At 40.0% G+C, this 72,089-nt stretch overlaps 1 protein-coding gene across 3 annotated transcripts; it reads right to left on the reverse strand.

Moving 5' to 3' along the window:
• Nucleotides 1–19,363: 19,363 nt before the first annotated feature.
• eml2 (EMAP like 2) lies at nucleotides 19,364–47,310 on the reverse strand. Of its 3 annotated transcripts, none has more exons than XM_039770755.1 (21): nucleotides 47,125–47,310; nucleotides 46,077–46,206; nucleotides 41,556–41,669; nucleotides 29,691–29,719; nucleotides 28,234–28,363; nucleotides 24,044–24,193; nucleotides 23,849–23,918; nucleotides 23,150–23,260; nucleotides 22,970–23,065; nucleotides 22,479–22,613; nucleotides 22,305–22,404; nucleotides 21,859–22,013; nucleotides 21,646–21,771; nucleotides 21,371–21,502; nucleotides 21,057–21,124; nucleotides 20,868–20,956; nucleotides 20,663–20,760; nucleotides 20,434–20,521; nucleotides 20,263–20,358; nucleotides 20,001–20,131; nucleotides 19,364–19,884 (listed from the first exon to the last, which is right to left on the reverse strand). In XM_039770755.1, the coding sequence occupies exons 1-21, from the start codon at nucleotides 47,282–47,284 to the stop codon at nucleotides 19,759–19,761; spliced, it is 2,334 nt and encodes a 777-aa protein (XP_039626689.1). In that variant the 5' UTR covers nucleotides 47,285–47,310; the 3' UTR covers nucleotides 19,364–19,758. The 3 variants fall into 3 exon arrangements, with proteins under 3 accessions (XP_039626689.1, XP_039626688.1, XP_039626690.1); XM_039770754.1 differs by having other exon boundaries at nucleotides 41,556–41,672; XM_039770756.1 differs by lacking the exons at nucleotides 41,556–41,669; nucleotides 46,077–46,206; nucleotides 47,125–47,310 and adding an exon at nucleotides 35,197–35,279.
• Nucleotides 47,311–72,089: the final 24,779 nt, after the last annotated feature.

Raw genomic sequence — 72,089 nt, forward strand, 5'->3', positions numbered from 1 at the left:
ACTCATCTATTTAGGAAGGTTTTTAACTTAACATTCTGCCCTTTCTTTCAGTTTACCTCTCTGTCCAGGTACTCAGGATAATTTGTGTTTCTGTTATATCACAAATTAGGTTATTTGTTAGGTTTCTGTTTTAGTATTGAATTTAGTATTTTTCTCTGGTTTATTGTCCTTTATTCTATTTAATGATTGGTTTCATTGTTCTATTCAGGAAAATATTTGTATCCAATGTTACATAAACCCTGCTGTTTTTTTTTCTAAGACTCTGTGAAGCGCCTTGATCATGGGAAAGGCGCTATATAAATAAAATATATTATTATTATTATTATGTGCATGGAAAATTGCAGTTTTACTGAAACCAAAGTTGGGGAGATATTTTAATAAGTAAAGTCCTAAAGGAAACAAAATCCTAGCTGAATGTGTGAAGAATCGCTGAATGAAGCCCAAAAAACAGCACAATGTCTTCAGGTCTTGGAGTGTCATCTGTGTTCTGTTCACTCGTAAAAAGACACTGTTTCTGAAAAATGGACAGTAGGACAATCTAAACATCCTTTTGGAAAGCTTAAAGTTTTGGAGGAGCTGACAAGTTTTTCATAATTTTACTATCAAATGTCCATCCAATCAGGTTAGAATGTATTTTCCATAAACCATATATTAATCATGCATTTTACTCCTTCTCTGTTGGTTGCAAATAGAAATGGCATGTAGTAATAGTTGCTGGTCTAATTCCCACCACTTGACCCACAGTGTAATGCTGAGCAAGTCACTTATACTATGTAACATGAACTTGTAATGTGCCTTGAGACGGTGTTTGCCAGAGTGACTTGTAAAATAATTTAAAGGTTGCTTGCAGACAAGTTTTCTTCTCATGTGACTATAGCTCCTTCCAACATCTCAGAAAAAAAAACTTTAGCCTGATAGAAACCTCACAACTTTTCAGTTTTCTCTGCTGCTTAATCTCATCATGTCTGATTGTCTCTATATAATACTAAGGTTTGCTTGTCTGTCACATAAAAACTCACACCCCTGAACATTAAGCCTTGATCTGGTCTCAATCAACAGTTTATTTCATGATACAGGAACTGTGACCCATGAATTAGATGTGTAGATCACCGTCACCACTTAGCCCTGTGCCTTATGCCAAGCAATGATGTGGATATGAGCTGCTGCTGACAGGAAAAGCTCACAGCCCTAGTGACAGCAAAAGAAGCTTGGCAAGCTCTAGTGACAGTAAATGATCGTTGACAAATTAAGCATTAGTCATACACTCCGAGCACAACAGAAAGTCATACGCAACAAAAGAATAGGAAGTACTGGTTTCCTCTGCCATGTTACTGGGCTTCAGAGCCATTAACTACGGGGCATGCCAGTTAAAAAACGAGCTACAGCAACTTTCGATGGCAATGAAGAACATCAGTGGAGTGACCTGGGGTGCTGTGTATCATAAGAGGAGTATGCACCATCTATTTTGGAGGACAAAAGGTCAGGGTGTTAGTAGTCATTAACATGTTTATTTCTATAACTAGCTGGATGTATGCAAGCCAAGCATACTGTATATATTGTAACCACCAGGGGGCATCACTGAGCCCCAAAACTCAGACACAGTAATAACCAAGACGATACTGCAATAAAATAAGAGGTATTTATTCACCCAAAACACCCTTACGATAATCACCCTTTCAAAGATCATTTGCAACAAAAACAAATCAAAGAGTTCTTTCCTCTTTCCTTCCTTCCTCCAAGAGTGTAGCCTGCTGCCTCCCGACTCTGATTCCCCAATGTGAGGTGCCAGTCTCCTGCTTCCAGTGCCACAGTGTAGAAGCCCTTGCAGGTTGTATGGAAAGTAGGGTGTTCTTCCCTCGACAGTGCCCTCTACCAGCACCCTGGGACTCTGATGGAGTTGTACTTCTGGACTCCAACTCCCAGGCACACCTGTGGGTGTCCTAACTGGGCCGCTGCAAGAGGACCACTGCCACCTGCCGTAATAGGGCATGGAACTTCTTCCAGCTTTCACCGGTCCAACCATCATATTATTCCGGCAGGGCACAAAGTTGTTTCTTCATCCAGCCTGCTAATTCATCTGTCCTTCTGCTCTGGCCTCCACTTCAGGTTAGTAACTGTCCTCTTTACCGGCCAGGAGGCCTGTTCTCCTTCTCAGATATCCACAATTTGCATAAAGTGATTAGGCTTACAGACTAAAGTAAGATTTTGATTATTGCTTATTCTTCATAAGTGCCTATGGGGACTATAACAAAAACTGTGTATTTGTAGATCCAACCTACTAGGAGGTAACAATATAATGGCCTAGTCAGTGTAATAAAGTGGGAGATGTTTTTACCATAAAAGTAGGGCAACATCAGATCTTCATTGTTTTAATCAGATAGATCAATTCATGGTAGCAAAGTACTCATCTTCAAAGAGTTTTCAGAAGGATAATACATTGTGCTTCCAGAAAAACGTCATGGAATGGTTCCATGAATATAATAGTGAATTCAGTTTAATTAAGTGGCTTTTCAGGCATTTTATCTTAGTCCAAATGGGCATCTGTGGAATTGGGATTGAAAGAGCTGTATCTAGTAGAGATTTACTGCCAGCCATTGTGTGCTAACTATGGGATGCAGCGGAGTCGATATGAGTCACAACCTCTATGCCTCAATGCTAGCCATATTGTCAAGGTTGAAATCGGCAGCTAAAAATCAAGTTTTAGAAGTCAAGAGGAAATAAAAAGGTCAAGCAAAAAGGTCGGCACATATAAGTATTGTATTTGGCTCTCCTCTGTTGTTAACTGGCCATAGTTCAACAATAAATTGCTGGACACATATTGTTGGTTTCCATTTATGTTAATCAGTTTCAAACTACTTTGTTTTCCTGTGTGTTTAAACAAATCAGTGCCTTGGTGTCTGCATTTACTAATCTGTAAAATGTATACTTGAATTATACCTGAGAACTTGTCACGGTGCTCTGCGCCAGCACTCGGTGAATAGCAACATGCAAAAATACACTGAATTGAATTGAGGTTGGAGTCTACAGGCTTTAAAACAGAAATAAGAGCAACTGATTAAAAGACATATGAGTTGTGTGGTGCAATTTTCAGTTTAAGCAAACAGAGATAAAGAGGTGACATGGCTGAGATTTTTACAGTTATGAAAGGTATTAGAATGCTGGATCCATGCTGCTAATTTAAAGTGAGTTCAATAAGAACATTGGGACACAGTCGGAAACTTAAGGGTTCACACAAATGCTAAAAGAAGACATTTCTATGTCTTCGCTAGCAAGGAAGAAGCAGAAAATGAATTAAGAAAGCTGATCCCAGGACTATTCTGATACATAATAGTGAGTCATGGCGGTAAATGATAATGCTAGGATTAATAATCTACTGTCTGATCTATTCGTTTTAAAATACGGTTTTTTATCAGCATATATTCTCATATATTCTTATTATTACTTAGTATTACTAGGGTGCTATCTGTTTATGTTTTATTGTGCTTAATTACTTTTTCCTCCTTTTTTTCTCTTTTTCTTTTCTAATTATTTCATGTGTACCATAAATGAGACTGTTCAATATCATACCCTTGGTTTACTGTTATTGCTATTACTGCATTAAGATTTGTTATGCTTATTTTGGACACATCTTTAACACCATCACCCGGGTTTATTATCTGGGTGTATCATCTTAATGCACTAAAATTGCTGAAGACTATATATATATATATATATATTTAAGTGCAAAATTCTTTTTTTTTCTCTTTTAAAGACTATATTGGTAACAGATATCTCTATCTTTTAACCATAAAGCGCCACTGCATTGGGGCTTGTTGTGCTTTGGACGTGCTCTGTCTCTGGGTATGTCAGAGGACTGGGACTGCGTGAAGTGGGTTTTAGCCTCACTTGGGGAGGCAAAAAGGGAGGGTGGGGGTTAAGGGGGAAGAGAAAGAGAGCAGGCTTGATCTATACCTAATCTATCATCTCAATCTTTATAATTATAACTATCAACGTAATAATAAGCTGCATGGCAACAACTCTTGGGGAATAGGAAATTAAGACCTAAACTATTTCACTTCCAGTTAAGACTATAAAATGACATCAAAAACTCAGAATCAGTGTCTCCATGATGGGACAGTTAACTTCGTAAGCTGGAATGTTAAAGGCCTGAATCACGAATTAAAGAGAAAGAAAGTACTTTCTCACCTAACAGGTCTAAATGCTAAAATAGTATTTTTACAGGAAACCCACTTACTAAGCAAGGATCAGTTCCGGCTGCAAAAAGACTGGACTGGCCAAATGTTCCATTCTAGTTTTACAAAGAAAACTAGAGGGTGGGAATTCTCATACATAGAACAGTACCATTTGTAGCATCAGATGTAGTATTGGATCCTGAAGGGAGATATGTAATGGTCATGGGAGACTTATCTAACTGTAAAATGATTTTGATAAATGTTTATGCACCTAATGTTGATGATAAGGAATTTATACAAAATTTATTTGCATCCATTCCCAATCTGAACACTCATAAAGTTATAATGGCTGGGGACTTTAATTGTGTTTTAAATCCACTTTTAGATAGGACTTCCTCCACAGGGGAACGCAACTAACACCGCAAAGATAATTACAAAGTTTATAACTGATCACAACTTATCAGATCCCTGGAGGTTTTTAAACCCAAATTCAAGAACATATTCTTTCTACTCACCAGTACATCATTGCTACTCAAGGATTGATTACTTCTTTATAGACAATAACTTCTTGCCTAAGATTAAATCTTGTAAATACGATGCTATTGTTATTTCAGACCATGCACCTATGATCTTGGAGCTGAAATTACTAAGCCCCATACACTCACCCCAGAGATGGCCTCAACCGCTTCTATTAGCTGACGAGAATTGTACGGAATTTATATCCAAACAAATCAAATTCTTTCTAGAGACAAATACATCCCCGAGATCTCTGCAGGAATACTCTGGGAAACTCTTAAGGCCTTCTTAAGAGGACAGATTATCTCATATCTTTCCCACAGAAATAAATCCGAAGCGAAGAAAGTAGCAGAGATAAAAAGCGAAATTACTAAAATAGATGAAGAACATGCCAGACTACCAAGCGAGACTCTACATAGGAGGAGGCAGGCTCTACATTCAGAATTAAACCTCTTGACAACTAAAGAAACTGAACAACTAATTTACAAATCCAGACCTCATTCAACAAATTCACAAGCAAGAAGTGCGCAACGCAATCTCGGTAATCACTAACACAAACGGAGATAAAATCATCGAACACAAAAATATAATGCACACTTTCAGAGACTACTATAAATCCCTATATACTACTGAGTTTAAAGAAGACAATATACAATCTAATGCATTTCTGGATACATTACAGATACCACAAATAGACGCTTTTAGTGTGGAGGAACTTGATAAACCTCTGGCATTATCAGAATTACTAGATGCTATAAAGTCACTCCAAGGTGGAAAAGCAGCAGGCCCTGATGGCTACCCTGCAGAGTTTTACAAGAAATTCTCCGCTCAGCTAGCTCCCTCCTATTAGCAACATTTACAGAAGCCAGAGATAACCAATCTCTTCCACAAACCTTTCGCCAAGCACTAATCACTGTCTTTCCAAAACAAAATAAGGACTTATTACAATGTGCATCATACAGACCAATTTCACTTCTGAATAACGACGTTAAAATACTCTCTAAAATCATAGCTAGAAGGATGGAGAAAGTGCTCCCTCGTAATATCACAAGACCAAACTGGATTTATTAGGGGCCGACACTTATCTTCAAATCTTCGCCTGTTTAATGTAATATACTCACCAACTAAATCAAACACCCCAGAAATATTATTATCATTGGATGCAGAAAAAGCATTCGACATGATTGAATGGAAATACCTTTTACTATATTGGAGAAGTTTGGGTTTGGCCGAACATTTGTGCATGGATTAAATTACTGTATACTAACCCAGAAGCTTCAGTTTGCATCAATAACATTTGCTCAGACTACTTTAAACTAGAACGTGGCACTAGACAAGGATGCCCTTGTCACCGCTGCTGTTTGCATTGCCATTGAACCACTGGCAATACATTGTCGAAATACTGATCAGATAAAGGGGATTAGCAGAGAAGGACTGGAACAGAAAATCTCATTATATGCAGATGACATGGTACTGTATATATCGGACCCAGAAAATTCTGTGCCTGCAGTCTTAGCAGCACTCACAGAATTTCAAAAGATCTCTGGTCTCAGAATTAATCTGAATAAAAGTGTACTCTTTCCAGTGAATTCTCAAGCATATAATATTAGATTAGACACCCTACCTTTTATCATTGCAGAACAGTTTAAATACCTAGGGGTAAACATCACAAGTAAACATAAAGCTCTTTATCAACAAAATTTGCGTCTGCATGGAAAAAATTAAACAAGACTTGCATAGATGGTCAACCTTCATCTCACACTAGCTGGAAGAATTAACACTGTTAAGATGAATATTCTTCCTAAGCTCCTTTTTATTTCAAAACATCCCAATATACATTAATAAATCATTCTTTAAGCAATTAGATTCAACAATAACCTCATTTATTTGGAATTCAAAACATCCACGCATCAAAAGAGCGACCCTACAAAGACAAAAGGCAGAAGGTGGCATGGCTCTACCTAACTTCCAGTTTTATTACTGGGCAGCAAATATACAGGCGATAAGAACCTGGACACAAATAGAAGAACATACACAGGCTTGGACCGCAATAGAAGTAAAATCCTGCAGTACTTCTTTGTATTCCTTGCTCTGTGCTCCAATAAACACACGCTATCGGCAATACACTAATAACCCAATTGTGCTCCACTCACTTAGAATCTGGAACCAATGTAGAAAGCATTTTAAGACGGAGAAGCTTCTATCTGTTGCACCCTGCAAGAGAACCACCTCTTTCAACCTTCACAAACATATGCAGTTTTAATATCTGGAAAAATTTGGAATTAACTTGCTTAGAGATCTTTATATAGACAACGTCTTTGCATCCTATGAACAATTACATTCCAAATTTAACATTCCAGCTACACATTTCTTTCACTATCTTCAAATCAGGAACTTTGTTAAACAGAACCTTCCAGATTTTCCTCATCTTGCACCCTCATCCACGCTGGAAAAATATTGCTCAATCTCAAGGATTAGACTCCATCTCTACAATATATAAAATCATTTTACAATCCCTTCCTTTCAAAGATCCAAGAGGACACTGGGAAAAAGATCTCTCAATTAATATATCAGAAAAGGAGTGGAAAGTAGCAATGCAGAGAATTCACTCGAGCTCCATATGCGCAAAGCATACAATTATACAACTCAAAATTATATATCGAGCACATCTGTCTCGACTAAAACTCTCAAAATGTTTCCAGGGCATGATCCAACCTGCGAACGTTGCAACCAAGCCCCAGCCTCACTGGGTCACATGTTCTGGGCCTGCACCAAATTAACATTATTCTGGACAAAAATTTTTAATTACCTTTCAGACAGCCTTGGACTCACAATCCCTCCTAACCCATTAACAGCTGTGTTTGGGGTTCTTCCAGAGGGCTTAAAGTGGAGAAAGACAAACAAATTGTGATTGCATTCACTACACTGTTGGCACGCAGACTTATTCTGATAAACTGGAAGAACCCAAACTCTCCTCTTTAAGTCAGTGGGAAACTGATGTGTTATATTATTTGAAATTGGAAAAATCAAATACTCAGTTAGAGGATCTGTACAGACTTTTTTCAAAACGTGGCAGGATCTAATCAGTAATATTTTAAAATAAGTTTATAAAGCACAGAGAATTTATTAATTTAGGTATTTTACAAGCCTTAAATTTTACACGCTTTGGCTTGCTCTCTCTCTCAGGGTGGGGATCGATCTGTTCTTAACTCAATTCTTCTTTTTGTAAAAACTTGATTGCTTTGTATGGATTGTAATAAAATTAATAAAAAATAAAAAAAAGAACCATAGACACATGGAAAAATTGCCAGGTAGTGTGGTAGAAATTAGGACTTTAGGGAACTACAAAAACTCAAAGGCAGCTTCTTAGATACATTTTTGTAATGTTCTAATAAAGTGTATAGTCATGGCCAAACATTTTGAGAATGACACAAGCATTGGTTATCACAAAGTTTACTGCTTCAGTGTTTTTAGATCTTTTTGTCAGATGTTTCTATGGCATACTGACATAGAATTACGAGCATTTCATAAGTTTCAAAGGCTTTTATTGACAATTACATTACGTTTATGCAAAGAGTTAATATTTGTAGTGTTCGCAGTTCTTTTTCAAAACCGCTGCATTTGCCCTTCCATGCTGTCAATCAGCATCTGGGCCAAATCCTGACTGATAGCAGCCCATTCTTGCATAATCGATGCTTGGAGTTTGTCAGAATTAGTAGGTTTTTGTTTGTCCACCCACCTCTTGAAGATTTCAATGGGATTAAAGTCTGGGGGTTTCCTGGCTATAAACCCAAAACTTCAATGTTTTGTTCCGCGGGCCACTTAGTTATCAATTTTGCCTTATGGCACGGTGCTCCATCATGCCGGAATAGGCATTGTTCATCACCAGACTGTTCTTGGATGGATGGGAGTAGCTAGTAGTTCAATAAGGATGTTTTGGTCCCATTCTTAATTCATGGCTGTGTTTTTAGGCAAAATTGTGAGTGAGCCCACTCCCTTGGCTAAGAAGCAACCCCACACATGAATGGTCTCCGGTTGCTTTACTGTTGGTATGACACAGGACTGATGGTAGCACCAGTCACCTTTTCTTCTCCGGACAATAGGAAAAGGGATTCATCAGAGAAAATGACTTGACCCCAGCAGTCCTCAGTAGTCCAATGCCTGTGCCTTTTTTTACAGAATATCAGTCTGTCCCTGATGTTTTTCTTGGCTTCTTTGCTGTCCTTCTTGACACCCACAAGGCCATCCTCCAAAAGTCTTCGCCTCACTCACACCTGCCTGCTGCCATTCCTGAGCAGGCTCTGTACTGGTGGTGCCCCAATCCTGCAGCTGAATCAACTTTAGGAGACGGTCCTTGTGCTTGCTGGATTTTCTTGGGCACCCTGAAGCGTTCTATACAAAAGCAGTGGAAAAGATTTTAATTTTCATGCAAAGAGGGACTTTGCAATTAATTGCAATTCATCTACTCACTCTTCACTCATAGCATTCTGGAGTAGATGCAAATTGCCATCATAAAAACTGAGGCAGCAAACTTTGTGAAAATTAATATTTGTGTCATTCTCAAAACTGATGGCCACAGCTATAGTCCTGCAATGTTAAAAACGTACAACTATGTAAAAATAAAACAGAAACAGCACTAATACACATGACATTACCACCACAATCAAGTGAACATCCCAATAAATTTAGGCAGCTGGGAAGAATAATGGGAAGCCACACTGCAGTTAGTAAGGTGGCTGCTCAGAACGGGTCTATAGCATTTTCTCTTAAATGTTACATTATGTTTCATTAGGTTTGTAGACATGTATAGTTATCTCATGTTGTAAAGGCAACTATATAAATAAAGTGAACTTAAACAATAACACCTTGACATTTCTACCTTGCTACGGATCTAGAAAGGCATTGGTTTTATTGCACCGATTTAGTGAAAGGGCTATTAGAACTCGGGCCTCACAAAACACTTAATCTCTTCTATCACACCAGCACATTAACATGTCTAGCTGAATAAGCTGCCTCGAGCATGACAGGATATTTGTGCCATTGTTTATAAACCGAACTGTGTGGCCACTGCCAGTACCTGTAGCTGTTTATTTACTGAAATTGAAACAAAGGCAGATATTTGACTTTTACTCTCGTGCTAATCCTGCCAACCCTGCTTGAGACTTTTTTTTTTCTGAAGATGGATAAATGTCATCCCCATTTACTTTCATTTCTTGCTTTTAGTGATACTGCATCTCTGACTGGTTTATTTTGTGGCAAATTATTCCTGTGTGTTGCTATTTACTGACGTGGTACCTAATTCTGATTTTTTTTGTCTATACTGGCATGGCAGGTGATCCTATGCAGTGTTAAATATTTATGGCCGTGGAGGCAGTTTCTACTTCGCATTGCAATGTTTTTTTTTTTTTTTTAACAGTGTGGATCAAAACAAGAAATTTAATGGCTTTTTACAATTTTACATCCGTGTAGATCTATACAGGAGTTATTTTTATAGATTCACTTTAAACAAAAAACACGATATGGCATAGTGCCTAATCCTGCCAGTTTTTTAGTCCTTCCTGACACAATAGCTGATCTCCGTATTGCATCTTTACTGGCAAAGCAGCTTCTCCTTCCTGCTTTAAAGCTTCCTTCAATAATTTTTTGTGCTTATTTATTTATTATAGTCTGTATTGCACTTTTGTTACAAGGCAATACTCCAAAATCCCCAGGCAACCATGCCTGCTAGTAATGTTCTCTGATAAGGCAGCTAATCTGATCTAATTTGTTTTTTTGGAGGTTAACTGATCTTGATATTATCTTTACTGGCGTAATGATTAATTCCTATCCAAGTTTCTGTCATACCTGCTATGGAACATGAGGCTGAATGTGTGTCTTTACAGACGGGTTGGCTGATGCTGCCCAAGTTCTTCTTTTTCCAGATATGGCAGTTGATCTTACTTCAGAATCTTTACTGACATGCTGGCTGACCACATCTGCTTCCGTATGCTAACTAACATGGTGGCTAAAACCACTTTTCTACTTTTACCTGATAGGCTGACTGATCCTGCTTCCCGTCTTTGGTAGCAAACCCTGCTTCAATAACCTGAATCTATACTAATAAAAGGCAAAGCCCTCACTCACTCACTCACTGACTCATCACTAATTCTCCAACTTCCCGTGTAGGTAGAAGGCTGAAATTTGGCAGGCTCATTCCTTACAGCTTACTTACAAAAGTTGGGCAGGTTTCATTTCGAAATTCTACGCCTAATGGTCATAACTGGAAGGTATTTTTCTCCATTAACTGTAATGGAGTTGAGCTGGAAGGGCGGAGTTTCGTGTGACATCATCACGCCTCCCACGTAATCACGTGAACTGATTGTCAACGCAGTGCGTAGAAAACCAGGAAGACCTCCAAAATGCGCTTAAGAAAACATGCATTATATAATTGAGAAGGCAGCGAAAAACAATAAGAAGCGAGCGAGTGACATATACTACCATATTCATGAGTGTTGCTGCCTCGGAAAGAAAGCAAGGTGTAAACCTAAACTTTAAATTAAGTTCATAGACAGGCTGCCGCTGGCGTTTCACATGCCCACAGGTAATGCGGGATACAAGTTTAATGAGAGGACGCAGGATATAAACGAGAGTTTTGATCACTTTGTAACTAAGTTAAAATTGTAGGTGAAGGGGTGTGCTTATGCAAATTCCGAGAGACTGTGTTTGTGGGGGATTGACAGTTAAGGCGGGTGGGGGAGTCACGTCATCATCTCCCCTCCCATTCATCTAATTTCGGTCTGAGCTGAGCTCCGCGGCTAATGCCGTCTTCCGAAGCAACTTCGTCAGACTGCCACCAAATACTCACAGAAAAATCCACAAGTTAATACACACGCTGTCTCTATAGAGTTTCTCCACACTGAATCCTCCAGGCACTACTTACAAAAGGTCACATTGACAATGTGTTACGTTATTTTTAAAATCTTTCCTTTTCTTAGCACAAGCACAGCTGAGAAGCTTCATGCATGTGCTCCATAACGTTAAAAATAATGCATTTAATCACACTTTGCATTACAAGCAAAGGGGAGCTTTTGTCAATGCATGATTTCCTGGTACTGTACACCGATTACATTGATCAGCTCATCCCGATTCATTTTACCCTCGCACCACCTTAGTTTGAGAAGAAGTCTGAAAAAATATGAGGTTAACACAGAAAAACTGATCACCAATTCAAGCTTTATGAATAATCGATTCGCCATCAATAATTGTTTTGGTAAAGCCATCCTCCTTCCATTTTATAATTTTTCCGCCAATAGCCATGATTAAATGAACGGTAAATAAAGTAAGAGCAAAGCGAGGGTGACTTATTTAGGCAGGCATATATATGACAGCAACACTCATGACAATGTCAATCATGTTACGTTATTATTAAAATGTTTCCTTTTCTTTTCATTACTTCTTTAACACACTACTTCTCGGTCGATTTTGCGGGGATTTTGCTATATATATAATATATGAATGACCTCCAAAGAGCGCTGAGACTTTTGATATCATGAACGTGTCTGCAAAAACTGTGGTCTCCTGCCCAGCAAAAGTCGAGCAGCCAGCGCGCATAGCTGTGCCGGCCTTTGAGACGCTGACTGCGCTTCTGCCTTAAGTCAAAGTGAGCACTTTTAATTTTTTTCATCCTCCCCCTGCGCTATAGCCCAGACAAGTGCAAACACGGGACCCCTTTTCTACACCACGGAAAAATAATATTAAGGCGATTCACACTTTCTTTTGCACGTATACGATTATGAGGTCCTCACTCGGATTATGAATTCACGCACACGAGTGGAGGACTGACAGTGCCATCACAGCCGATTAATGGCGGGTACGTCTCACCAGTCTACACAAGACCCACCACGACTGTCCCCAAAAGCCGATCATACCGTCAGCGAACACATCTCTCTATACTATATAAAAGAAAAAGGCAACTTTCCTTTCTTTACACCTTTTTCCTTTTATCCCAAACCAAAGCCTTTCTCTCTTAACACTGCAGAGGACACAAAACTAATTTTCTTTAAATGCCGGTAAGGCACATTACCAGAGGCACAAATTTGAGCGTTCACATAGAAAATGTAATTTCTATACCACAGCCGTCGTGTAGCGCCTTTCAAAAGGGATCTACTACCGAGAGATGATCCATATACATTTTAGCTGCTGTTAGTTACTTACCTGTTGTGTTACACAGTCTTTAAAATGTAGTTTACCTGAAACCACTCCAGTAGTGCTCAATGTACCTGTACTTCTTAAAACGTTAATGTTTTACTGTTTAATAACTTATAGACTATATTTTATTTTTCCCTTGCACTCAGTGACCAAAGCTATACACACACATATAGACACATACAAACATACACACAAGTATATCTATGTGTATATATATATATATATATATATATACACACATACATACATACATACACACATATATATAATTTGTGTGTGTATGTATATATGTATGTATATATGATGTATATATATATATATATATATATATATATATATATATATATATATATATGTATATGTAGATATGTATATAGATATGTAGATATGAAGATATGTATGTGTATATATATGTATGTATGTATGTATGTATGTATGTATGTATGTATGTATGTGTGTGTGTGTGTGTATATATATATGACAGCAGCAATCCAAGCTGTGAGAAAACAGTAAAAAGGAGGCGTGTCAGACGTTGTGGTACATTTTCTGATGCAGCTAGATCTAAAAACTTTGTGACGCTGCCGCCAAATACACAAAACAATTACTTTGACAATCATGTTACATTATTTTAAAATGTTTCCTTTTCTTTTCATAACTTCTTTAACACATGACATCGCTGGAAGCTGGTATTTTGCTATATATATATATATATATATCACAGCGACACTCATAACAGTGACAAAACAATTACATTGACAATCATGTTACGTTATTTTCAAAATGTTTCCTTTTCTTTCTCTTTCCTTCTTTAATACACTACTTCTCCGCTGCCAAGCGCGGGTATATATATATATAGATAGATAGAGATATATATATATAGATAGATATGAGAACAACACTCATATCAATGACAAAACAATTACATTAACAATCAAGTTACGTTGTTTTTCAAATTTTTCCTTTTCTTTTTCGTACCTTCTTTAACACACTACTTCTCCGCTGCGAAGCGCGGGTATTCTGCTAGTTAACATTATGTCTGAGCTTGATATTGCATGCTTGTTACTACAATGGCTAGTTTTACTTCAGTATCCTTAGTCATGTGTCTCAATAATGACACTACAAAAACGGTAGCCAATCCTGTCTGATTTTTTTTTGTTATAGATAATCCTGCTTCAGTATAATTCAACATGATGATGGAGCCTGATGTTGTTTGTCTGCTGATGCAATGGCCGATCCTGCTTCAGAACTGTTAATTGGTCTACAAACTGGTAGCTAATCTTGTGTGATTTCCTGTTGCTACAGATATGATGACTGATCCCGATATTGCAGCCCATCTGACTTGCTGACTGATACTGATTGTTTTTATATTTACTCGCATGTTGGATGATTCTGCTTTTCATTCTTGGTATGCAGGATTACAGATATGGTGTCTGATACCGCTTCACTATTGTTATTGTCATGGCGGCTGACCCTGCCTAATTTCCTCTTTATGCAAATACAACAGTTGATCTTGTGTTTCTGCCTTTACTTGAATGGCTATTTTTTTATGATATTCCATTACTACACATATGGCAGCAGAGTCTGATTCACCACTGCTGTTAAATGTGGGCTAATCACCTTTTTTTTTTTAAATTATTCACCTTATACAATTTCTTCTATTAGGAATTTGTTATTCTTCACTTACCCTTTGGGGTCAGAGCGCAGGGTCAGCCATTAGACAGCACCCCTGGAGCAATTGCAGCTTAAGGGCCTTGCTCAAAGGCCCAATGGAGTAAGATCCCTTTTGGCAGTAACGGGATTCAAACCAGCAACCTTCCAGATATCACCGTAGATCCTTAGCCTTAGAGCCACCACTCCACTAAATGACGGCTGATCGTGTCCAGTTTCTTACTGTTACAAATACTGTATATTCGTGGTAACAGTATGGTGACTGAGGCTGGTTTTAAAATTTACTTTATGATTGTTACAGGGAATTCTGCTTTTCTATCTTACTGGCACATTCTTTCGGTACAGATATGGCGGCAGACACCACATTACAATCATTGTTATTAGCATGCTGGCTGATCCCAACTGATTTCTTCCCTTTTACAGAAAAAGTATAGCAAAGTATGCTGATTTTGATAATGTGCCCCTAATACTGCTTTTCCAATTTTGCTGAAATTGCAAATTCTTTCAGATTTCTTACGGTTATAGATACTGCATTCCTGACCATTATTAACATGACTATTCCTAATTTTGTATATTTAATGGCATGGGTGCTAATCCTACTTTCTATATTGATCAGCCTAGCGACTAATCCTACATTTCATTTTACTTTTTTGGCTGACACCTTTATCCAAGACGACTTACAATGTTTCAGATACAGTTGGTTATAATTCATTTGCTTTTCCAACAGGAGTTCAGGCAAGTGAAGTGACTTGCTTATAGTCAGACAGCCACGCAGAGTCAGCAGCAGGATTTGAACCTACATCCTCAGGGTTTGAAGTTTAATGCCTTAACCACTATGCCACACTCCTTTCATTATGGACTCAATAACTGATATCTAACTTTATGACCTCCTCTTACATAATTTCTTGTGTCTTACCTTTATTGATGCAAAAGCTGAGTCTTTATTGCACTTTGGCTAAGAGGCCACTCACTTTCATTTAAACACAACCAGACCAAGCTGGACAAAAAACGTCAAACATTACAGTCAAGCACTGTTCACAAAGCTTTTTTATGGCGTGGTTGAGCTACTGCTCTCCCATTTGCTTTGTTAATCAGTAAGTAATTATTTTGCTATGTTAAAAGCATCTTTTTGATAAAGAACTAGTCAGTATGTTGAGACAGCTGCTCTGGATTATACTAAATAGTCTTCCCTATTGGTGACAAGCAGAGAAAAACAGGAATTGCCCACCAAGAGCGAGCAGGCTGCTGCATAGCACCTGAACTGGTTGTGACCAGTAGCCTTCTGTCTTGATTGTGGATGAGCCTCTCCATAAAGGTAGGAAGCCTTCAAGACAGGCCACTACAGCCAAGCGAAGGGGGCATGGCCAGTCTGTTTTTCCCTTTCCCCATATCCATGAGTGACCACATACGTCAATTCAAGCAGCTGCCTCTACCCACAGGAAGTTCCTCGCTAGTTTCACATGATTGCATTTTCTACATTGAAAAGCAGCAAAGCCAATCAAGCAGCTAAAGGTGGCTTTGCCCAAATCTACAGGTGGAAAATAGTAGCTGGAAATTTCCACTCTTGTTACAGAACACTTACAGCTTGAGCTGTTCATGTTTTTCATTACTGGACTTTGAAGATAGTCAACACAATTCTGCTCTGACATACAAGAAGGTCATTGTTCAGCAGAAAGGCAGTTGAGCCAGTCGAGCACCAGAGGTTTCCAGCAGAGAGAGGATCACCTTCCAGCTTCAGTGGTCCTTACTAATACTGACTAGGCCCCGAAAAGCCCCAAGACCAGCCATGTGACAGCAGCTCAATTTGAAAGCTGGCCTCAACTGGCAGATCTTCCCAATGTTATGTAAGTTACAACTAAGTAGACTGTGGAAATGGGAAGAAGAGACTTGTAAAGCTAATCAAAGGGTAAGAAAAGAGACATGGTGGAAAAAGCCAGGCACCGTGAATGTTCAAGGAAAGGTGAGGCCCAAACACTTTCACAAAGACACAAGAGCCGATTACCTACCAGCTGCTGTTATCAGCACATTGTTCCAGAATAACAAACATGCTGGTCGCCAGGGAGGGCAGCTGCAAGATAAAAAGATGACAAGAAGACTCTTAACATTGTGTTCCTTAAACCCAGTCCTTGGTGACAGCATGTCAGGTTTTCTAGTCACAAACCATTTAAGGCACTGAATAATTCATTCATTCATTTTCTAAACCCATTTACTAAAATTTCAGGGTTGCTAGGCGGAATCCTATCCCAAAAGCAGTGGAGCAAGGCAGCGACCAATCCTAGACAAGGCCTGGGCAGACACATTTTGTAGCACTTTTAAAGCACAAGTAAATGATCTTGCATAACTGTAGGATGTGGTAGGAGACTTGAGAGCCCAAAGGACACACTCAGATGCAAGAAAAATATGCATACTCCACACAGATGATGGTAGTGTTCGAATTTGAAACCTGTGCCATATTTGCCAAGTGTCACAGAGCAGGAAAACTGTGCTAACTGGCTCAAAAATCTAAACGTGAAGTACATTTGGTATTACTTTTAAGAGTAGGAGTAAGAGCATTTTTTTTTTTTTAATTTTCATAATTTAGGAAACTACTCCTAATTCACCAGGATTTAGGGGAGCTTGTGAACTGTCCTAACTTGCTAGGAGCTGCCAGAAGATGGCTTTCAAGCAGAGATGGGTATACACCTTCCAGAAAAGGTGAAATGTTTTGGAAACACGGGGCAATGATGAACTCATTAAAAGAAATTGATTTGACAGAGAAGGAATAATATTTGTAGCAAATCTTGTATGTCACATCTACATGGAAAAGCCGTGCACCAACAGCAGAAACAAAAGTGTCAGTAATGGGGAAAATACGGGTTTGCTATAGAACCGATTTGTGTTTGTCACAACCAACCATTTCTTGAATTTTGCACCAAACTTTGAATGCTCCTGCAACATACAAGGTAACGTGCAGATGTATACATTAGAGTAATGTTAAAGCAGCTGCAAGTTGCGGATTATTTTTGAAGATTTTTGTGCGTTTGGCAATACGCACATAAAGATCATTGCTCCAAGTGTGGATGAGCACGCATATGTGAATTGCAAGCGATATCACAGTATAAATACAAAGGTGGCCATGGATGTAAAATGTATTATTATTGATGTTCTGTCGAAATGGCAACAATTACATGCACTTTAGCTCAATATTCTCTTTTGTTTTCCATCCTCTTCTTCAACTACTTTAAAGATTATCATCATCATTGTGGTGAAGCCTTAGTGTTAGTATCAGAAAACTACAAAATGCCTTTATGAGGGCCATTTGGGTGGATCAGAGTGTGGTAAAATCATTCATTCTCAAAACGTGAACTACTACTCCTTGGTGGGAGTGGATGTAGGATGCTTCAGAATTACCTCCCTTGTCCTACTCTGGTGTAGGACAAATTCTTATCCAAGTCAGACTGTTGCAATTCTTAGAAGTAATTCTGAGAGATTTCATGATTACAAGAACTGCTCTCTGGGCTTGTGCACACACTAGGCCAACGCAGGTTCACCAGTTAAGAAACCTGAAATGATTTACTGAATGACCAGCAATTATGTGCTTTGTATGCTCATAATTGTCCTTGTGTTCTAAGGGGTTGAAGACAAAAAGAAAAGCCAACATTATGTTTTCTAGCTAAACATGAGCTGTGCCAATAACCCACATATATTTTTAGTGACCTCAGGCTCAGAATGGGTGGGTCAAATGCACTATACTACTGCTCTACACTAACTAGATCAGTCTAAGGACAGCTTCACTTGATTTAATGGCATACAGCATCCGACAGCACAGGTCATCTTATAACCTGCAAAGCTCACTTCCGCTACCTTAAGTAGTTGATTACAGACTTTGAATATAAAGAAAGCACATACACAATATCTGCCAGCCTGCAACACTCTGACCCCTCACATGCAGAGGTTCCAGTAATAACCAGAATCTGAACCAATGGACCTCTTCCCTAATGAAGAAGCCCTTTTCTTCCAATTTTTCTACCTGCACAATTGGTTTTGTGGGAAACACTCAAAAAAAATTACTGTGAAAACTGCTCACCTTCCTCAGGTAACTATTTATACAGGTGTACTACAAGCTGAATAAGCAGCTAGCTCAAGGTCACACAGTTGGCCAAGGGAATCAAACCTGTAGCCTCCCAGTCAAACACTCAGTCACACCGTCTACACGTGAAGACACCAGCAGCATTCCATTGGAAGCCCCAAAAACGATCAATAATGGCTTTGATATTTATTATTTCTGACACTTTACTCACAGGAATTTATGGCCTTGGTATGCTGGCGGGCTCTTGGAGTAAGAATCTTGTGGCTGAGAGGGGAAAGTAGTGCTGCAGGATAAAGTTATTAAGCATGGTGATGGGACAAACACATTCACTTGCGTGGCGCTGGCTTTGTTAGAGGTGCATGCCAGTGCGTCTGTGTGAAGGCCGAGAAACTAGCTTTGCTGAACAAGTTGTCTGTCAATAAAAATTAAACACAAACAACCTTTTAAAGTTGAGATGGCAGATAAGCGGAGTCACGCATGACTTCCTAAGGACAGGAATGGCAGCTGAGCAAATGAACCAGAAACAATAAAAAACGCACAAGGGGCACTTGCCAGGGGACTGTTGGGCACACTGTAGTACATTTCCACTTGTGATTGTGGAATAGAAACCCATCCCGTTAAGCCAGCCAATGCCTTCTTGTAGGGGGTAAAGTGATGTGGCCATGCCAATGGCAATTATAAAATACAACTGTGAAGAAATGCAGACAGTCAAGCACTCTTTAGAAGAACGACACACAAAGGAGGAGCTAGATGTGATAAACTTTAAGACAACTTTTATTTATAATAAAACTCCACAAACAACCAGCAATCTTGTTTAGACATGAGCAGAACTAGAGCAATACTTTCTTTCCATGCCCATTGGTTCACATGTGTTCATGCTTTTGTGAATTTGTGGGAGATTATGTCAGGGTGTCTAATTGCATGAGTGGGAGACTTGAAACTTGCTTCGCTGCATATTCTTACATGTGCCTGTGATTACAAGTGTAGAGGCGGGGTGTCTTGTGTACGTTTGTGTCAGGGAAATTGTTTGTAAGGGTTTCTCTGTGAACATAAACATGCACATGCATGCTCCCAGGTGTGTGCCAACCCACTTTCCATTCTAGAAACTTGCTGAGCCAGATAGGACTCTCCACTGCCAAGGCAGGTCTAGACGACAGCCCATAGCAGTATGCTCATGTCTTTACCCCCAGTGGAAACCAGACAGCTGTCATCATGGAGAAAGGCAACATTGGTCACATGGCTGCTGTGGCCCCCATACATGTGGCTTGGGGCCTAAAAAAAAAAAAGTAAGAATTGAAATGAGGGATAGGTGGGCACAGTGATTATACAAGCCTCACTACAGCAGATATTTCTGGCTAAGTGAATCTACCATAGAGAATGGCTCTTACCCGAGGATGGGAAGAGGGGAAAGAGAACAAGTGCACTTTTCCAAAATCATCTGCACTGGCTAGTAGTTTCTGATCATGTGATTGGTTACATGCATTGATGTCCGTACCATCAGCCCCTTCTGGCCAGATTCCTACAAGAAAAGTACAGTTTGGGAATGCAGACAAAACACATGCTCCTATAGATAAATGCATTGGTAAAGCTGGCATCACCCACTGTTTGGATTTTAGCCTGTAAGTATCAATAATTAAAATGTGTCCTCACCAAAGACTGAAAAGCCTAGAGTGCAAGTGTATGTGGCCCAGTCCATCTTGCGCACGGTCTCCATGCAGGTCAGCTGCTTGCATGTGGATGCATTCCCTGTAGCAAAATATTAACACTGCAGTAAGACAGCTTAGCCTCCATCATGAGCAAAACAATGAAGGAGAAACTCACAGTAAAGGATTTCGTAGTCCCCAGAGTTGGTGACGAAATGCTGACTGTCAATTGACCAATCCAAATGAGTCACAAAGCTAGAGTGTCCCTGAAACAATGGGATAATCAACTACTTGACATCATTACTCGACAAGGGTTTAAAAACTATAGATGGTTTAAAGTGTCTTTAAGATGCCCTTTGTAGATTGGCATGGTTAAGAATTATTTCAGAAGGACACAAGTAACTCACAGTGCACCTTCCCACACGGGTATATTTTCTGCCACCTTCAGATACACTGTAGACATACACCACATTGTCATGAGATGCGACAGCAAGGAACATCCCATCTGAAAAGCACAAAAAGTATGGTCAGTCTTAGAGAAAAATAATTGCATAGTTACTCCATGGATCATTAGTAGGAAACAGTAATGCTGCTAAATGCCAAGAGTGCAACCTGGGGAGTATTTCACCACAGAGATGATCTCATTTCCATCAGTATGGGTCGACACCAAATCTTGTGTTTCCGTGTCCAACACTAGCCACCTGTAGGAAAACAGTAAAAAAGTCAAGCATTCTAAAATACTCAGTTATTCTGGCATCTAAGAGCTACTTTTGACACCTTAACTTCAAAGACACCACTCACTTTCCAGTCATAGTTCCGACTGCAAGTACAGTAGCACTTGGGTGAAAGCCTACAGAACGAGCTGCATCCTGCAAAACAAAAATAGGGAAAGCCTACTATTACTGACAGGTTTCTGATCCCAAACAATGGATATAAGGCTACAGGTTCTATTGGTCTAGTAACAAAATAAAGTATCATCCTTCTCATTCCAGAAAAGGTTTTCCAAAGCACAAAGGTATTGCCATGAGGGCAGTCCCACTTTCACATGTGGGAAGTCACAACTGGAAAGGTTTACCCCCTAGTCCCATTTTCCGTATTCTGCTCAATACTCGCACCTCAATACATTTACTCCACAGTGGTTTATGGGTGGTAGTATCCCACAGGTGAATCAGCTTGTCCTGGCCGCAAGTCACAAACTGTTCCAGTGTTGGGTGTGTATCCAGACCCCATAACTCATCCATGTGACCCTGAATATGATTAAAATATAACATATTAAAATAGACCATAATCTACTCTGTGTACCTGCCAGAAACCTAAGGTGTTTTTATACTAGAAGCAGGCACCACATTCAAATAATCAAATTCTGTAACTATCAAAACATAGTGCCTACCTGCACAACAGGAAGCATCTCTCCGCCAAATGATCCCTTCACTATTGCATTACGTGTGGTTCCCACAAAAATCTCACTCAGTTTTCCCTCTGCTATGCATCGCACTGGTCCCAGTAATTCGGGAACCTTCATAGAAAAGACGACTATTAGTAAAACACTAACCACACTGTGTGTACCTTGGACATTCAACACTCCACTGACAAGAATATACACCTCGAGTTCTTCCTGCTTCTGATAGTCTCGATCCCAGAGAACTAATTTACGATCCTTCCCACCACCAGACACCAGGGTCCCATCCTTCAGCACACACAGTGAGAAAACACCTCCCTCGTGGGCGCCACGGAGTTCTAAGGTGATCCGAGTGCCACCTGTAATTTTAAGCACTTATCAGGCACTTCATTGGAGGAAGGTGTAAGCAAGAAATGAGTAAAAATGGAAATATCCATGTCTAAAAAGTGGCAGATTTAGTCCTCAGTAAATGGATGCAGAGATCATCTCTCACTGGTTGTACTATGCCCATTATTTATTATTCAGTCATAGTTTCCACTTTACAAGATGCTTGTGACATGGATCAGTTTTCCCAATACATTGCCTGCCCGCCCAATATGCACTTGACCTCCGATGAAATCCGAGAGAAAATATCCTGAAGTGCAACTCACCTTTTCCCCAAACATAGATGTTCCCGCTGGAGTCCCCAGTAATGGCATCTCCATTTTCTGCAAATGCGATGCTTAGCACATACTTGGGCTTCTCATGTTTCTGAAAGGGAAAAAGGGTTTCTTCGTAATTTCCCTCATAAAGCTAAAAGGCTTGGGGTAAAAACAACAACTCACCTCAAAAAGACCCTGCTTTTTAGTTAGTGTGACTCCTTCAATGGTCCAGAAGTTGATGTGGGATTTCCCACATGTCAGAATCAAATTGGAGTCCAGTGGGTGGAATTGTGCTGCCAACACAGAGTCCTGAGAGCACTGTAATACATGCATTCATAAAATTGGGGTTCAGTCCAATATAATTTCTGTTGTTCCTGGAACAACTGGGAAGTTATTGCTCTAGAATGGTCATTCACCATTAATCAAACAGCTTTAAAAATCAGCCTTGACATCATAAAGGAAGAATGTAGTGTTTGGAAGCATACAATTTCACATTTTTAGTATCATATATAAAAAACAGGTTTCCTTAAAAATAAGATGTCCCCAGTCACAGCTCAAAGAATTTAACACACTTTTGTGAAAAGCAAAAGTCACTGTTTTCTACAAACAGGAGAATGAGCTCTTTTTCATGTACTGTACTTCCCGATTTATGTCAGAATTTATCCCTCTTTTACCTTCACCTCTGCCAATTTCTTCTCTTTCTGCCACTCCCAGACAGACAGAATATGGTCATTTGCATCATCGACAGCACAGAGGTATGCTCCTCCATTCTGTAAGCAAAAATGTTTACTTAAAAAAAAAAATGCCCATATTTAAAGTTTAGCAGTTGGAGTCCAGTTGGTGAGACAACTTACCGACTTTGAGAAACCCACACAGGTCACAGCCCGATCAAAATAACCACTGCCCAAAACATGAAGGGTATTCAGGCTGACAGAGTCCCAAACACGAATGTGAGGAGGTAGCATCTGTGCAGAGAGAGAGAGAGAGAAAGAGTGTCAATGAACACATAAATTAGAATGACAGGAAAAGATGAAAGTTGGAAGGGATGGAAAAAAGGACTGGTACCTCCCTCACCTTCTGAATACAAACTAAATTGAAGTTATACATTTCTTACTTGCAAAAAATGTCCTTCAAAGTAAATTCTGTTCCCCGTGTTGTTGAAACAGATTGTCAGTTAACTTCCTACCTAGTTTGAAAGGGGCCTTCCAATGAACACACTTGACTTCATAAGCAACATCCAACTCCACGTCTGCCATTTCATATCAGCTAGACTCTTAGCCAGACAAATGAAATGCAGGCCTTAAAGTCAATTTCCTAACTAACCTCTTTTTTTAGCAAGAAAGCCAAACAGCACCATCTAGTGTTCAAAGTTGCTGCAGCAGATCACAAATGAACAGAAGCTCAATCTGGTCTAGCACTTGGACATGACGACTTTTTACCCATTGCTGGCTTTGTTCACAAATTCTGCAGTTACACTGATGATCTCTTTACCAGTGAAGATTTACAGCATTTAGAAAGGATGTGCAAAATCTCAAACTATAACTAATATGTACCTTGCCATCTTTAGATGTCCCAGCTACTTGTCCTGTTGCTATGGTAACCATATCAGGATGAACAGCCAAGCTGAAAAAAGGGGGCGACAGACACATTAGCATGACTTTAGGATCCTGGAGACTACAGACACATTCACATAACTGAGGTGAGCAAATGGAAAGCTACCAATGAAAGACTCGTGAACACAGCCTCACCATTTAATGTCATCATTATGACCCATATAATGTCTTTGTTGCTGTTCCTCTGGATTATATAGGACCACCACTGATGCTATAAAGTAAACAATTTCTCCAGTAGGAAGAAGGAAGAGGTTACAACGACAATCACGACCACGGTACCCATATCTGTGAGGTCATGTTGTTTAAGGACTATAAAAGAAGAGCTAGTACTCATGAAAATGTCAACAAGGGAGGACCTCTCCCCTGCATTATCAATGGCCGTGAAGCATGAAAGCAAGACCAAAGAGGGTAGCCTTTCCCTCCTGATGGGTTCCTCTGTAAACTTTTTGTAAACAAGCTTAAGATAGTATTCAGTGTATTGTTTTAGGTTGCTCTACACTGAGGGCAGCCCCAGAGTGCTTTAGAAAATTCACAGGTAAAATAATAAAACTGTAGCCTCTTTAGCGTGAATTGGGTGGTGGCCGAAGGCGGGGACCTTGGCGATTTGATCCTCGGCTACAGAAACTGACTCTTGGGACGTGGAATGTCACCTCTCTGAAGGGGAAGGATCCTGAGCTAGTGCGCAAGGTTGAGAGATTCCGGCTAGATATAGTCAGACTCACCTCGACACACAGCTTGGACTCTGGAACCAGTCTCCTTGAGAGGGGCAGGACTCGCTACCACTCTGGAGTTGTCCCCGGTGATAGGCGCCGAGCAGGTGTGGGCATACTTATTGCCCCCTGACTTGTAGCCTGTGCGTTGGGTTTTACCCCGGTGGACGAGAGTGTGGCCTCCCTCCGCTTTTTCTAGGATCCTGACTGTTTGTGCGTATGCGGCGAACGTCAGTTTGGAGTATCCATCCTTTTTGGAGTCCCTGGAGGAGGTGCTAGAGGGTGTACCTTCTGGGGACTCCCTCATTCTGCTGGGAGACTTCAATGCTCACGTGGGCAATGACAGCGAGACCTGGAAGGGCGTGATTGGGAGGAATGCCCCCCCCGATCTGAACCCGAGCGGTATTTTGTTATTGGACTTCTGTGCTTGTCACGGATTGTCCATAACAAACACCATGTTCAAGCACAGGGGTGTTCATATGTGCACTTGGCACCAGGACACCCTAGGCCTCAGTTCGATGATCGACTTTGTGGTCGTGTCACCGAACTTGCGGCCACATGTCTTGGACATCCGTGTGAAGAGAGGGGCGGAGCTGTCAACTGATCACTACCTGGTGATGAGTTGGCTTCGATGGTGGGGGAAGATGCCAGTCAGGCCTGGTAGGCCCAAACGTGTTGTGAGGGTCTGCTGGAAACGGCTGGCAGAGTCCCTGCCAGAAGTAGCTTCAACTCCCACCTTCGGCAGAACTTCAACCACATCCCGAGGGAGGTGGGGGACATTGAGTCCAAATGGGCCATGTTCCGTGCCTCTATTGTTGAGGAGGCTGACCGGAGCTGTGGCTGCAAAGTGGTTGGTGCCTGTCGTGGTGGCAATCCCCGAACCCGTTGGTGGACACTGGCGGTGAGGGATGCCGTCAAGCTGAAGAAGGAGTCCTTTTTGTCCTGTAGGTCTCTGGAGGCAGCTGATAGGTACTGGCAGGCGAAGAGGAATGCAGCCTTCGGTGGTTAATGAGGCAAAAACTTGGGCATGGGAGGAGTTTGGGGAGGCCATGGAGAACGACTTTCGGATGAAATTCTGGTCCACCGTCCGGCAGCTCAGGAGGGGGAAACAGTGCAGTGTCAACACCGTATATGGTGGGGATGGTGCGCTGCTGACCTCGACTTCGGGACGTTGTGGGTCGGTGGGGAGTACTTCGAAGACCTCCTCAATCCCACTAACATGCCTTCCAATGAGGAAGAAGAGCCTGGGGACTCTGAGGTGGGCTCTCCCATCTCTGGGACTGAGGTCACCAAGGTGGTCAAAAAACTCCTTGGTGGCAGGGCCCAGGGTGTGGATGAGATACGCCCAGAGTTCCTCAAGGCTCTGGATGTTGTAGGACTGTCTTGGTTGACAGGTCTCTGCAACATTGCATGGACATTAGGGACAGTGCTTCTGGATTGGCAGACTGGGGTGGTGGTCCAACTACAGAGGGATCACACTCCTCAGCCTCCCTGGAAAAGTCTATTCAGGGGTTCTGGAGAGGAGGGTCCGTCGGATAGTCGAATCTCGGATTCGGGAGGAACAGTGTGGTTTTCGTCCTGGTCGCGGAACAGTGGACCAGCTCTACACCCTTAGCAGAATCTTAGAGGGTGCATGGGAGTTTGCCCAACCAGTCTATATGTGTTTTGTGGACTTGGAAAAGGCATTCAACCGTGTCCCTTGGGGAACCCTGTGGGGGGTGCTCCGGGAGTATGAGGTACCGGACCCCCTGATAAGAGCTGTTCGGTCCCTGTACAACCAGTGTCAGAGCTTGGTCTGCATTGCCGGCAGTAAGTTGAACCCGTTTCCAGTGAGAGCTGGACTCCGCCAGGGCTGCCCTTTGTCACCGATGCGGTTCATAACTTTTATGGACAGAATTTCTAGGCGCAGCCAGGGTGTTGAAGGGGTCTGGTTAGGTGGACTCAGGATTAGGTCACTGCTTTTTGCAGATGATGTTGTCCTGTTTGCTTCATCAGGCCGTGATCTTCAGCTCTCTCTGGATCGGTTCTCAGGTGAGTGTGAAGCGGCTGGGATGAGAATCAGCACCTCCAAATCCGAGACCATGGTCCTCAGCCAGAAAAGGGTGGAGTGCCCTCTCAGGGTTGGGGGAGAGATCCTGCCCCAAGTGGAGGAGTTTAAGTATCTTGGGGTCTTGTTCATGAGTGACGGAAGAATGGAGCACGAGATCGACAGGCGGATCGGTGCGGCATCCGCAGTGATGCGGGCTCGGCATCGGTCTGTCGTGGTGAAAAAGGAGCCGAGCCATAAGGCAAAGCTCTCAATTTTTTTTTTTTTTAAACCGTGTCCTGTTCGGCTGTGAAGCAATCACAATTGATGTATGAATGCTGGCGACTAGCCTTACAGTTTCTCTCAGGTGGAGCGTTACAACTTCTGCTGACGTCACGCCTGATACCAAAACTTTATTAAAAATATTCTTAGATGTTTTTAAGATTCAAACCGGACACGGAGACAAAAGTGAAAGAAAAAGAAGAGAGAAAAGGAAGAGATGGAGGTAAAGGGGGAAGGGGGGGGGTTGTATAGAATAAACAATAAATGAACCAGAATCCGCTTCTAGACCTGCAGAAAGAGAGGGGGGAAAAAAAAAAAAACAAAACCACAAGACAAAAACATTGCTGCATCAGCTACATGAAGATATATAAAAGTAAAAATGTTTGCTGACAATCATACAGTAATTATTACTAAGGTATTTAGGGCCAACCACAACCTTAGGTCATGTGCTGAAGATTTCCAAATCATACTTATGAAATCACCATGTAAGCACCTGTGTGCGTACGCACGCTTGTATGTGTAAGGTTTCTCTATAGGAGCATCCAATAGTGAGTGTGAAGGGCCACAGACCTGCCCCCAAAAACGTGCGGAAGATGGAGGGAGTTCCAAGCCCAGAGATCACCCCAGAGCGCGGAGACCCCAGGGAGGCCGTCACCAGAGAAACCCCAACCCCCCCACCCCCGAGAGGCACAGAAGATCACCCCAGGGGGCCACAACCAGCAGCCGGCAGAGTCCCGGGAGATATCAACGGCAAGCCCTCAGCCGCTCACCCCCGAGTCGGCCGGGCCCGGAACCCAGCAGCAAAGCTCTCAATTTACCAGTCGATCTACGTTCCTACCCTCACCTATGGTCATGAGCTATGGGTAGTGACCAAAAGAACGAGATCGCAAATACAAGCGGCTGAAATGAGTTTCCTCTGCAGGGTGTCTGGGCTTTCCCTTAAAGATAGGGTCAGAAGCTCAGTCATCCGGGAGGGGCTCAGAGTAGAGCCGCTACTCCTCCACATCGAGAGGAGTCAGATGATGTGGCTCGGGCATCAGATCAGGATGCCTCCTGGACACCTCCCTGCTATAATTCCTAACTATCCCTATTTACCAAATGCATTTTGTACACAGTAGTTAATGGGTACAGTCCTCTATTTATAAGCTCATTCTAATGACAATGCAGACCTCCACATATGGGTACATTAAATTCTTACAGTACATGTTGGATTAAGTGGGCAATGTTGATGGCTGCCTTTGCATTGCTGGCCACAAGAACGCTATACTGTATGCCTCCATAAGCCAGCTGCCATAGCAAAAGGATACACCCAGTGCAACTTCAAACTCTTGGCTGGCAGCTCTGATCGGGCATTCAAGCTATAAGTGTCCTTCATCTTCTCCAGAACGGGCATAGTAACTGGACGGCCTCGAAGGAACATCTTAACATGGCCATCATCTGTAGGAACAACAGATTACAAAAACAGAGGGCTTATACATTGGATATGTAGCTGTGTATGTTGTAAACAATGTTATATATAAAAACGATATCTTGCTCCAAACCATGTTTAAATGTTTTTCATTCTAAGCCATGCAATGACCTAAGCACCGTAATTTGCCTTATCAGCATTGAGCAAAACCTCCAACTAAACTTCACCCAGCCCTTAAGTTTTGGCCAGTAACATATTCATGTCTCTCTCCAAAAAGTACATTCTTAATTCTAAAACTCGATACCACAGTGTCCTTGTCTTGTACAGGTGAGGCACAAAATAGGAAATGCTACACATGAAAAATAAACTTTAACTTTGAAAATGCATTTGTAATTGTGATTTAGGTATTTTAAAGTACAGTCGGGTATCAGTATGCATCAGCTATAGAAAAGATCTGACAATTAGCACTTTGGACCTCTGTTAGTTGCCTCATGTTACTTTGAAAACTGAAAAGAGGCCAAAACTTTTGTTTCCCTGAATTGCAGGTGCACTCATCACAAAATATGACAAATTATTTCACATGTCAATGGAAACAGTTTTAAAAAATTGATGACAAACAGTATTCACAAACAGAAACTGATGTCACAATATGAAGATCACAGACAGGAACATATTAGTGCATCACAGGACAGTTTCTAAATGACACAAAATTAACCCACAGATTATGATATAATCCACATGTATCTCAAGGCAAAAGGTCACTCATCAGACCAGTTCTGCATCCAAATGGGTTTAGATTTAGATTTTCAACCCACAATGTCAACTGGTACAAATGGGGAAGAATCCGTAATAGTAGACAGCCGTCTTGTAAAAGCCCTTAGGTCCACTGATATCTCTGCATTGTCGTAAAATGAGCAAGGAATACAAGACCATGTAACTAAACCAGGTGCACCTTCTGGTGCAAAAATCAAAACCTTATGATGTTCCTCTTTTCTAGGGTGCTAATCCTCTCTATACCCATTGCTAAAATAATGCAAAAGTGGTTTCTTTAACATAAAATTTAACTTAAAATGTCTTCAAAGATATTCCCCAGCACCAGATATAAATATCATTGAACCTTTATGGGAAGCTGTGCAGCATGGAGTACAAAGAAGATTTCTGCCTCCTTCATCCCTCAAAAATCTGGGCACTTTTCATCATAAAAATGGGGCAATATCCCAACTACAGACAGTTCAGGACTTCATTCCAGGAACGACCGAAGCTGTTCTAAAAACAAAGGGTGCCTCTACTTGATATCAACATATTGTTAAGGGTTTCTCTTATTTTGTCAGTTCCACTGCAGTTCCTTGGTCTTACCTGCACTGAAGACAGCATCTTTGGGTTTTCTGAAAGTAACAGAAAAAGAGATAGTTACTACGACATAAACAAAGATATGCTGAAATTGAGCAGTAACCATGCACCCTGGGTTGCTCTGAGCTTGCTTACAAACATATTCTTTATTTTGCAACATAAATGTCCTTTGTCTTATTTATTTATTTATTTTTAAGTGTCGCTACTTAAACATAAAGGTCCATTTTAGAGCTTAAAAAAAAAAAAAAAAGGAGAGGGGAAAGAAATGGTGGCAGTCTAGTGCTCTGCAGCATTTCTGCTGCAAATTCTAAACAGACTGTATGACTGCAAGTCGTTTTCATCTCAAAGGCTGTAGCTGCCAAGATGAGTGCCACATCGAATGTCTTTTGCTAAACCATAAGTTTGCAGCAGATGGTAGATAGGCTCAGTCTGAATAAAGCAGCATCACTTGAAAAATCTACAGGTCAAGTAAAAAAGCAAAATACAGCATTGAAAAAGTACTGCAACCAATCGTGCCAGCCTTGTCTACTTGACTCATAATGGACTGCAGCTTCTGCAAACACACTTACATTGAAAAAAGAACTAATCCTTGTTGTTGCACTCTAACCACACAGTAAACAGGGCAGATCTAGAAAGAATCAGTACATCTCTGCACTATTAAAGATTTGCTGTGGTTTTAGCAGTACAATGTTCAAAAAAAGCACCGCTTTGTCACTTAACCACCACAAGCTCTTTAGGGTGCTACATTTGTACTGTTGCTAAAATGATTGAGGTTTGGATTGAAAATATGCCCATATTAGCCAAATATTAGGAGAGTCATCAGAAGAGTAGAACCCTGGTGCCTTAAAGACTCCATCCACTCAATATCCATCCCACTTAGTCAATTTTAAAAGTTAGAAGGGAGCATTAGCATCAGGCACAAAGTAGGAACTACTCTAGGATAAAATGCCATGTGCATTCATCCCACATCGTCAGCCATTTTATAGGCACCAAGTAACCTAACATGCATGTCTTTCGAATGTGGAAGGAACAACTACATAGACATGGGGTGAATATGCTATTTCCGCTCACATGCCTAGGCAAGGATTTGACTTGTGCTTCCTGAAGCTAAAGCAACAGTGCTAACCACTACATTAGACATGTATAAAAATAAGGATCCCACAGGATACAACAAAAGTTGCAGGTACAGGGAATTTTCACTCTCATTTGGGCAGGAAAGAGTCATTAGAATTAAATGTGGCATAACAAAATTACTATAAAATGTCCAATAACACTCCAGTAAACAATCTGGGCCCATTAAACACAGAGTGAAAAGAAGAACATTATAAAAGCCTTTACATATTATGATGTCTTTCCAAAGCACCTGATGCTCAAAATATACTGAGAAAATACCAGAAGATGTGCAATAGGCAATAAAAACAGGCCAGAACAACAAAGTAAAAGGATGGGGGGGGAAAAAAAGACATTTAGACCAAGTTCTTACTGGTGCTCTATTCATATAGAAAGATACTGAACTATTTAAACTGTGGCAAAGTTGCAAGGTGCAATGGACACAAATAAGGTGCGCCTCCACCTTGCAGCAACAGGTTTGGTTAATGCTCGCTGACCAAACCAAACTATGTTTCAGAGAGAAGCAAAACATGCTCCCTGCTTGCATTTTGCAAGCAACAATAACAAGAATTTTTGACTTTGCAGCTGGTAAAGGCTTGGATGCCATTGAAAAATACAGTTGATTTGATATATCCAATGATATTGCCCCATAGAAGAACAATGTCCAGGCATGAGGAGGAAATATCAGTGGGAGTGGCGATAATATCTGCTGGAATGACTGGGAATGGGAGGAATCCTTCTATATAAAAGCGGTCGGGTGTCCTTCCGTCCTGTGAGTGCTACACAGGCACGGAGTTTCACACACTCCCCGTCCATTTTGCAATGCACGATGGGATTTGACGTTTCATTTTTTTCCAGGTAAAAGATTATTTTTCTACTCCAGACTGTGCAATATCTTCTTCTTTCTTACTATATAAAAGCGGTCAGGATTGTCCTTCCGTCCTGTGAGTGGAAAGCGCAGCGGTATTCCGCTTATCACAGACTTACTACTTGCAGCTTGCGGTACGAAGCGACATGATGTGAGCAGAGTTCTTGCTTTTGTGTGCGATGCGCTGGAAAAATAGACAAAATTATATCTCCGGAAATAATTAATGTTGATATACTACAAATGCCTCACTGCGTAGTAAATATCAGGGGGGTTCAAAAGGGCGACCTCAATATAGAAAAAAAGTTTAAATTTCATCACAAAAATAACAGAAACTACGAGTATTAAAGTAATACCACTCAAATGCAATATAACCAAATTAAGGAGTTTGCATAAAATATCAAATTGATCTACATATTGAATTGCCTTAAGAAGTGGTCAACTTAAAAGTCGGTCGCCTTAAAAGGCGGGTGAGCCTAGTTGGGATTTAAAAACCACTGAGACACACTTATACGCTGCACCATGGCGTCGCTCCTTTTACTACTGCAGCTTAATCCTGGTTTTACGGATGTGGGAAGCAAGTTCCTACCCAGACAGCATCATACATAAGACAAGGCCTGTCATCTTCTCCCGGGTGTGTTCTTATGTAGAATAACAAAGTGTAATTGCACGGAGCATACATTCATAACAGAACATAGTGTAGTGTCAAAAATTATGAAAGAGTCTTGCCTTGCAGAAACTGGGCCAGCTATAATCTTTGACAGTATAAATGTAGTGGTCAAAACATCTCTCAGCAGTAGAATGGCCAGTGAAGAAATAAGCTCCCATGACTATAAATTATTTAGCACTTTATTTGCAAAGATCCCAGAAAGAAAGCGGCATTTATTATTAATAAGGGCAGTGCCCAGTTTGCACAGGCTATTCATCAATGAGGAATCCCTTTTGCTCAATGTAAGATGGGACGTAAAGCAGCAAAAAACAAAACAAAAAAAAGGTAACACACTGTAGCATTGTTCAGTCAGCAAATCAGCCACTCATGGCTCAAAAGAAAATACAAGCATGTAAATGTGCCCATTCATGCACATTATTATTATCATCAAGGATGGTGCCTGAGCCATATGCTAACTGCACTCCCCATTTGTCCCACCCAGGATGAAATCTCAACTTGGCACATGACCCCCCGAACAATATGCCATAAAAGGCTCCAGGAGTTCAGAAGGGAAGCTACCAGTTTGTTTGGATAACCTGGCTCTGAAAAAACAACAAAAATGGTGTAGCAATCACAGACACTTTCCAGAGTCCCAACATGAATACATATGTTTATACTTAATAGCTCCAAAAAAAGTTCTGTATTTGATGATGTTGTGAAATAATAATAGAAAACAATTCTGCATATGACTGATGAATGTAGGATATATTAAGTCAAACAAAGAGAAAAAGAAAGAGTGGGGAGAATATGGGGAATGAAACAGAGGAGAAGGTAGACTATAGCTACAAGGCAAATTAATCAGTTGGTTTCTGGGAGTCAAGCAGTGAGTGGGACAACCGAGTTGTACAATCCAATGATGAGGGTACTAGACAGAAAGACAGTTAAGGACTGAAAAAATATCTGCAAGCTTATGGGATTTCAAAAAACACTTGTTTGAAGATAGACATGCGAGACACCACTGTGGCCTAAAAATTCAGAGTTGAAGTCAAAAAGCAGCAGAACTGTGTGGTCTAAAAGACTAGAGGTGGAAGTCAAAAATGCACTCTGTATGGTCCAAAGGTCTACGGAGAGAAGTAAAAAAGCAGTAGAATCATTAAGAGTCAGGATGGGACAGCATAATCCTACAGGACATAAAAGGTTTGTCTAGTAAAAGAAAATGCTGAAAGCCTAACTGAACTAACAGCCCAGCAAAGATAAAAGCAGAAAGCTTGTGAGATCCAACAGTACATTGTGCAAAACCAAAAATATTTAATCAAATAATTCCCTGGGATGTAACAGGGCTAGGGCTAGGCTTGGAGAGGGAAAGTAAAAAGAGGCCAGTCATTTAAATCTTACAAAGGACAAAACTGGTCTATGGAAACATATGGGCCATGGTGGGAAGGCAAATAACATTAAGACTATTATACCTAAGTGATATAAGTTGAGGAAACAAGCAATAAGCCCGTAGCAACCACAAGCTAAAATTGAGCTTATGCAGAGAAATAAGTAAAGACAGAGAGATATAAAGGGAATGAATGGAAAGAACAAGGACTGTACTATTTAAAATGTCAAGGCGAAACAGGTACATGCTGTAGTGCCAAGCAAGTTACAAGAGAAACACAAAAATAAGGAACATTCAAAATTATTATTTTTAACTTGGCTGATGCCTTTATTACAAGGCAATTTACAAAATAAAAATATCTCAAAAGGCTGTAACATTTACACATTATTCCAATTGCAGCATTAGTAGGTGAAGTGAGTTGCTCATGGTCACACAGTGTCAGTAGTGAGATTTGGACCCACAATCTCAGGACTTGACATCCAAGGCCTTTACCACTGTACCACACTGCCATCCAAACATGAATGCGTTTGCCTGCACAGTGAATGATCGTGGGAGGATGTAATTATCAAAAAGAGGGTCCTCAGACATTAGGCTGTAACACTCAGCAAGAGTCTGAATTGCTTGTAGTTATTTGTTTATTTTAAATATGGTATAAATGTTTTGGCAAAAAAGCTGAGTTTGAGAGAAAGAGATAAGAATAGTCAGAACTGTAGGATTTAACAGACTTGAGGCTATAAAAAAATGGAAACATAAAGGATAAAAAAGTGTGTCTATTTTCAGTGAAGAAGAAAAAAAAAAAAAGTAAAATCAGTAGGCCTGTCCGAAAGGGGTGAAGACAGATATGGGCAGAGACAGACAGCAGCATCTCCAGGCCTCACCATGTCACAATACACACCCAAAGCAGATTTGATGCTAGCAGGTTGCAGGCCCCTGTCAAACCAGACACAGACAACTAATCATGTAATGCACTGAGATGAATCCATTAGAGGTACACATGCAAGACAGCAATTTGAGAAGCTAAATGTTTGCAATGCAAATATGGGAGGGTAGAGAGTTTATTTACTGGGAGATACAAGGCACACACCTTGTTTAGTTAGTTTTAAAGTCAGTTTCTCTACTATACTATGGTGGAAAAATGCAGAAACAATAACCATTTTGCTGGAGGGAGAGGCTAGTGGACATATTATACCCTTTTCATTTATATGAAAGAATGCATTCACCCCATTTTTTTCAGTCATGCAGGTTTTGTATTATATAAGCCACACACTGACTTTATTTAGCAAAGCTTAGAAGAAACATGTTCAGGTTTAAAGTACATGAAACTGCTTCAGATTCTCAAACTTCATTGTATGTTCACTGCAGAAAGTTAAGCAAACAAAGAAAAACAGAAGAATCAGCTGCCCTGACCTGCCACAGACTTATCAAAAGCACCTGGAGCAAAAGTTGAGACAGATTTTAAAAAGCACCTAAGCAGCTGGAGGGAAAGACACAAGCCATTAGAACTTACCCGGATGCCTTCTTCATGGTGCTGTTTACTCTGAGAGATGTTAGAGAAATGGCCGGACACTTCCTTGTTGTGCTTACCCATTTCCAACTAAACCACTCCCACTTTTTTTAATCTTGTAACAAGCTGCAGCACCATACACAGAGCATGCATGGGCTGCTGGGGGAGGGGCTGTTAATGAGTGCTCGTCAGCAAATTACAAGGCGGCTTTCTGCAGCATGGGATACTAGACACACCCTGTTGTTAGATACCAACTGCTGGCAGTTACAGTAAAAGAAGCATGGAAACCACTTAATTTTGTACAGTGGCCTATCCTCATTATTCACTACTCTGCTCAATCGCATTTCAGGTGTCAGTCATTCACTCAGTCTTCCATCAGATTTGGAGTCAGTCATCAGCCTATCTGTGTGGTTTTAATTAGATGCCATTTGCAATGTATCATCCAATGTCACTCAGATGAGTATTTTTGTAACAAATGATGGCAAAGCTGAATTGCACTTCTGTTTCACAGCTCCAGACTTTTAGGTTCAATTCTCTGCCTACTCACAGGTTGTGTGGAGTTTGCACATTTTCCCTTTATATGTGTGGGTCTTTCTCTCACATCTCAAATAAATGATCCAACTGGTGACTCTACAACTGGCCTAGTGTGAGTAAACATAAACCTTTCTGGACAGGAATCTTGTCCCAAGTTAGTTCTAGACTAGAGCCTGGTGAGGTTCCCTTCACCCTTTATTATGTATTGGAATAAGGGTTTAGAAAAGGAATAAATGAATAGCTTTTGTATCAAACTACCACAATCTACTTATTGACACAAATCAATTGAAACAAATTAAGATGTAATCTAAACTAAAAAGCATATGAGACATGACAGCTAATTTAACTAAAGAATGAATCGAAGTAGAACAAAACTTACACAATGTTAAAAAAATAAAAAACAAACATGTTAAACTTGCATCAGGGTTTGGATCTGAGCCACTATCTTTAGCCGCTTTTCCACTGCATAGTACGGCACGACACGGTTCAGTACAGCTCACTTTTGCGGGGCTTTCCACTGGGAACAGTACCTGGTACCTGGTCCTTTTTTTTAGTACCACCTCAGCCGAGGTTCCAAGCGTGCCGAACCGTTACCAAAATGTGACGTGTAAACTCTGCTGGTCACTGATTGGCCGGAGAAAATCGTCATTACTGCGTCACTGAACTTGCGACACGAGACACAACAGACCCGCGAAGGTTCGAACTGGTTTTAACCAAAAATGCCTGTTCCGTGGTCTGTTGAGGAAGTACAGACGTTCCTCTCGTTGGTAGCCGAGGAACGGATCCAGCGAGAGCTGGATGGGGCGACGCGGATGAAAAAATTTTCCAGGAGGTCGCTCAGCTCTTGGCCGCACACGGCTACCATAGGACTTACAAACACTGTAGGGACAAGTTAAAAAAAATGAAGAGCGAGCAGTAGAGGCGGCACAACTATAACGACACGTGAATAATCCCGCTCACTCTAAAGCGGTACTAAACTGCAGTCGAAACGCAAACCGAGCTGAACTGAGCCGAACCAAGGTGAGCTGTACTGAGCCGTGTCGTGCCGTACTATGCAGTGGAAAAGCGGCTTTTAAGTCTGCACATTCTCCCCATATTCATGCTTTTCACCAGGTGCTCATGTTCACTTCTTTCATCCCTATGATGTTCAACTTTCTATAGACTGAAGGTGTACAATTATGACAAAATGAATGATTGATTATTGCCTTTGAAATTATAAATGCAATTATTAATTTACCAACTGCAAATTCTGTATACATATAGCACAGCAGAACCACTTAAAGTTGTGTTAATGTGGAATTGTTAAATAATGGATTTTTTGAAAAATGTAAAAAAATGAGTGTTTATTTTTTATTAATTTTTACAATAAACATACAGCACACTTGTTAAACTATATGTGCCACTGTTTCTCTAACACATTAAAACATTTAATTATGAAATAAAAATGCTGTAACACAAACACTCCTTTTTTTCTCCAAAACAAATGTTACATGCTACACACAGGAATGTTAAATTGGGATTCTGGTATATTAAGAAAACAAATTTTACATACACATGCAACTGTCCTGTCTCCCTTAAAAGAAGTGGTGAGGCAGCCTTCTGCTGTTATGCACCTAAAATCTGGAATAGCCTGCCAATAGGAATTCGCCAGGCTGATACGGTGGAGCACTTTAAAAAAATGCTGAAAACATATTACTTTAACATGGCTTTCTGATAACTTCACCTTCATTTAATCCTGATATTCTGTATATTCAATTCATTATAATAACTATTCATGGTGGCTTTAAAATCCATACTGACCCCTACTCTCTCTTCTGTTTCTTTTCCTGGTTTTCTGTGGTGGCGATCTGCACCATCACCACCTAATCAAAGCACCGAGATGTCCTACATTAATGAATTAAAAGCCAGAAGTCTACATGACCACCATCATCAAGTCCTTCCAAGAGGACTGTTTCATTTATGTTAGGTAGAATGCCTAGAGGGCACTGGGCAGTCCCGCGGCATGAAACCCCTGCATATTTTATTTTTTCTCTCCAGCTGTCTGGAGTTTTTTTTTGTTTTTTTCTGTCTTCCCTGGCCATTGAACCTTGTTCTTATTCTGTGTTAATCAGTGTTGTCTTATTCTAATTCTTACTTTGTCTTTTATTTCTCTTTTCTTCATCGTGTAAAGCACTTTGAGCTACATTATTTGTATGAAAATGTGCTATATAAATAAATGTTGTTGTTGTTCTGGATTACTCTCTATATGACAGACTTCCAGCACCACTGACAATGTGTGACTATGAGCAAGTTACTTTGTCTACCTGTGCTGCAAATGAAAAATCAAACGAAATGCAACCAGTTGTATCTCAAATGTAAGTCTTAAAAGAGTAGAAAGTCTAGAAAGAGATCTGAAAAATAGAACATGCTTTTCAAACCAAATTCTCAGTTTTAATTTCCTTTTACCTCAGTTGTGTAGTTTTGTCTAAAACTATTTCTCCAAGTGAATTTTAGAAGAAACATCTGTGACAAAGTAATTCTTAAATGAAACCTCAGGTAACTGTCCTGTCTCCCTTTCTGTTTACCCTAAGCACAACAGACTTCCAGCACAATACTAGCGTTTGCCATCTATAGATATTTTCAAATGACTCCTTTATCATAGGCTGCATTAATAATGGCGAGGAGTCAGAATACAGGAAGGGTGTAGAGGACTTTGTCTTTTGATGCTGGGACAACAACCTGTAACTCAGTATTAGCAAGACAAAAGAGAAAAGCCAAGCAAAATGACACCTTTTATTGGCTAACTAAAAAGATTACAATATGCAAGCTTTCGAGGCAACTCAGGCCCCTTCTTCAGGCAAGGTGTTACACCTTGCCTGAAGAAGGGGCCTGAGTTGCCTCGAAAGCTTGCATATTGTAATCTTTTTAGTTAGCCAATAAAAGGTGTCATTTTGCTTGGCTTTTCTCTACATTCATAATGGCTAACACGGTACAACAACCTAGTACTCAAGACAAAAGAGAATGGTCACCATTCTAGGAGAAGACGTGGAAGTGGTGCAGAGTGACAAGGTCCTGGGGCTTCACATAAGCAACAAACTGGAATGATCTGACAACACAGTAGTGCTGGACAAGAAGGACCAGAGCAGACTATACTTACTAAGGAGATTCTGGTCTTTTGATGAATGCAGCAAGTTGCTGAAAATGTTCTACCAGTTCATAGCAGCCAATGTGTTGTTCTATGCTGAAGACTCCTGGGGAAACAAACTGAGCTCAGAAGCAGGCTTTCCTGAACAAACTTATCAGAAAATCCTACTCCATCACTGGGTGAACCGTGGACACAATGGAAGCTATTATAGTAAAAGAGGAAGGTTGGAACTAGATGCTACTATGAACAATCTGGACCATCCTCACCAAAAGGCTCTCTCTTGGAATACTTTTAGCTACAGGCTCATTCCACTGCAGTGTGCTAAAAAGTGCCTCTTAGGGGTCTTTCTACTCACTGCTCTGCTATCAGGCACTTGAATGCTTCCTTCTGATGTACTTATAAAGTTAATTTATTTACTTGAAATATCTGTACAATACACATTTATTTATTGATTGAGTGACTGATTTATTGGCTGTATTATTTGTCCTATGTGTATGTATCCTTGTTTTTTTGTGTTTCTGTAGCTAAATTTCTCAATGGGATTAATAAAGTTTAATTAACTTAATCTAACTTTTAAGTACATAATAAAATCTTAATAAAATCACAACCTGTAGTTCTTTTTATATACCTGTATAACACATTAAATGTATTAATATCTAAGGTGGGCTGGTGCCCTGCCCGGGGTTTGTTTCCTCTGTAGTTAGGATGTAGTGGGTTGGATAATGGATGGATGGACGTATTAATATACAGCATTAATATATAGCGAGCTCAACAAGTATATAGATTGCAACACACTGTTACATACAAAGCTCTGGTGTCTACTCCAGACTAAGTCCTTGAGCAGCTACGTCGCTGATTTTGAGGATAGTATTGTAAGCATCTGCTTTTCAGTGTAAATTCTTCATCAGTAAAATGAAGCGTTAAGCTCATGGACACATCCATAGTTCTACTTTATCAGAAGTCCATTGTGTTACATACACTGACACTTGTTTCAGCTTCATTTCAATTCGGAATAAAGTATGAGTAATGAAACTTTGGAAAAATAAATGTTGGAGGGAATGACATATCTGTTGCCTTGGATGTTGACCATTTTTTAAAATCTTCATTGTTTTAAAACAGTTTTAATTGGAGGCTTGTCTTTTGATAATTAAAATGTAATGGCTTCTTTCATCTGAATTTCCTTTCGATAATCTGCTGGATACAATTCTGTATTACAGCATAAGCAGATAATTAATAGTTAATTAATTGTTACTGAGTAATTAATGGTTATCTGTGTCAGCAACCTAATGTTACTGGAACTTGGTGCTGCTAGCTTTTCTTTCATGTGCTCTCCATAATAAAATACATGACTGAATTTTAAACAGTTGCATAGAAGTTTGCTTGTGGTTCTGCAAGAGTTTGCACAGTATGCTTTTGTGATCAAAGGCATTGCTATTAAAAGCAAAACAATTCCAAATTGCAGACAATTCTCTTTAGGTTGGCTGTAAAACATATGGAAAATGTCAGGTCTACACGAATTCTCAATTTTTCTGTAGGTTGCTGAAAAATTGAGAAAGAAATGTTCACCTTTTAAAAGATATTGTTTGGGATCATTCAGCACGGTCGCCTGTAACTATTCATGAGGTCAGAACCTTCAGATTTATAAACACACTTGCACTTAGTGAATATGTCTGTGCTTGATTACAACACGCATTTGAGGTTTTGAGAAGTCTGTTTAGAAGAAATCTTGATTCCTGACAGAGTGGCAGTAACTAAATGGAATGCAGTAATCACCACTTTTTGAAGTTACAGCAGTATATTGAGGTAGCTGTAATCATAATCACAATTAATAATTTGTACAGCCCTACTATAGACTGACTATTGGCTTTAAATTGTATGAGAACACGTGAATGAGTGTACCCGCTGAAAGATGGGATTCCTATACCAAGCTGGTGCCCTCCTATCAGGATAGGCTGTTTAATTCATGAGATGCAAAATTTATTAAGACTCAGGAAACCTCAAACTGAAAACAAGAATGTTTCAAACAGCAACCCTTTACAGTATACTGTTTTGCTTTTATGACAGGATAGTCTATGTGAGGAACTAGATTAGTGTGAATAAAGGAGGACTGAGAAATATGGAAATGAGTGGCATCTAATTGAACATGAAATTAATTATTCTAAATACATCTCTGTCTAAAATAATTGGTATCACTAAATACATGCAGATTTAAGGTCTCAATAAGAGATCCCTATCAGTGGCTTACAGAGATGAAGTGATCTCTAGTCATTCCACTGATTGTAGCTGATAATAACCTTGATTGTTCTGTGTTTTTATTTGAACATATTTGAAAATTAGCCTCATTCTTTTTCAGCAGTAATTGATTCAAACCATGCACTTACGAGACTTTCAGGGCACTTAAGAAGCATTATAGGTGATATGATAATGATAAAATTGTCTACAAATATATACCCAGAAGACAGAGTGCTAAGGAGTTCATATAGCTGCACTCCAGACACCCCTAACCACATACCAGGATACCAAACTATTTTTTCACTATCTGCACCTAAAAAAAAGTAAGGAACTGATCTAGCTCCCTAAGTAGGTGATAAACGTGACATGCAGGACTGTGGTGATGGTACTGGTAATATTGTCATTTGAACAGAGGATAAGATAGTTTGTGCTCTGATCTCAGATTTTGTAGCCTGTTAAAACACATCCTCACCCCTCTTTTTTCCCACTAGAGGAACTGCTAGAAGAAGTTGTCCTGCTCCGGGAATCTGCAGACCCTTCCCTTCTCAGGCTGGACAGCCGCTCTGTAGACACGCTCCTTGAGAAACTGCTGAGAAAAAAAGTAGAGAAATTTACCTAATGCTTTTGTATAATTTGATATGGGTTAAATCAGCCTACAGAATGCAGTGGTAGAAGGAACTAGTTATTGATTTTCACTGCACCAAAGAGCTTCTATGTCTTGTCACTATTCAGGGACTGGATATACAGTAGAGGCAGCACACTCCTACAAGTACTTACTTGTCAGTCCACATCAATGACAGGTTGGACTGGGTTCCTCAGAACACAGAGGAACTATATAAAAAATGGCAGAATGGGCACTTTTTTCCTTGGAGACTATATTCCTTCAATATGAGTAGTGACATCCTTCACATCTTCTACAAATATGTGATGGTCACTGCTTTTTTCTTTGCTGTGGTGTGCTGGGCTGGTAACAATTCAAGAGAGCCACATCAAATCAACAAGCTAATTAAAAGGACAGGTTCAGTTATGGGATGCACTCACAACCCCCTCAAAGTAGCAGCAAAGGAGAAAATGAAAACAAACCATTAGTGCCATTATGTGCTATTATGAACAATGCTGCACATCCTCTCTCTGACACATTAACATTGAGTACTTTCATACAACAAATTATTCAGCCAAAGTGTGTCAAGAAATTGCATAAAGGAGCCCCAATAGCATAGTGTAATGCCTCACTGTGACTGTAACTGCCACGTAAGACATTTTTGCCTCTTTTCAATTTTTTTCCTTATTAGTCATTATAGCGGGTGTTTAGACGATTGTGTGCATGTGTGTGTATGTATATGTATTTATCTATGTACTGTATTTATTTATTTAAAGAGCTTCTGTAAAAAGCCAAATTTACCCCTAGGACAAATACAGTTCTGTCTATCTAGTAATTAGATTGTGATTTAAGGATGGGCATTGGTAGACCTGTCAGAGCCCAGTTCTATTGTGAAAAATCACGTTTAATAAAGGGTCACACATAGCCTATTCTAGATGAAGCTAATCTTACTGTATAATATATATGTTTGGAGATAAACATGAGTGAATTTGGCCTAAAATTGGATGGGAACGATTAGATGGCTCACTGAGTATCACATTTCAAAACCAATCCAAAACCTCATGAAGGTGCTACTCAAAGTAGGGGCAGTGATTCTGAAATGCAAAAATCAGAGATGCTCTTGTTAACCTAGTACAACAGAGAACAAGCATCTGTTTATGATGAACTGTCTATAGTCAAAATCTCCCTTAAAAAACCCTATCAGACATGTAAATGTTTGTCACATGTGCAGAGTGCACATTGCACATTTTAAAAATAAACAAAACCTGATGCAAGGGAAACATTTTTCTGTAGCATCAAATTATACATCAGTATTCAACTGCATCAATGGATGAATGGTATACACGAACAATATGTTGTAGCAGGTACTGTGAGTACTCTCTGTTGTTCAGCATTATGATGATAGTGAAAGAGTTGATGCTAGCTTGATGGAATTGACAGCTATATTTATGAAAATATGAACTGCAAAATATGCATTTGAAGCAAATGATGTGTCACACTTTGCTGAAAAGACTACTGCATTGTTAAGAAAGCTAATGAAGAGCTATAGGAGAAGCAGATTTCAGCATTCAAAACACTAGAATCAATAAATCTGCTTAACAACACCAGTAGATACACAGATGAGGCTGTACAGCATTCATCTTCTGATTGCACAACTAAACAAATAACTAACAAAATTTAACATTACTATCTAATTGGAAATGCAAACTTGCCACAATAAAATAGCCGTAGCATTTTAACACACTCTATATCCATAGACCACAATGCTTATCTAAGTTCTATTTGCTGCTGTTATGTCATATAGTAATGCAACAGTTAAAATGATATCATAGCAGACAGAGGCACTTCTCAATATGTGTAGCCCAGTAGCTGCGATGGTCTGTGTGTGTGTCTGTCTGTCTTTCTCTCTGCCCCCATGTTGTAGTGCTTATTACAATGTGCAAATTAAACTATTACACTTCCGTTTTCTTGTGCTACAGAGCTCAAGAATGGATAGCAGCAATTTTAGATTTTTATGTTCTTTCAATGTCAGGTCTTTTGTCAAGTATATTCTGTTCTTTCTCTGAAACACTGGCCGTGGTTTAAAATACAGAAACTGAAGCGATGGGTGTTTTAGGAAAAAGCCCCGTAGTTGTAGACTTAGCAGTGCAGGATTTCACCACTATTCACTACATACTTTTTAACGGGTTGTCCCCAGATGTGTATTCTTGTTAGAAAATCTTGTCTGGCCTCGTGAGAGTAAGTGCAGCCACACCTAGAGATAGTGGGCAACTGCTTAGTTGCAAAAGAAGCAAAAATGCGAGACCAAGAAGCTCTTCAGTAACCTCAGGGTCAAAGGAGGCACAAAAAAGTCTACTAAAAAGTAATGCTAGCAATGTATGAACAAAACAAGCAAGCCTTATATGATTAGGAAGACACCCAGCAAATGAGACCCATGCTATACTGGGTGCTCAGCTCAAAATGACAGGTGCAAACCATATTAGGTTCATTCTGGATATAACTCTTTTGTGACATTGGTACTAATGACAAATGTGAAGGCAGAACAGAGAATTCCACTCATCTGAATGAACCCCAGCATTTCTGTGAATTTCAAGCTTACTCCAAACCCTTCTTAATACTGCCTTGCTCAAATATTTCTCTTCTCAGTATTCTCAGCAAATCTACTAATCTACACAAGTATTTAAACTGACCAGTGTATGCCATGGCTCCTGACGTGTTGTACCCAGATCTTGAAGTGAGCTGAAATGCTATGCTTTCACTTCACACACATTATATGTTATAATGGGATCCGGGTGTCGTTCTGGAATAGGCTGTCCTCTGTGTTGTAATTAGACTTTCTGTTTTCATTTAGGTTGCATCTCACAATGGGGTCCATGGCCTCAAATGGAAAGGTGCACAGTTCATGTTAGTTTGTTGTGTTATTTTTATTACATCTACTTTTTGTTCTGACTCTCTGCAATTAAGAAATTGGATATAGCGAGATGCAAAATAAATAAACAGAGACACAAGACTTACTTACAAGACACTTTTTACAGAGTATTCAGGCATTAATACACTGCAAACAGTATAAGGAAACAAAATAAACATAATACTACTGTTGTGACTGTACAAAACCCTGCCACTTACAGCCATCAGAGAAACTGTTAGCCATTTATTCATCATGTACAGAAAGAAAATTAACAATAAAACATGATGCCCAAAGAATTAGATGATGTTTGTAATTCCAGGTGTAAAAGTTGAATCTTAATTCCTTGCCCAGCAGCCATACCATATGCACCTGAAGCTAAAGTAATCCACCTGAAGCTAAACCTATTTGGGCCCAGCAAGTACTTGGATGGGAGACCAACCAGGAAAAGCTTGGGTTGCTGCTATAAGAGGTGTTGGCGAGGTCAGCAAGGCCTGTTGTTTGAATGTGGATCCCAATACCCCTTGTAGTGACAAGGACACTGTGCTGTAAAAATGGCACCATCTTACAGATGACACAAAAAAATTAAGCTCCTGATTCTTAGTGATTATAAAAGATCCCTGGGCATTGTTTGTAAAAAGCAGGGCTTATCTCGATGTCCTGGCTAAATTGCCCATCACAGCTTTGTCATCCCCTGTCTCTAACTGGCTAACTGTCTCTCACACCTTCACCACATAACAGCTAAAATGTGGTAAGAGTGCTGGCACAAAATGGCTGCCTTTGCATTCTCTAGGTGGATGCTGCACATTAGTGGTGGTTGAATTGGGTCCCAGCTTACTATATAAAGTGCTTTGAGTAGTGTGAAAAGCACTATATAAATGTAAAGAATTATCATTAAGGTAAAAGAGTTGGCTACAGTATTATTTAGTTTGATGGGATCATGACTATTCATATTTTATTACCATATCATTATCAAAATATGCAAAAACTTCATCTAAGTAAAACAGTTTAATATTGTTGTGATTGTGCCATTGTGTTAACATGTACCATAGTAGATTTGGGATCACATACAAGTTTGTTATAATGTGCAGCGTACACCACTCAATTTACACACTGCTATTAAAATCTACGTAAGATGGAGAGTATTAAAATTGTACAGAGTGAATTACATACTGTAGAGGGTGACCATCTACAAAGGAGAAAGGCAGCACAGGACAAGGATAGGGCCATAAAGAAGAAAGAGACTCTTACATGTTGGCATCTATGCAAGTGACCATGCAAGGCAGGAAAGCGGACATTGCCAGGAGGTGGTGTCGATAAAAATGACACGGAGTTCCTATAGTGTAGAGAAATAATAGCAGCTACAGTGGCAGCTATACCCACAAAACAGTCAAAGAAATACATATTTGGCTAGAAAATGCAAGATCTAAATGTCTCTGTATTAAATCCTTGCATCATGCCCTAAATTAGGTACCAGACTGACTTACCTAGTATAGCGTGGTACCATTTCCTTCTTTGGAGAAGATGGAGATGAGGGGTAACCACCCAGCTGCCTCTGTGGGATGTACCCATTAGCAAAGCTAGGCTTGGAGGGCAAAGCTTGCAGGATCTGTCTCACTGAAAGATAAGTAAGAACCAAGCTCAGTATGGTTTCTATAGTAGGGCTTATAAATTAGATGTGGTGGCTGGTGCTCACTCACTTTCTGCTGTGAGCATAATTCTTGCCATCTACTGCTTAAAGTATAAGCATACTGTATGAAACATTTAATGCCAGTAGTATTTTCAGATTAACTACATCTACTCCTATCCTCGAGACTGAGTTGAAACAAATGAGTCTGGAAAATTAAAGAATTAACTTAGTCATAGAAATATCACATATGCCACACATTTCCAGCTTTTTCTGCAGGCCAAGGAAAGTAGAAGTAGCATCAAATAAAAAACAGTTGTCACATCTGATGTCTTTGACAGGTTATTATTGAGGTTAATGCTGAAGAGAAAACAACAAATAGTTTGATGACAGTGCTGGGGTCTACACAAGGGCATCACTGTATCAGATGAGAGTCAAGGATCATGTAGTCAACTCTAATGCACAAAACATTTGATGTTCCATCCATTATCCAACCTGCTATATTCTAACTACAGGGTCACGGGGGTCTGCTTGAGCCAATCCCAGCCAACATTGGGCACAAGGCAGGAAACAAACCCCAGGCAGGGTGCCAGCCCACCGTAGGGCACACACACACACACACGCACACACACACACACCACACACCAAGCACACACTAGGGACAATTTAGGATCGCCAATGCACCTAACATGCATGTCTTTGGACTGTGAGAGGAAACCGGAAAACCCGGAGAAAACCCACACAGACACGGGGAGAACATGCAAACTTCACGCAGGGAAGACCCGGGACTCCTAATTGCGAGGCAGCAGTGCTACCCATTGCACCACCGTGCCGCCCCACATTGGATGTTTTAGCTGAAAATTACTAACCATTTCCACTTTCTTACCATTTGCTAAGCTCTCACTTACTTTTTGTGGGTCCAATTCTTTTTCCAAAAAACTGACTTTGCTCTTCATAACTGCTGAGTCGCCGAAGCACATCTGCCAAAGCTGCTTTTAGAAGCTGAATCTCATCTTCCTGAAGCTGGACACGCTGTTCCAGGTATGAGAGGCGGTCATCAACTTCCATTGAGCTACTGACTGATAAACTGTCATCTAAAAAAGAAAAACAAGAAATCATAAGTCTTAAAAATGAAATTAAAAACAAATCAAATTAACTTAGTCCATCTCCAACTAAAAGAAAATGTCACTGATTCTTCACAAATACATTAACATAATTGATGAATTTGCTCAAAATAGCATTTTTTGTGTGTAAATACTGTCAGAGTTTATTTTATCTTCTCATACCAAATATTACAGGGGCATAGTGAAGACCATTTAAAAAGGGAACTGAGAACTCCTGATCGCTAATGACTTTTATTTATTCCTTACTAAAGGTGCCAATGCTGAAATACACTCATAAACAGAAAATGGAAGAATAGGGAATTTAACACCTCTCTCCTCTGGTTACACTCCACCCAGGATGTACAAATGGGGAAGAATAGATGCAGAGGATAATTTAAAATTTAAGGACAGGGACTAAACCCTATGAGCTGGAAAATTACCTCAAGAAAAAAAAAAAAAATAACAAGTCCAGGCACACAAAAAGAAAATCAGGTTTGCAAATTCTGAATTATTGTTAAAAAATTTGGATGCCAAAGTAAAAGCTTAATTTACCAAGCACCCCTTGTGGTCAAAATACGTAGGCATTAAACTACAGATAAAGTGTTAAAATTATACAATCAATAAATGTGTCACTATCCAGTATAAAAACACATTAGATGGGGCCAACACTAAAGCAAGCAGAACAAAACTACAGTGAGATAAAGCTGTGCCATGTTTTCCTGGCTGTTTTCCCAGTGACCACTCTTTCATTTTCGTAATCCACTTTGTCTAATCTGGGGTAGTGGACACCCAGAGCATTACAAATATTAATGGAGGAAGGCAGGAACCAACCATGGGCCTTTTGTCAGTCCTCTGCAGGGCACGTATTTACACAAATGCACACACACAAATACTTATAATTCAAAGTCAGCAGCTAATCTGTTTGTTTATTGCTGCAATGTGGGAAGGAATTTCAGTTCTAAGAGAAAAGTCACAGTCATAACCTACAAACTTTACACCATGATCAGCTGGGAAATTGAGAACAGGATGCTGGAGCTGTGGGGTAGCAGCAGTCTGGAGTGAATCCACAATCAGAAAATATTCAACAAGTCCTTCCTTCCTCTTCACATGTTTGTTACAATTCAATAAATATATAACCTAAACAAATGAATTAAATACTGTAAATATTTTCCTTGTATTCTGTTCATCCACTTTCAAGACTAATGTTCTTCCATTACAGGGTCACAGAGGCTTGAGCCTATTCCAGATTCTAGTCCACCACAGGTAATACATTCTTACACTGGGGCAATTTAGATTGTCATCAAATCTAATGTGTATTTAAGAAGTAGGAGAAAACTGGGGTATCTAGAGAGAACACCCACAGAGACACAAGGACAAATCAAGATGCTTATGTCAAGATGCTAATGTAACCTGTATGTGTGTGTGCTATACCATCAATTATGTTGTCTGTTAGGCTTTTTCTCTGAATTTACTGTCTTAATCTTCTTTGTTTATTTATCTCGTTTGTACAATGCTATATACTGTATACCCTGCCGTTCTTTCTTAAACTTTTTGAAGGGCCTTGAGCATGGGAAAGGCACTATATAAATAAAATGTATTATTATTATTATTAAATCATAAACTTTGTATAAGCAACAACAGCAAATGAAAGGAAATGAACCTGGGTTACTATAGTGCTGAAGCAGCAGTACTAACCACTCAACCATTATGCTATCCACTATTTAAATAAGTAGTTTAAAATAAATATGAAATAATGTCATAATGCCACTGGCTACTGTACAAATATTGCCTCAAGAAAAAGTGTCCTGGGTTTGAAATTCATTTCCCATTATTTGTGTGTTTGAAGCTAACATCTTCTCTCTTGTATTTACCTGGATTTTTCTGCAGGTAATCTAGTTCTCTTCTTAAATCCTCTAAGATGTGTTTATTAGATAAATTGTTGAATTAATGTAAATTGGCCTCATGGGTACATTTGTGTAGGCCCTGTGATGGTGCAAGGACAGGGCAGAGCCTCACCACCCTTGAGATGGATTAAGTGGGTAAGATGATGCAAGTAAAACTTTCTTTGTATTATGTACACATGACAATTACATTTCAATTAATTTTGAATGCTATACAATAAAAAAACACCATCTTTTTATGAAAACTCTATGTACATATTAACAGAGAAAGAATTTGTTCTCAAATTTCAAGTTCAGTATGAATATTTATTAAGTGTCTCAGAGTGGGAAAAATGGTCCTAACTGGCTCAGAATTCTCATAGTGATCCAAATTTGGTCCTACAATGTATGAGTAAAAGCATTTTATCAATTTTCCTAACTTAGAAAAGTACTCTTAACTTCACCTGGAATCACAAGAGCTCAAAAGCTGTCCTAACACACTACCAGCTGCCAAAAGATGGCATTCAGGCAGAGATCGGCACACACGTTCTGGGAAAGGCTGAATGTTTTAAAAATGCTGGACAACAATGAATTCATAAATAGAAACAGAATAATGTGAGTAACCATTTACACACAGAGAAGTCATGAACAGTTGGCAGCTTTGCAATAGAGATGATTTGGGTTTGTCACAACCTTTTCTTGCACCAAATTTTAATGCCATTACACATAAGGTAATACTCAGATTTATATATTTTAATGTTAAAGCATGCTGAATTCATTCCAATCATCACACAAATAAATATCAGTGCTCTAAGTGTGGATGCATATGTGAATTGCAAGCAATATCACAGTATCAATACACAAGTGGTCATAGATGCAAACTGCATTGTATAGCTAGCATATTACACTTGGAGACAGGTGGGGCTAAATGGGTGATTGACAGAAAAATGACACACAGGTACGCTGAGCTTTGCTTTCCACTAACCCCTGGAATAGTCATGTTATGGTTAACAAGACTGGAAAGACTGAGTATGGCACGGCATTGGATAAACAGAATCTCACAGAAGATATGGGTGAGATCACAGAGGGAGTCATGGCACACCACAGTATCCTGTGGCTAGTTTTAGTAGAACTGTTAGCTAACGAGGCGCTTCTCCCGACCATAGCAGCATGATGGCAATTCTTCTCAAAGTATAGCTGTGGATTGTTCATTGTTAAAAAAACCACACACATTGTTGGGCTTTACTCTCATTTTGGGTGTGTGTCTTGGTCTTTCCATCTTGGTGCTCGCTACAGTATAATTTATGATATTATTGCAAAGGGGCAAAATTAGCGCATATTTCTTACCTTATTAGTTTTCCTTCTTTTCCATCTTTAAATAATATTATCATTATCTTTGTGGTGAAGCCTTAGCATTAGTATCAGGAAACTACAAAGAGTTATCAAGATTTCCAAGGACTATAAAACTTCATTATTAGTATAGTTTTATGGCTTGGGCTGCAATATACTTATGACATCATTCATTCTCAAACACAAACTTTTTCTCCTAGGTGGAAGTAAAGGTAGGATGCTTCATAAATACTTCTCATGTCTTACTTTAAGGTAGGGAAAATTCTTATCATAGTCTGACTTTTGGTGCAATTCCTAGGAATAATTCTGAAACACTTGATAAACATGGGCCCAGATCACAATAAGGGTAATGGGGTTTACACACCATAACTTATTTTGTTTACACACAATAACTCATTTTGAAAAGTGCATGGATTTACTGTAGATTAATGTTCTAAAATGACATAAGATGGCACCATTGCTCTATCAACCATAGAGGCGAGTGTAATGGCCAGCCTCAAAGTTTTTTGATCATTTGTATGAATGAAATTAACTTTACATATGTAAAGTTAAACACTGTTTCACAAGCACTGTAACATTTTGCTCTGACTGTATTGCTGATAATGTGATAAAACACAATTATGTTGATTCGCACCTTTATCTTTAAAAATAATTTTTTGTTGTGTTTACGCTACACCCTTGCTATCTACCCATTTCAAAAGGCACATTTCACAAGAGCCTTTTTGGTTCAGCTGTATTTATTTATTTATTTGTTTGTTTGTTTGTTTAATGGTGAAGTCTGGAAACATTTATATAACAGCATAATATTAGCCTCAATGCTATCTAATATAACAGATTAAAAAAAAGCTCTTGCAATTCAGATTTATATATCAAACTCCTTCATGGATTCAGTGTTCTTGGTATGAAATATATTCCCCGATATTTTCCATGTGGATTTGAATCATTACATTCTCTCTCTGAGTTTTCCCGCAGGTGCCTGCATTTTCCCTTCCACAGATAAGATTAAAAATGTATTCTAAACTGGCCCCATGTGAACGCAGTAGGTGTGTGCCCTGTGAAAAGCTCCTTTCCAAGAATGTTTCCTGCTTTATAACCAGTGTTGCTAGATTACGCTCTGCCACCTCCCTCATGATCATAAAGTGGACTAAAGCAGTTTTGAGAATATTGTGAATTATAAACAATATTTATATATGCATTCAGGTTTGTCTATCATGCCCCCTCGCACTTAGGCAGCAACAAAGTTCATCTGCCCTTGTCTATCCTTGGCCAATTTCTACACAGTTCCCCAGTTTGGCCAGTTTGGAATAGTGCTTCTCACTATTCTCCAACACTCGGATCCATACATTAGTACTGACAAAACACAACTCTGGTAGAGGAACAGTTTGGTGTGAATACTATTCTGAGCTGATCTCCATACACAGTTCATAGTTCTGAAGGCTTTTCTTACCTTAATGAGCCTGCTCTGAATATTGCTTCCGGTGCCTCCATCTGTTCTGACTACACTGCTGAGATGGGTGAATGTGTCTGTGATTGGTAAATCCTGACCATTAATCTTCACAGACACTGCATTGTCTGTGTTTAGCAACATTGTCTCTGTCTTTTTCTGGCTTACCTTCAGCCCTATCGCATTAGGTGTTGAGGTGGTCCATTTTCTCATACATATGGTGTTGTATGTGTGAAAACATTGCAATATCAGCTGCAAAGGCTAGATCTTCAAGTGTTGTAAAGGGTGTCCACCTAATGTCTCTCAGTGTGTCTTTGTCGGACTGCCGCATAATCTAGTCAATGGCAAACAGTGTAACAGACATTATTTCACTAATGCTATTATTTTTTTCTTTTCCTGGTGGTTCCACATTAATATTAAGGTCATCTTCTGCTTCTAGGATTTCCATATCTTCTTCTGGTGCAGGTCTGTATAATACTTTTTTAAAATGTTTCATCCATTGGGCTTCCTGTTCTTCTTCTGTTGTTAGAAGGCTTCCTTGTTTGTCTTTAACAGGTACTACTGTTTTCGTTCTACCCTTGTTGCATATATCTTTTGTGAACTTCTAGACCAGGGGTCCTCAATCGTGGTCCTGGAGGGCCACAGTGCCTGCAGGTTTTTGCTCCAACTCAATTGCTTAATAAGAAGCACCTATTACTCAAGTAAGATTTCTGCTTCATTTTAGTGGTCTAGCTCATTAAGATTTTAAGATCTTAAACTGCTGTATTCTTGGTTTTTAATTGCTCTTAATTAGCAATAACATGGAAATGACAAAAGAGACCAGCATTTCCCCATTTAGCTTGTTACCATTTATACCTGTGTGTATTTATCATGCGCTATTTGGTTTAACTAAATACTTGGAAGGAAAGTGAAGAGAAAAAGTGAAGGACTGAGACTTACTCATCCATTTTAGCCTTCAAATCATTTCAGTGATATCCTTAGAAAGGGGAAGAAAATCTAGCATATGAGAATTACCTGACATAGCAGAGTTAAAGTACTAACAAGCCATGAAAATAAATTATTGACAAGAATTGGTTTCTAATTAAGCAACCGGGTTAGAACAAAAACCTACATCCACTGCGGCCCTCCAGGGCTGTGATTGAGGACCCCTTTTCTAGACCTTTTCCTGTTCACTCTTACCAGAAGCCTCTTTAGCTTGCACTGCAAGAACATCCAAGAAGGCTCATTTGTCTGCCCTCACCATTCTCTTCACAGGTCTATGGGCTTCTCTATATTGCTGTTCTAGCCTTTCTTGGAGTCTAAATAATTTGGTGTCATTCAGCTTCTTTTTAAGTCTACATCGTCCGTCAATGGCTGACCATGTCCCTTCTGGTGTCCATTACTTTCTTATCCCTTTCGGTCTATAACCTAAACATTCTTCACTGCTCTTAGTGAACAGCGAGGCCACACACTTCCACTTCTGATTAATGCTTTCTTCATTATTCTCACTCTCTATATCTGTAATGCCTGCCATTTTTTTTTAATTTAAATAACAAAAGCTTTCTTGGCTTCACTGTTCTTCAGCAAGTCCACACTGACACGTTTCTGTGAGATGGTCTTCCGCCAACATGCATTAAATGTAGTTAAAACACAAACCACAACTAAACATGTACTTTAATATATGTACATATTGATTACATAAAGAGAGCGGTATAGTGGCACACTGGTTACAGCTGCTTCCTTACAGCTCCAGATTTCTCATTTCCAATATCAGTTGTGACAGATAGGGGTCGCTATCGCTCCCTTAAACCCCTGTCCACGACTCCAGACACCAGGTAAAAGTCCAAACGTTGACTTTATTAATCTTCCACAGTGCACAAAGCACCCTTTCCTCCACTATACTCATACAAATCACAATTAATACAATAATAAACAATCCTCCACTCCCAGACGCGTTGCCACCCTTCCACCCAGCTCAGCTCGCCGTCTGGGAGCTCCCGTAGTCCCTTTATATATCCTGACCCGGAAGTGTTCCCAATCCCCAGTCCATGTGATCTTGTATCACTTCCGGGTCAGGTAAAAAGTCCTTTTCTTCACCCCGGAAGCACGTCATTCCCATTGTCCATGTGTGCTACCGGGTAGTAGGGAAAATACCCATTGTTCCTCCCTGCAGCGTCTCCTAGTGGCCCTCATGGCATCAAGCAGGGCTGCGTATAAAAACTGCAATGTCCATGATGCCCTGCTGGTCTTCGGGGAACCTCCATACTGCAGGGAGGGCTCCACCTGGCGGCTTGGGAGTATTGGCCGGGGTAAACGGCCGGCCATACACCACACAGTATAGCACTGTCTTTGTGAAGTTTGCACTTTCTCTACAACAGACTATGTCTGAAATTAATGTTGCTTTAGACTGTGCTACCTAATGACAAAATATAAATGGAAGTTAAAATTTGCCTCATATACTGCATTTATACCTTCTGCTGGCACAATTTCACATAGGAATTGATAGAAACCGAGACCAAAAAAAAATTACTGAAGTGTTAAACAAAGTATACTCTAATGGTTTAACACAAGTGCTCCCTTACAGCTTCAGAAACACAGATGTCATTACTGGGGTGGTTACTATAGAACTGAAGATTACACATATACCCCATATCTGAACCTTCATTTTCCAAACACTAAATATACATGAATGAGTGTGGCTGTATGCCTAAGTATGCCTTGCAGTGAAATGACCATCCAGAGTTGGTTCTAGCCGAAGTCTAATATAGGCACAGGCTTTGGCTCAAAAGGGACTTTGTGAATGGTTAAAGCAGATTCAGAAGCAGGATGGAAGCTTCATATGTTGGGGCAGTCTTCGTCATTTCAGCACCTTATCAGAAAATAGGAAAGAATACAAATATACTGTAAGTAAATACCTATGCTACCTATGTTTTGGGTCACAATAGACCATAGGCTGAAAAGAAAATTCTAATTCCTGCCAGGGATGGCTAAGAACAATATATTGGACTATTCTGAAGTGACCTTCTATGGGCCCTGATTTGAATCCTTTTGAACATCTTATGGAAAGAACTGAAACATGCAGTCTGGAAAAGGCCCCCTTAAAATCTGACACAGCTGGAGAAGTTTGCTCAGTTTGCTCATGAAGAGTGGGTCATACTACTTGTTGGCAGGTGCAGAAGTCTCATTGAGAGCTATAGAAATCACTTGTTTGAAGTGATTGCTTCTAAAGGCTATGCAACAAAATATTAGGTGAAAGGTCCCATAATTTTTGTCCATGCCATTTTCATTTGTGTTGTTATTATTTGAAATATTCTGTTAAATCAAAATTGTGTTTTTTGGTAAATTTGGATTAAAACAATGATGGATGCCAATTTTTCTCTGTTTCAAGTTAAAGGACAGTTTCTTCCTTTTCATGGATGGACACTAACAAATTTGTGCAAATCTGTATAACATATACATATATAATATATATATATACATATCCCAGCCAACACTGGGGCGCAAGGCAGGAACAAACCCTGGGCAGGGTGCCAGCCCACCGCAAGGCATACACACACACAGACCCACCAAGCACCCACTAGGGACAATTTAGGATCGGCAATGCACCTAACCTGCATGTCTTTGGACTGCGGGAGGAAACCGGAGCACCTGGAGGAAACTCACACAGACATGGGGCAAACATGCAAACTCCACACAGGGAGGTTCCGGGAAGTGAACCCAGGTCTTCTTACTACGAGGCAGCAGCACTACCACCGCGCAGCCATGCCGACCCTATATATATAGCAAAATACCCGCGCTTCGCAGCGGAGAAGTAGTGTGTTAAAGAAGCAATGAAAAAGAAAAGGAAACATTTTGAAAATAACATGATTGTCAATGTAATTGTTTTGTCATTGTTGTGACTGATGAGTGTTGCTGTCATATATACAGTATATATGCACACACACACATATAAACATATATATATATACATATCCATACATATATACACATATATATACACGCACGCATATATACACACAAATGCATATATATACATACACACATATATATATAAACATATATACATACATATCTACATATATACATATACACACACACACACACACACATATATATATATATAAACATATATACAGTCTTCGGGGTGCGAGCAACTGTTGCTGGGGGTGCCAGAATCCATGAAGGAAAAAAAATGAAAAACATTATTTGTACAAAATCTTAATTTATTTATCCATTCCTAAATAATTAAATGGGCAGGCTATTTCGTATCAGTGCAATACGCTGCTTGGTAAAATGGATGACTCCCGCTCTTACGTGCAAGTCTGCGTTGATATTATGAACTATCATATCTGTTCAAGTTCTATTTAAATTTTAAATAGAAGGAATTTCTATTTAGTCGACAGAATATTATTCCGGAATAAATCAACTCAAACCTTAAATAACTTATAATATTTTGCTCTCCATAAAAATATATCCTGTCTAAATTATACAAGTTAGAAATAAAGTAAACGTTAAAAGAACAAACATTCAAATTTCTTTACTCTTATGTAATTTTATATAAAAAATAAACTTAAATTTTAAATATCCCAAAAGATTTTGCTCTCCATAAAAATATATCCTGTCAAAATGATACAAATTCAAATATGAACATGGTGCATAACAAAACCTGGAAATATAAATAAAATTTGTTCTTTTCAGCAATAACAAATTAAATCATTCAGTTGTCTTTGCTCTTATGTCATTTTATGAGAGCTGGACGCCTGGCATCTTTTTTTGGCAACAAGTTCGTTTCTGTTTGGTGTGAGGTTCTGTGTTGTGGAGATTCTCAGGATGGACTGCAGGTGCTCATCAGTGAGGCAACTCCTGTGTGCTGTTTTGTTAGTCTTCATGACTGAGAAGAGCTTCTCACACAGATATGTGCTACCAAACATGCACAAGGTTCGAGCCGCATGTAGACGGAGCTGGAGCATTTCTGTGGGAATGGAGTGAATAAACTGTGCGGGCCGTGCAGTATCGTACTTTGCCTTCAGTGTGCCATTACACTGCAGCTCAATCACCTCCATCTGAATCTGCACAGGTGCAGTTTCCACATCGACGGCAAATGGGTTGCGTAACAAAATTATTTTTTTGTTCTTCAAAGTCACCAAAGTGCCGTGCAAACTCAGTGCGCAGTGCGCTCAGTTTATCACCAAAATGCGTATTTGGGAACACCGTTGTGCCGACTTGGTTCAACATTACTTGGCAACAAGGGAAAGTGGGGCAAGTTGCTACTTCAAATTAAATGTCAGCATCAACTAGAATATATTACTTCTCAAATGTTATAAATACATACAAACACAAAGCTGTGCACTATTATTTATTCATTCTTATTGTGCTTTCATTTTTATTTTATCCTTGATTATCTGTGCAGCCATCTCAGACCAAAGTAAAGGCACTATATAAGGAAGTGAAATGCATTATTATTTGTTATAATTATGATTCAATAGAATGGGCAGGCAGTTTAAGTGTGATTTTTAACTTTGTTTGTTGTCTGTGTGTTCCTTGACAAATCATTCACTAAACAGTTTTTGTTTAATCAAAAAAGAAAAATAAACAAACTACAACTGCAATGTAGGATTCAAAGCACCGTTCGTTGAAGAGAAAGTTTTTTTTTTTCCATTCGGCAATGTTCCTTGAGTGGGATTCGAACTCGCGTCCCTACAATAATTTCTGGTAGATCGTCTCTCAAGAATTGCAGCCGTACCTTGACTAATGCGCAATATCCTTTGCCCTGTGTATTTGAGTGTAGCGGTGTAATTCGGTTTTTGTTCAGCACTCTTTGGAACTGTTGCTTTTTATCTGCGCACTGTGTCATAATGTCATGCATTTACATGTAAGACTTTGCAAAGGGATTAACCTGTCGTAGCATGTTGTCTAGTTGAAGCAACAAAATGTCACTGCAAGCGCTATAACATTCCATTTGCAAACGTTGACTGGTAGCCGCAGCAGAATCGAAGATATATACTGTAGCTGACCGTATTGTGGTGACGTGTCAGGATTGTTATATAAAGGAGAGACCTGGTGATAAATTTGACCGTGGATTCTGAAAGCATACGGTCCTTGTCCAGATGGTTGAGTGATGTGTGCGCCCATTGACACGAAAGCTAAAGCAGAGTTGTATTCCCTGATATGATCACAGTAAATTCGGGACAGCGGGTTCTTGCCAGTCAAGAGGTCTTCCAATAAAGGAGGGGGTTTGGATAGTGGTGGCAAAGACACCTTGCCGCAGTGACAACACTTCGTGTAATGTCCGGATTTGTTGACCTCTGCTGGCCAATGAAGAGCATTGCAAGAAGCACATAGTGCGGTAGGTAGGCCAATGTTATGTTCTTGGACGTGAATGGCGGTATCTTCTTGAAAAGCTGCAGAAAAGTGAATGCGATGTTTGTGCATGAACGATGTAGTGCTGTGTTGACACTGAAGGGAATTGGAATGAGTTGTGTCGAAGCATTGCTGGCAATGATCACATTGCATAATTCGTTCAGTGGAGTGTGTTTTTAAATGCATGTTGAGAAATCTCTGCACTCAGAACGTTTTTGAACAAATCGTGCATTCAAAGATCTGTTTGGAATGCGTTAGTTCAGTGGAGTGGGTGTGTAAATGTGCTTTGAGATATTTCTGGCGTGTGAAGGTTTTGGAGCAGTGTTGACACTGAAAAGAATTCATCAGGGAATGTGTTTTGAGATGGTTAGTAAGGTATCTGTGTGCGTGAAAGTGTTTGTCACAAATTTTGCATACAAATCTTTGTGTGGAATGGATCTGCATATGGTTGTGGAGATCCATCTCACCCGTGAAGTCCTCTGTACAAAATGTGCAATTGAAGGTGAAAGTTAAATGAGTTTGTAAGTGTTTCTTGAGAGCGTGAGTTGTTTTGAAGCATTGTTGGCAATGTTCACATTGCATCATTCGGTTAGTGTTGTGTTTTTTTTTTTAATGTGCGTTCAGATATCTGTGCACTCTGAAGCTTTGGAACAAAAGGTGCATTGAAAGTCCTGTGTGAAATGCGTGTGTTTAGGGGAGGGGTCTTTAAATGTTTTTCAGGAAGAGGAGAGTGGGCAGGTGACGTCACATTAGTGTGGCGAGCAAGTGGGTGTGCACCTTGTGTGCACATACCGACAGAGTCAAAAGATGTCAACAGAAGGTTATCATGTGGGTATATGAGAGGCATGAGAACCTCGTAATGCCCATGATCCAAAGGATCGCTAAAGAACAGGGATATCAAGAGACGCTGGGCCAGATTGTAAACTCGAGGAGAGGCATGAGGATGTTCTTGGAAGTAAATGCTGATAGCTGCTGGAAGGATTTGGGACATTGCCACAATTTCTGCCTCGATACCATAGACTCCGGACGTATTCATGTAATCAGCGTATTGTTGACTGCATAACAATGCCTCTGTGACCAACAACAACGGAGACCACGTCACCGAAGTTATCCCAATGTTGGCAAACAAAGCTAACAGCCATGTTACAAAGTTTGAGAGCAACAGTGGCGTCAATGATATTTTTCCAAAAAAACCCGACTGACAGAAACAAACATTTACCTGAAGCAGGAATTTCTATAACATTGAAAGAAGTGTTGTTTCCATGAAATACATTTGAAGCGGTAGCCATGGAGGGCAAAAGAATAGTCAACGTGGTTCACAGCTGGATTTGGACCGCAGCACAGACCAAAGTGAGTGAGTATGTGTTTGATGAGCTGTTTGAGTTAGCGGGCAGAGGTCTGAGGTGCGTTCCCGAGCACGTGGGAGGAGGGGTAGAGTTTCTGGGCGGGGCTTCGTTGTTCCTTTCGCATGGTTTTCATGGTGGGCGGTCGGTGTCGAAACCGAAAAGAATAATGAAAAGTCAACGTGGCTCAGACGTGCATGTGGACTCCTAGCACAGACGAAAGGGACTAACTGGGTGGTCGGTGAGTTTTTGCATCCGGGCACATGGGCAGGCAGTGTGAATGAATGCCTAGAGAGCGAGTGTAGACGCGGGCCGGTGAAAAAGGAGTGTTGGTGGGCAGGGAAACGTCTTCCGTGTTCCTGCAGGAGCATCCAAGAAGACGCATGTTTGTCGCGGATGCGAATTGCTGTATGTAGCGTGTAAAACAGTCTGCTATGGTGCACACGGTCGTGCGTCGTAACTGAAAACTCGGTTTTTAAAGACTGCTTACTTCATTGTGTTTTAACCTCAGTTGTAAAGGATTGTTTTAAGGATCCCACGGGATACCCCTTGCAAACCGTTTTATACACTGCATATGGCGATTCACCTCCGTGAGAAACATGCCTCTATGAACAGTCAACGTGGCTCGGAGGTGCATATGTGGCCTCTACGACAGACGAATATAAATTACGCAGTTTTTTCTGTGTCGTCGCGTCCGAGATGGTGGGCGTGGCTCTGCGAGTTGTCGTATCCAATGGTCTTGGAGTTGGTGGGCATGGCTCCTTTCTGCGTGCGCCATAGGTGTTTTTTTTGTCAGCGGCTTAGTGAATCCACGCCCCTTCCGGCATGCTTTCCATGGGTGTCTTGCCTTAGTGAATTATATGTATATTTATTTTTATTGTTATAGGAGGCTGGGGGTCAGACCCAGCCGGGACACCAGGAAGGACCGGGAGGTGGTCTATATGTCCCCAGGGCCACAAGGGGGCAACCACCCTGGATCTTGAGGGGACCATGGGGAAGGAGCAAGGAGGGTCAAAGGGTCAAGCCCAATGGAGCCAGGGGGCTCCCTGAGCGTCATGGAGCACAAGAGATCGACACTTCTGCCACACCTGGTGGAAGAAGGACCTTCCAGGGATGCCCGGAGTGCTTCTGGGTGCAAGGGCAGCATTTCCGCCACACCAGGAGGTGCTGCCGGAAGAGTGTCATCAGGCACCTGGTGCACATCCGGGTGGGAATAAAAGGGGCAGCCTCACTCCAATCAGGGAGCTAGAGCTGGGAGCAGGAGCAGGACGAAGCACCCGTAAGGAGAGGAAAGGCGGCCCACGGACACTGAAAGAGAGACCCATGGAGAGGGTGATTGGTGCTGGGGGCACTGTGTGCTATGTGGGACTTGTTTATTGGAAAATAAATGTGTGGTTTTATAAAGTGCTGGTGTCTGTCTGATGGTGTTCGGACCCGAGCTCACAATATATATATATATATATATATATATATATATATATATATATATATATATATATATATATAGTGTGGAAGCCAGCCCCAGAGACACACAGACGGACACCTTCACCTCTAACAAAGCACACGTTTATTTAAAGTCTTTACACAGCACACAATGCCTCCCGCACCAATCACCCTTTCCTGTCCCTCTTCCAGTCCTTCACCGCCTCCACTCCTCTCCACCAAGCTCTGTCTGCTTCCTCCAGACTGCAGCTCCTGAATGGAGTGAGGGAGCCCCTTTTATTTTTGTTCCTCCTTCCTCCAGGCATCCCAACGGGGCAGGGTTCCATGCTGTCTACGACAATATATAAAATGCAAAGTTGACCAAGTCCCTTATCAACAAAAATACAGTTTCCCATTTACTTAAAAAGCTAAAATTTGGAGGGATCATACATCAAAGGCAGTAGGTATCTGCTAAGTATGGTCATTAATATATCGTTTTTAAGATATGGCCGGCCATGTACCCCGTGTCCTACAAGAGAGGCCGAAACGTTTACGGAGTGGCCGGGTGAAGGGCCGATTGAGTCGGAGCAGCTGGATGGTGCTGTCTCTCAGAGCGATTCGGTCCTAAAGACCCCGACCCATGTTATTTATGAATCAAAGGGCGTGCAGACAGTAAAAGGGCTCTCATTCACTAATAGAGAGACCCAAACTGTGGACAAGCCCCAGAGTAAACCAGAGATCCCAAGAATAAAGAGGGGGTCTCCTGACAAAGTTGAGCAGCGAGCTGAGAGCTCAGGGGCGGCCGTGGAACCCTCCTCAGTGGACAAAGGGGCGGAGCGAAAGTTTCCAGACTGTTTCCAGACTCGCAGAGGGATACACACTGGAGGAAGGCGGCTGTGCTATGAATGCCGCCGACCGGGACATGGATAGCGAAGTTGTCCTGGGAGGACATGGAATACAAATCCTTTTTTATTTAATATTCCCCCAAGGTTCTCCCAGAAATTTTCTGGACTTCGCTAGGTCCCGAACAACAACTCCTCCTGGAGGAAGACATCCCTCGCGGGGCTGGCCACTCCGAATCATGATTCGTCACTGGGGGTCATACTGTAAGATATGGCTGGCCATGTACCCCGGCCAATACCTCCAGGCCGCCAGATGGAGCCCTCCTTGCAGCGTAGAGGTGCCCCAAATGCCAGCAGGGAATTATGGACAGTGGTCTTTAAATGCACAGCCCTACTGGATACCATGGGGGCCGCCAGGAGTCGCTGCAGGGAGGCCCAGGGACTATTTTCCCTACACTCTGGAAGTACGTCCCACTCACATGGACAGAAGAAATGACGGGATGAAGAAAAAGAGAAGTTTTTACCTGACCCGGAAGTGATAGAAAGTCACATGGACTGAGGGACAAACACTTCCGGGTCAAGGAGTATAAAGGACTCTGGGAGATCCCAGACAGACGAGCTGAGTTGGGAGGCAGGGTGGCTAAGCGTCTGGGAGGTTGGAGGATTTGTTATTTGTGATTGTTTATTGTTATTGGAGTATTTGGGAGTGGAGGGTGCTTTGTGCACATTATTATTGTAATAAATATCATTATTGGACTTTTACCTGGTGTCTGAGGTGTAGTCTGAGGGTACAAGGGTGCGAGTAAACCCTTAATCTGTCACACGTTATTGTGGGGTAACTCCCCCAATAGAAAAACTAAATACCCCAAATTCTCACAAATGCTTTCATGGATTTGCCTGAAATTTGAGTGACCATTATAGAAAAAAAAAATTAGCTGAATGGTGATTTATTTGTCAATGTCTATTTATATAGCACATTTAAAACAACATAGGAATGCTGTGGCCAAAGTGCTTTACAATAATAGAATAAAAGAAAACAAACAAATAACATAAAATAAATAGAAATATAAGAACATAAATAAAATACATAATAAATAGAAGTAATGTTACATAATCACAATGAGGAAACCATCAGTATTACTGAAGGTCAAGGAATGCAAGTGAATAGAAATGAGTCTTTAATCTTGTTTTGAACAGTTCAATTGTAGACGACTCCTTTATGTGATAAGGTAAAGAGTTCCACAGGCGAGGAGCAGCAGCTGCAAAAGCCCTGTCCCCCTTGGTTTTACACTTGGTACGAGGGACAACAAGAGACAACTGATCGGAAGATCTAAGCACTCTGGATGGCTGGTGTAAAGCACACAACTCAGATAAATAGGCAGGAGCAAGTCCATGTAAAGATTTAAAAACAAGCAACAAGATTTTAAAATCAATTCGGAAACCGATAGGCAGCCAGTGTAAAGAAGCTAAAATAGGAGAAACAGAGTCAGACTTTCTTGCCCCAACCAGAAAGCGAGCAGCAGCATTCTGGACCAACTGCAACCTGTGTATCAGCAACTCTTGACTACAGAATTAAGTTGTTTCTCAAAAAAAAGGTTACATGTCAAAGGTAACACCAAGATTGTGGACTTGAGGTTTGCAAAAGACAGAGAAATAGCTGAGAAGTCCAAGAACAATTTACTATAAGCACCTCAGTTTTGATTAAGATCATGAAAATTATTAGCCATCCAGGATCTTAGTTCAGAAAGACAGTTTTGGAGTTGATTTATTGCAGAGTTGCAGACAGGAATATAAACCTGAGTATCATCAGTATAGCAGTGAAAGGAAATGTTAAATTTCCTAAAAATAGCTCCAATAGGATGAAGGTATATAGAGAATAAAATAGGACCCAGAATGGATCCCTGAGGCACACCATATTTAAGAGGAGCAGTAGACGAAAAAGAGGAATTTAAAGTAACTGAAAAGTGTCTAGCAGTTAAATAAGACCTGAACCAGTTAAGAGCAGCCCCTTTAAGCCCAACAAGATGTTCAAGCCGCATCAGCAATAACACTTGGTCAAAAGTGTCAAAGGCAGCGGACAGGTCAAGAAGGACAAGGACTGCAGTGCCACCTGAGTCAGCAATAAGAGAGATGTTGTTAAAAACTTTCAGGAGGGCCGTTTCAACACCATGATAACGCCTAAAGCCAGATTGGTAGATCTCAGATAAATTATTGGAGTTAAGGTGATCGACCAATTGATTATAAATAATACTTTCTAGAATTTTGGCCGGAAATGGCAGTTGGGAAATTGGACGAAAATTTGTCAATACGTATTAATATTATGCTAACTTACATGCTCTGCACTGACAGCATGCTTAATGCAAACAAAAGACAAACAAGAAGCGACTGACAGGCTGAACAGCAGAACTAACCAAAAGGGTGGACAAATGACTAAAGAAGGGGTAGTGTCCTGGAAAAGAAAAAAAGAGACATGATCACATGTCTACAGTCAGACGTGAAATGGAAGGAGAAAATTTGGAGAGGCATAAGGAAGGTGCAAAGGTCAATGGTTAGCAAGTGTGCTATAAACCTGGAGTGCCGGTGCCAGATGCTGTGGCTGTGAGTAGGAGTTGATTCTCTAGAAGCAAAGAGGGAGTGAGAGAAAAGCAGAGGTGGAAGTGGTGTCCTCTGATCCAAAACCAGCCAATGGTGCTTGGGGGGGGGGGATAAAGTCTTCAAAGGTTTAAGCCCCTGATCTTTTCCCCTGTTATGTACATGATAATAGCAGCAATATCCTGACCCTTTTATCCATCATATACAACCTAACTCCTGTTCAATATTACTCCCTTATATTAGAGCTGGTGATCAATTGCAATAAGCATGTGCGATTAACACATTCAAAATTTCTGCAATTAATTTTTTAATGCAACCTCTAAATGAGTTATTTTATTCCAGTCAATTTTACCACACTTCACACTTAATGAAACAGTGCCAAATGAATGCAAATCTAATAATAGCATATGACAGTCACATCGAGCAGCACAGCAGAAAATCCAGAACAAGACACTATTCAAACTATGGTGATGTCTTCTATTTTAAGTCCACCTGTAAAGGAGGCTGTCGAGGGGTAGATCTGAGTTGGAGACAGAATGCCTATATTGTACTATAACCAATAAAACTAGGCAGTAATCATTTTAATTTATCATGGTAATAGTTCCAGCCATTTTAGGCAAAAGTTAACATAGTTAGGCTTATTTTATAATTCTTAAACGATACATTCTACGATAATGTAATGTGAAATTTAAAACATCTAAACCTTATTTTATCCTATATGATCCATATTTAAAAGTTTTTATTTATTTATTTATTTTTTTGCTATTTAAAAGTTTCATCAATATATATTTTCAATCTAATTTTGACTCCTCTCCAGGTAAAAACCACAGAGTTGACTCATGTGTATCACACAGTTAAGCACAACCTAGGCTATAACAGCCCTGTTTGTGCACAAAAGGTTAACTATGATTTTATGTTTCAAAGTGACACCTTGCTCTTCAATCACTTCACTTAAACTGCTTAATACCCCAGCACCATTCTTAGATCATGGCAGTGGAATTTCTAATGGGAAAGCCACAGAAGTAGTGTTGTGTATGTCTTATGACAACTACTTTAAGCACTGCTCTCCATAAACATTTGCATCTGCAAAATGTTGCCATTCCTATCCACTTAATTCTTCTAAAATAACATCAGGTCTAGTTTTGAAAGTCCCTAAAGTCCCACCCTCTAGCTATTTCCATATGTCTATGGTTCTCTGCGTAAAGTAAATCTTCATAATGTTTGTACGAAATTTATTCTTAACAAGTTTCCAACTGTGTTGAAGTGTTCTTGAAGAACTCATTTTAAAATAACAGTCATGATCCGCTGTACTAATTCCCTTCATAATATGTATCCTCTTAGTCTTCTTTTACATAAACTGAAAATGCTTGATTCTTTTAATCTTCATAGTTTTTCCTCTGCAGTCCTGGATTCAGCCTACTTGCTCTTCTCTGGACTGTTTCTAGAGCTGCTATGTCCTTTTCGTAACATAGAGACCAAAACTGCACACAGTACTCCAGATGAGATTGATTATATCTTTCTGTTGCTTCCTTATAGAGGTCCCTTGCCTAAATCCATGCCGACTGTTCAGTAAAACTCCTGTTCTGACCATGTGTTTGCTCAATCTTTTTCTTAATAGTTCCTTCCATTAATTTGTACCTGTGGTGCACATTAAGCTTACTGGCCTATAGTTGCTTGGATTTTCCTGGTCACCTTTTTTACATAACGAGATAATATTTACAATTTTCCAGTCCTTTGGAATTTCCACTTTGCACAGTGACGTCTTAAAAATATACATCAAGGACTTATATGTACTCGCTAAACTACTTAAGAACCCAAGGGTAAATATAATCTCCTGGTGATTTGCTTGATTTCAGCCTATTGAATCTAAACAGCACTTCTTCTGCAATTTCCAAATCACTCAGCACCTCCTTGGTTGTCCCTGTTACATTGGGAGGTTATCCACTTCCTCACATGGAAGACCTCAGGAAAATTCAAGTTTAGAGCATCTGCTATTTCACTCTCTGTATATTTTATTTCTCCTTTGCTAATCTTGATGCACTTCACCTCCTCCTTGACAGTTGTTTAACTACTAAAATAGTGAAAAAATCTCTTTGGGTCATCTTTTGCCTTATCTGCTGTGTTCCTCTCTAACTGTCTTTTAGCCTCCCTAATATCTTTCTTAATTGTTGGTCTTGTACTCTCATACACCCTATGATTCACATTGGAAATATTAATCTTGTAAACCTTATACAGGAATTTTTTTCCATTGCAGATTCTTTATCAACACTTTTTTTAACCTACTGATGAGTTTTTTAAATTTCTTACTAATTCCAAATTTAGGTATGTACTGATTCTGCATTGAATGTAAAACATTTTAAAACCTGTTCTACTGCTCCTTGACTGTCTCCACACTTACAAGTTTATCCCAGTCTATCCTCCTTAGACTTTGCCGCATCTGCTCAAAATTTGCCCTAACAAGGTTAAACTTAACAGTTTAAGTATTTGTATCTGCATCCTTCCAAAACACTGAGAACTAACTATATTATATTATGATCACTTGACCCTAGTGGTTCAATCAACTCTACAACCTTAATTATATCCTGATTATTACAAAACACTAAATCTAGACAATCTTCACCCTGCATTGGTGCATTAATGTACTGTGTTAAAAAACAGTCATTGATTACTTCTAAAAACTCCTGTTCTTGTGCTCCACTATTTGCAAGGATATTCCAGTTAATATTCAGGTAGTTAAAGGCCCCCATGACTATAATATCCCCCAGTAAACTTGTCTTTTTAATATTACCAAAAAGATGTGTTTTGAAATTATGGTCTGCATTGGATGGTCTAATAAAATAAACACAACAAGTAAAAACACACTCCTAAAGTAAGGATTTCCTAAAGATTTCCAGATGAAGCTAATGAAGTCACATGTCCTCACTTTAATGGGGTTCATCATCCAACTGTAGAGGACTTGGGTTTAAATTCTGTTTGACAAAAACAATAACCCCACCTTCTTCCTCCTTAAAAATCAGTATCTCTCTATGTTATACTCATCCCCATCTTTGTTATTAAGCCAGGTCGCTGTTATTGCCTCCAACTCGCTTATTTTATTTTTGATACTTATAGCAAGCTGTTGTTAATGAGTTACTCATTTTACTTTTGCATTTAAACATTGGGTTAGAATTTACATTACTATACATTTTTATTTTTACACTATTATTTGTTCCTTCATGTACAGTTCTAAACCTGACCTGTACTAAATTCCTTGCATCCTCATACGCCTCCCAATATATTAGTGCCTCTCTGAAATTTAATGTCAGTAAATGTAAAGTATTACACATAGGAAGTAAAAATATTAGGTTTGAATACACAATGGGCGGTCGAAAAATCGAGAGTACACCTTATGAGAAGGATTTAGGAGTCATAGTGGACTCCAAGCTATCAACTTCCAAACAGTGTTCAGAAGCCATTAAGAAGGCTAACAGAATGTTAGGTTATATAGCACGATCTGTGGAGTACAAGTCCAAGGAGGTTATGCTCAACCTTTATAATGCACTGGTGAGGCCTCATCTTGAGTACTGTGTGCAGTTTTGGTCTCCAGGCTACAAAAAGGACATAGCAGCACTAGAAAAGGTCCAGAGAAGAGCGACTAGGCTGATTCCAGGTCTACAGGGGTTGAATTATGAGGAAAGATTAAAAGATCTGGGCCTTTACAGTTTAAGCAAAAGAAGATTAAGAGGTGACATGATTGAAGTGTTTAAAATTATGAAGGGAATTAGTACAGTGGATCGAGACTTGTATTTTAAAATGAGCTCATCAAGAACACGGGGACACAGTTGGAAACTTGTTAAGGGTAAATTTCGCACAAACATTAGGAAGTTTTTCTTTACACAAACATAGACACTTGGAATAAGTTACCAAGTAGTGTGGTAGACAGTAAGACGTTAAGGACTTTCAAAACTCGACTTGATGTTTTCTTGGAGGAAGCAAGTGAATAGGACTGGCGAGCTTTGTTGGGCTGAATGGCCTGTTCTCGTCTAGATTGTTCTAATTGGTTCATATGTAACCTGTCATTGTGGAACAGGTCCCATCTGTTCCAAAAGTTGCCCCAATGCCCCATAAACCTATACCCTTCTTCTTTACTCCAAGATTTGAGCCACATGTTAAGCCTTCCAATCTCCTCAGTTTTACCTGGACTAGTGCATGGTACAGGCAGAAATTCGGAGAAGACTACCTTGTCAGTTCTGCTCCTCAGCCTGGCACCTAACTCTTTAAATTTGGATCACAGAACTGACAGACTACCCTTATGTATGTCATTTGTCTCAACATGGACAATGACCAGTAAATCCACCTCTGCTCTACCATGTAGAACTCCCACTTGTACATCCGGAAGGCAACACACCATTTGAGACTCTCTGTCTCTAGAGCAAACATACACTTCAATCCCCCTAATGATTGAGTCCTCAAATATCACCTCTTATTTTCTGGTAACTGGTTCTGAGAACACATGCCTGACTACCACATCAGAATCTTCAGAGACACTGTCCAGCTCCACAAGGATCTGAAAACAGTTTGACACTTTCAATTCTGGGGTTGATGTCCCCAGACAGTGTGCACCTTTTACCTTGCCCCTTGTGACTGTGACCTATATATCTCTACCTGTATAGTCTGGGATCTCCTCCGACACCACCTTAGGAGTGCACACTAACTCTTTAAAGGACACCTGGGCCAGGTCCTCCAATTCTGTACTACAATGCAGGCTAGTCAACTCCTCCAGTTCAGCAACCCTGAGCTCAAGATGCTGGATCAACAGGTATTACCTGCAGATGTAGCCCTCTTTGAAGACTGGCTATCCTCTAAAAAAAGTCCAATATCCAACAGGACTTGCGTTGCATTAGTCTCATTATTTAAAGCTGACTTTGAGGATGAGATGGTCTTGTTTATTGTGAGAGATGGACATCTAGGAAGGAACTCCGCTGGTTGTGGTGTTATTTTACTTTTTACTATCATTCTGAGGTATTCTGCATTTAGTCAACCTGAGAGGATTTAAGTATATACAAGTTTACACAAGCTTCAGTGGCAGAGCAAGGGTTCAAAAAGAGAAGGAAAAGGCAGGTAAGGCTTCATTAAAGTCTAAACCAGGCTCAAGTTTAATTTCATGATACAGCCAGCCTGCCAGAGACTGAATTGGAAAAGACAGGCAAAGAAAGAGATTTATCAGGATCTGACACTGCAGCATCGGCTCCAGTCGAGAGCGAAAGTGGGAGCAAAACTGTGAGTGAGGTGGGCAATGACAATTTGCCAATCTCAGGTAGATTATCAGTACCAAGCATTGCCTCTTTATCCCCGCTATCAACTACTAACAACATCCTGAGTGAGTCAACAGCAACAACTCCAACTGGACTTGCAACTCTGCTATTGGGATATGGAGAAAGTCGAAATAAGCTGTCTGAGCTGAAGGTAATGATTACCACACTTGGCGAGAATATAAATGATATAAATAGTGATATAAAGGATATACACAAGAGAAATGACATGCTACCTCAGGTTATAAAAGACCAGGAGGTACATTTACATGATAACTTTGCTGAAACCTTTAAAGAAATTCTAGTAAGATCTGATGAAAAAATACAGGAAAATATAATATATTTGAGAATAAAATGAGTGTACTCAGTACTCCATTCATCCATTATCCAATCCACCATATCCTAACTACAGGGTCACAGGGGTCTGCTGGAGCCAATCCCAGCCAACACAGGGTGCAAGGCAGGAAACAAACCCTGGGCAGAGTGCCAGCCCACTGCAGACTCAGTACTCATCTTAAAGAAATAAAGCAAATGTTTACAACTTGTATTGAAGAAGTTGAAGAATTGACTTCTGCCGCTGACAAAAGAGAATGTAGAATCCAAATGCAAAGTGTTTGGTGATAAACTAGCTGTGATGGAAGTTAGATATAGAAGAAACCACATCAGAATTGAAGGGCTCCCTGAAAACCGTGAAAGTCCAAACCAGTGAAATTCATAGCTGAATTATTCTCTTAAATAATTGGAGAGGACCTTGAATCGGACACAGAGATCTCAGGAGCTTACCGCATACGTGGATTGAACGCCCCAAAACCGAGAAGCTTGACTGTCTGTTTTGACAAACTACAGGCTAAAGAAAATTTGATGTTGATTCCCAGAAAGAAAGAAGTGATAATTTTTTGAAAATAACCACATTCATATTTTGCCGCATTCTACAGCATTAATCAGCACTTACGAAAAGCCGTAATCAGAAAGAGCCTCTTGGAATTCATTTAAAATACAATCATCGGTCATATTGAGTCCTGGTAAGGCAAAGAAGATTCTGCTTGCAACTTGGTCTATTTGTAATGCGATATTTGCTGTAACTATACATACTTTTTTTTCTTTTTGCCTAAGGGGTCTGTTTAACATTACACCCTAGGTTTATTGTAGCTGGGCAGTACTATCACAGGTTATTTCATTTTTCACGGGGACTACTTAAAATCATACCTTAGGTTTATTGCATCTGGACTGTGATATCATAAGATACAGTATCTAAAGTTTAATTTTTACTATAGTGCTGAAGGCAGTTTGTTTTGTTGTAGTCGTGCGCTGTCTCTTGGCATGTTAGATGACTGGGACTTTGCAAAGTGTGGTCTAACCTCACTTGGTGAGGCAAAATGGAGAAGAACTCGCAGTGGGTATGGAGGGGTGGTAAGAAAGAAAGGAAGTTACTTATTACTTATCATTTTTACCCTGACAATTATAAGTGCCAACATGGTAATAGGCTCTGTAGCCACAACAATCAGCAACAATATGAAATCAAGGTTAAAGGTATTGTATGAAATAACGTACTATATTTACTTAAGTTAACAAAATGTTCTCAAAGATTCAGAAGCAGTATTTCTCTGACCAAACAGTGAAATTTGTAACCTGGAATATCAAAGGTCTCAATCATGATGTCATGATGATAGGTAATTTATTTCAATCTAAAGTAATTTTGATAAATATCTATGCACATATTGTATATGGCAGAGATTTCATCTGAAATGCATTTGAATCTATTCCTAATATGAGCACTAATAAAATTACAATGGCTGGAGACTTTGTTTTTTAAATCCTAACATGGATAGGTCTTCATGCACAGTGGCGATAACATCTAACATTGCAAAAATAATCACACAGCTTGTAAAGGATCATAACTTATCAGACCCATAGAAATTTTTAAATCCAAACTCAAGAGCATATTCCTTTTTCTCACCAGTACATCACAGTTGCTCAAGAATTGATTACTTCCTTATTGATAATAATTTATTGCCCTCAAATCTTGCAAGTACAATGATATTGTTATCTCAACCACACCCCTCTGATCATGGAGTTTAAAATCACTGCACCCTACACACACATCTCATAGCTTAACCCCCTATAATTAGCTGATGCGAACTGTACAGAATTCATCTCCAAGCAAATTGATTTTAGAGACAAATGCATCCCCAGAGGTTTCTACAGAAATACTTTGGAAAAACTCTGAAGGCTTTTTAAGAGGACATATTATTTCATATTTTTTCCAC

The sequence above is a fragment of the Polypterus senegalus genome, chromosome 12 (genome assembly GCF_016835505.1).
Source record: "Polypterus senegalus isolate Bchr_013 chromosome 12, ASM1683550v1, whole genome shotgun sequence".
NCBI classification, from domain to species: Eukaryota; Metazoa; Chordata; class Cladistia; order Polypteriformes; family Polypteridae; genus Polypterus; species Polypterus senegalus.

Coding starts and splice junctions, on each gene's coding strand:
- eml2 (XM_039770754.1), bottom strand. CDS start 47,284: ATGGAAGTTGATGACCGCCTCTCATACCTGGAACAGCGTGTCCAGCTT. Junction 41,673..46,076: donor ATGGTACCACGCTATACTAG/GTAAGTCAGTCT, acceptor TTTTTTTCTCAG/CAGTTTCTCAAGGAGCGTGT. Junction 29,720..41,555: donor TCTAGTGGGAAAAAAGAGGG/GTGAGGATGTGT, acceptor TGTTACTTTCAG/AAAACCCAAAGATGCTGTCT.